Source organism: Rutidosis leptorrhynchoides, chromosome 11, assembly GCF_046630445.1.
Source record: "Rutidosis leptorrhynchoides isolate AG116_Rl617_1_P2 chromosome 11, CSIRO_AGI_Rlap_v1, whole genome shotgun sequence".
Lineage (NCBI taxonomy): Eukaryota > Viridiplantae > Streptophyta > Magnoliopsida > Asterales > Asteraceae > Rutidosis > Rutidosis leptorrhynchoides.
Window position 1 is genome coordinate 281,944,375 of NC_092343.1, and position 72,089 is coordinate 282,016,463.

Consider the following 72,089-nt stretch of genomic DNA (forward strand, 5'->3'; position numbering starts at 1 on the left):
TTGATGAGCCATGAGGTTCGACTGGTGGAATGAAACCTGAGAAATCGAGTGTTGATCTCGATGTATGTTGGTAAAGGAGTCTACGTGACGCGACATTAGGTGCCTCTTTTATACCTACTAGCGTGGTGTTCGACTCCGATTGTGTTGTGGTTACATTGTACTTAGGGTACCGGAGTGAAACCCTTAGGTACATGAGTGACTAGGTGGAAATTGACAAACTAGAGCAATTGGATGATTTCGAGGGTGTGGTTTGTGTAATCGTGGTACACTTTTTGTTCGAAGTGTTTAAGGATTGTGGTGTTAAAGCTAAGAGGTATAAAATACTATTAAATTTTAGCAGGAAAAACTATTAAATACGATACAATTTTACACAAGATATTTATTTATTTATAGAATGGATATACTTAAACCTTGCTACAACACTTATAGGCAGTGTACCTAATCGTACAGTAGTGTAGTTTTTAGTAAGTCCGGTTCGTTCCACAGGGAAAAATCTTTAAACAAAGCTTAACGCTATATTAGTTTAATTTATAAAAATACAAATATATATATAAGTAATATTATTATTATAAAAAGGGGGTTTTTACCGTTTAATGATCGGTTTGTCGATTTTAAAACTTAGTCGCAGTTAAAACCTAATGTAAAATAATAAAAATAAATACAACTTAATTTAAAGCGTAAAATAAAAAACGATAATGAAATTGCAATAAATAAAAGTGCGATAAAATAAACTTGCGATAATTAAAAAAAATGCGATAATTAAAAGTGCAATTAAATGCAATAACAATAAATAAAAGTGCGATAATTAGAAGTGCAATTAAATATAAAAATAAAGGAATTATGCTTATTTAAACTTCCGTATTCATGATGTTTGATGTGTTGATTTTAGTTTATTCCCATGGGTTAATTGTTCCTTGTCCTGGATTATTTAATATGTCCATACGGATTTGTCCATAATAGTCCATCAGTCATAAATATAAAGAGCGAAAGCCTTCGTCAAATTATTCTTATTCCCGAAGTTAAATATTCCAACTAATTGGGATTCGAATTGTAACAAGGTTTGATACTTTGTTTAATGAATACACCAGGTTATCGACTGCGTGTAAACCAAGATTTTACTACTTTGTTAACAATTACACCAATTACCCTTGAATGTAATTCACCCCTGTTTCAACAAGTCTATTAACTATTAATCCAGTTCCGTGTCCGGTAAAATAAATAATTATTGGTATTTATAGATATCCCGCCCACCGTACCCAGTCAAGCGTATGTGGTTATATATAAATACGTCAAATTATAAGTTTGTATTTTAAATTAACAAGGTATTGTTTAGTTAATATAAAACCCATAAATAGCCCATAGTCTAATTTCCACAAGTGTCGTTCTTTTATCCAAACCCCAATTATGGTACAAAGCCCAATTACCCAATTTTAATATTTTTAGCCCAACATCATGATTACTTCAGTATTAAATAAGCATAATAATAACTTAGCTACGAGACATTAAATTAAAAAGGTTGAACATAACTTACAATGATTAAAAATAGCGTAGCGTTACACGGACAGAATTTCGACTTACACCCTTAGAACATTCGCTAACATACTCTTATTATTAGGATTTAAAATTAAAATTAAAATTAAAATATAATTTATATATATATATATATTACGTATATAGATAGAGAGGATGGATATATGGATATTTAAAACTCGTCGAATGCGTTGGCTTTTATAGGAAGTTTCAGAATTGGGTACTCCGCGAGTCGCGGCACTTTTCCCCTTAAAATCCGCAACTCGCGGAGTTTGATTTTACAGCTCACTCCATTTTGGATCCTTTCTTGCCGACGGATTTTAAATATAATATAATATATATATTAATTTTGAGAATTAATTATATATTATATTATATTCATGTGCATAGTTGACTTGTAATTTTTAGTCCGTTGCGTCGAGCGTTGAGAGTTGACTCTGGTCCTGGTTCCGGATTTTCGAACGTCCTTGCGTACAATTTAATATCTTGTACTTTGCGTTTTGGATCTTGTACTCTTGTAATTCTGAGACGTTTCTTATCAATAATTGGAACCTCTTTGATTGTATTTTGTACTTTTGAGCTTTTTGGTTGTTTGCGTCTTCAATTCGTCGAATCTATCTTTTGTCTTCACCTTTTATTATTTAAACGAATATCACTTGTAAATAGAACAATTGCAACTAAAAGCTTGTCTTTCTTGAGGAATAATGCTATGAAATATATGTTCGTTTTTAGCATTATCAAATATTCCCACACTTGAGCGTTGCTTGTCCTCAAGCAATATAGTCTTGAAATACTAGAATCACTTCTTTATTCTTCACACTTTGTACATCAGTGATTTCTTTACGGCGGTATAAATAATGGTAGTAACGATGTGGTTTACAGTCCCACATGACTATAAAAATTTAGATCCATTAAGGAAATTGGATCTTTATGAAAACATTTGATCTTTTGAAAATTAAATCTAGTTTTTACCCTAGATAAGTTTTCCGGAATAACCCTTCACCGGTGTTTGCAAATTCTTTTTGTGGGTTTGGTGGGTTTCAGATTTGAAAATTTTAGCTCAAAACTTACGGTTTTGTTTCACCCACTTACTAACCTTGTATTAGGAAAGCAACACGTCCAGTATACTTGCTCCGTATATTACCTTTCGATAAATTACCGTCCGGTTGTAAAGGAAAGCGTTGAACAAGCAACTGTTAAGGCAATGTCCCCTGACATGCTTTTAATTATGGTCTATAACGTGTCGGACGCAATTACTATCCTTTGTAGGAGCAATAGTAAAGCTCACCCTTATAATTTTTCGATCTGGCACAAGGTCCTGTCTTTGACCATGCTATGCAACCACCGTTCTTACGGTTGACACCCGAATTGGTTCAGGTGACCTAATGAATTCCAGGTGAATTCCTAGGATTTTACATTCAATGGTAATGAACGCATTGAAAATGGGTTTTCAGAAAACAAATCGGTTTTAATTTTTTATCAAAATATTTTCTCGTTCAAGCTCGAGTTTAGATATCATTGAATTCCATGAGTTTATAATTCTCAATCTTTAAGGTCAATCTCTAGGATTGAGTAATATCAGTCTTAAAAGCTGATTTTTTGATCTTTTAGGAGATTATCCTTTCTGGGGATCTGATTCATTAGTCTTATCCAGCTAATTTGCACGACGTCCTCCTCATTTTACAAGACAGATCCTCTCATGGTTAGGATAAGTCTGACCACTTGGCGACCCTGTTTGATGCTGAGGTCCGTGGATTTCCTGCTGATTTTAGAGATAATTTTTCTAGGTTTTTCGTCAACCTATAGCTGGTCTGGACGACAACTTCATGACCTAAATCAAGAAGCGCGTTTCTTTTTCGGAAGACTTTACTTCCTTTTAATGATGGAATTGATTCATCGTGTAGATCCATCTTTCTTACAGTAAATCGGGTAAAACTGATTAGATTAGTCCAAAACAAAAGTATCTTCAATTAATTGTTACAGAAATATGTGACATATGTTTAAGATAACTTGGTAAATTTTCCCACACTTGGCTTTTTATTTTCCTTTTTATTGTCCTCTTTTTCATTTTAAATGAATTTTAACATTTTGGTTTGTTTCTCAATTTATGTCCTTTCCAAGGTAACAATAATTTCGGTGTTAACACCTAATTTTATCGTTCATAAATATGTATAAACATGATTTTGAGTTCATTTAATTGAAAATTTTAAAATTTTTTACTAGAATTGGGTAGTCAGTATATAAGACTAGGGCTGTTCTTTATTATCAGAGAGCACTAGATTCTAATACAACTACTGCTTTACTAGTATTTTTAATGGTAAAGTAAAAAATTTTAAAATCCGAAAGAATTTAACCCCTTCCCACACTTAAGATCTTGCAATGCCCTCATTTGCAAGAAATCAGTAACAATTTAAATTATTGAGGGTGATTTGCGTAGAAAAATGATTAAATTTTACCAAAGTTTCCAAACATATTGTTGTTTGTGTTGAATGATAAATGGTGCACATCATTTGTTCATTCCGTCTTGTTGTTATTTCACATATATTTTGCATTTTGTCGTCAAAATTAGTTGCTTTTGCTGAACTTAATGCCAGTCTTTGAAAATGCATTGTTTTACCCTGTTGTGTACATAAGATAAACTGCAAATATATATACATATTTTTGAAGTTTGGTATATTACCCCACATTCAAAAATTATTAAAATCTAATAATAAAAGTTAGAAAATTATAAAAACTATTACAATATCAACATAAGTTCTAAATGTAGTAACATTACAAAAATAAAATAAATAAAACTAAATAAACTAGGGTTGATACTGATACTAGTAGGGGTTCCATGCATAACCGTATGTGTTATAGAATGCTTCAGCTGGGTTATAAGTAGGATACGGTGGTTGGATCTCTATAGACCAGGGAGAAAATACGGGCTTTGGAGTAGGAATATAGTTTCTACCTATATGTTGGCAATGAGCTATGATGTGGTTTTGATGAACTTGCCAATCTTCAAATGCTCGATGTCTAGCATTTTCATATTCTTGTGAAGCTATAAACCTTTGCATTTCTGTCATTTCATTTTCCCCTCCCACATTACCTGGCTGTTGATTTCTCTCAACCTGTGGATGTCTTCCATTATATCTTACTGCGGCGTTATTTCGCCTCTTCAAAACCTTAGCACCATGATATACATTTAAACCAATTGTATCGTGGGGTTCTGGTTCTTCGATTAATAATCCCCCCGACTTATATCCACATTGAGATACTCAGCAATTAATGTAATAAATATACCACCTCCTATTATACTGTGCAGTCTCATCCCCCTAACCATAGCTGATAAATAATAACCCACACAATAAGGTATACTTACAGCACTTTGTGGGTCTCGAATACACATATGGTAAAATAAATCTTGCTCATTTACCTTTTCCTTATTCTTACCTCGTTGTGTAATCGAGTTCGCTAAAAACCTATGGATTACTCTTAATTCAGCTCTATCAATATCAAGATAAGAGTAATTTCCAGCTTTAAATTGGCGATGGCTAGTCATTTGACTCCATACACCATGCGTATCAAAATTTTCATCAATCTTCCTACCATTTAATATCAACCCTTGACAATCGGCAGATGCTAGCTCCTCAGGCGTATTTATACGTAAGGCCTGAGCCATGTCTAGTAGAGACATGTGGCACATCGAACCTCCTAACAAAAATCTAATAAAAGTTCGATCGGTTAAACTAGCTACCCGATCATTTATTTCTATACTACACAATAATTCTTCACACCATACTTTATATACAGGTCTACGCATGTTGAATAATCGTACCCAATCGTTAAAAGTAGAATTACCATACCTCTGTGTAAGTAATTCTCTAATTGGCTCGGCCAATTCTATGGCTTCTAACGGTTCCCATTCTATTACCCTAGGTACTTCAACAGCTTTAGAATGAAGAGTGTGCAAGCCCCTTTGGTATTTTGGATAATCCATCCAACGTCTGTCTAATCTCAAGTTCGGGTGCAAATTTTCCACGTGCATATCTGAAAATGTCATAACTGGATGAGGTATATCTTATTTGTAATAGTTATCAACATCCTGTTGTTCCGCATTCTCAGGAGGAGTAATGCGAGCTTGGGATGAAGATTCACCCCTTTCAGTCTGCAAAACACATTAAACACAATTTTTGTGCATCCAAATATGCATTGTGTCAGCAAAATCATCAATCAAAATAATTACAATTACATGTTCAATTTATATCAAACTTATGCTCATTTTCATATTTTTATCAAATCTACACTTTTTCAAATAAGCATATACGAAAATGTTTGCCAAGTTCATAAGCATTCAACTTAAATAACATATCAAAATAATCATTATTAGCAATTAAACAAGTTTCAAATGGCATTATCTCTCAAAAATCAAGTTCATGAATTTTAGACTTGAAAAAGTCCACTTTAATTCTCAAAAATCATGTTTAGGCTCAAAGTTTGGATCATTTAACTACCTAAACATGCTACACTACTTAATTTAGCAATAATTCATGACAAAAATCGGCCATAACCTGTTTATATCAAAAAGCCCCAAATTGCTCAAGAACACAAACCCTAGATTACTCAAAATTTGAAGTTTAAGGCTTCTAATCATGTTAAATAGCATCAATCTAAGTTATACAAGCATAATACATAAACAATTTAAGCATAATTACACTAAAAAGCATCAAAATTGAATTGGGTATAAATTTGCTCAAGAACACTAAATTTTCGGATTAAAGGGTGTTTTAGTGTAGATATTTACCGTTTTCCTTGAGTAATTCCTTGATAGCATCCTTCTCAACATGATTTTAGTAAAAAATGTGATGATTTTTGGTGAAAAATTTCGATTTTGGGAGTGTTTTTCGGGTTTTTTCGCAGTTTTTGTGGTGTGTTGTGTGTTGACTGATCTGTTCCGGCGTTTTATTTTTTTTCTGTATTTTGCAAACTCCGCGAGTCGCGACATTTACTCCTTACAAACTCCGCGAGTCGCGGTGCTATATTTTTTTTTTTTATATAAAAACCTTATACTAATTAAAACATAAAATTAATATTTTAAAATTTTTGTTTCTTTTTAGGATGAGGGCGTTTCGGAACGATGTCCTAGTCCGTCCCTCGACAAAATTTTAAAACTTGTCATTTTTAAACGATGTTTTAAAAGCAATGATTTTTGGGTTTTTTTAATGTTTTTGGCATACTTTAATTCAATAAGATTAAAAATAATGATAATAAAAGTTCTCGTCCCTCCCTCGGGTAAAGCAATTTCGGTTCAACGACCTAGTCTTCAACTCACGACGAATTTTAAAAATCATATTTTTAACTTAGCGAAATAAAGTAAATTTTTTGTTTTTAAATTCACACCAAACTTAAATTTAAAATGCATAAAATTAAAAATTCATATTTTAAAAATTCACACCAAACTTAAATTATATTTTTGCTTTTATACATACAAACTTATATTAAAAATATTAATTTCTCAAATATTTTCAAACTTAAATATATTGATTTAAAAAGTTTACAATATCAATTTAAGATTTATATATTAATTTTAAAAACATGGTAAAAATAAAATTAAAAATCTTTTTGGCTTTTATTCCACTTTAATCAATCAAATATTATCAAAAATATACGCCCCTCTTTTCGGTAAAGTAATTTCAGTTCCATGACCTAATTTAACTCATGATGAATTTTTGAAATATTTTGAGTTGATTGACTAAAGATATTTATACCTTAAGAATAAACGTTAAATTTCGCAGTGATGTAATAAATTTTTGTATGATGTCAATAATTTCGATCGCAAGACCTAATTTTATTGAATACCAATTTAATACTTTATAGCGAACAAATTAGCGTTTATTATCAAAAGGTTAAAAATAAAAAAAAACTGTACAGACTTACCTGTGAAATAGATTTCTTAGTGATATGCTCTAGCCCACTCATAGGATAGTCGGACTAATTGATTTTCCATGGCTACATAGGCGTAACCTCGAGCATTTAATGTTTTTTTTTCTAAACATATGAACGGTCCGTCTCTGCATAAAGTAACAAATTCGGTATTTGAATAGGTTTGATTATTTGAACATTTACCTTCGTGTGACCATTTTCCTCATTTGTGACATTTTTCAAGGTGTCGTGCTCTTCTTTTCGCTGCGGATTTTGAATTTCCTTTACCAAATTGTAACTTATTATCTTCGCATCTGGATTCTTTTCGCATCTGGATTCTTTTCTTACTCCGTCCAATTTACCTCTGATTAATGATACTATTTTACTCGAAAGTGTGTCATTATTACGTTTAGTGATCAAAGCGTGTAGCATTGACCATGGTTCAGTTCACAGGAAGTCTTCATTTCGTAAAAACCTAAAAAAAATAAAAATTCAGAATGGGGGGAGAAGACTAGTTCTTTAGGGTCTGCTAGGGAAAGACCATTCGGGTTCCATTTTCGAGAACTACACGAAAACAGAAAATCTAACTCTAACAGAAATACATAAACCTACCTACACTTAGTTGAAATTGTGATTAACATTATTTTCATTTGAATCATCAACAACTTGTATATCTTTGACTTTTACTTCAATCCATTTGTTGATTTCCTCCGTAACTTTCACAAATTCAACTAACATCGCCTTTTCTTTTGGCGATAAATTGGATACTAATCGGTTACATAACTTAAAATTTCCCTTAATCTTAGCATCGTGAATCCGTTTATAAAGTTTCTTCGTTGAACTGTTAAAAATGGGTTCATCTAATTTCGTATTATCAACGACATTCTTTGTAATTGGATCATCATTAAGTGTTTCTTCATCTTCCCCACACTTATGCGTTTTTATTGGTCTAACAGTTTTGGTTGGTGGAGATCTAAACTTTCAGTTCACAAAGGTGATCGATGTATCACCATCCCTAAGTGTCATTCTACCTTCTCTTACATCAATGAATGCCTCGATGGTTGCTAAAAATGGGCGACCTAGAATTAGAGGAATATCAAGGTTTTCCTCCATATTAATCACTATGAAGTTTGCAACAAAGGTCAAACTTCCCACGTTAACAAGTGAATTATTTGCTATTCCAACCGGGTGTTTAATGGTTTGGTCAAATGATTGAACACCTATTTTGGTTGGTTTTAATTTACCCATGCCTAATCTTTTGTATAAGGAAAGAGGCATAATATTTGCACTTGCTCCTAAATCTGCGAGTCCATTATATACAGCACCATCATTAAGCAAGCAAGAAATGATAAATTCACCCGGGTCTCCTGCTTTAGTAAGGCGAGTTGGTTTGTAAACCTTTTTCGGGTGTTCTTTTCTTGGTTCATTCACTTCTATTTGAACTTCTTGTTCACATTTTTCTTCGTTTCTTGGAATGAGATGTTTGTATAAGAATTCTTCTTCATCACTCAAATTTGACTCCTCCCTATATTCAAATTTTTATTTTTTATATGTTGTTGATAACATATTTATGTTTTCATTTTGAAGGTTTTCTTAGGTGGTGAAATTATGATTAACTTCATTGTCAACTTCCATCGGACCATGTATGTAATGTTTAACTCTGTGACCATTAACTTTAAATTCAATCCCATTTGAATTTATTAATTCTACTGTTCCGTATGAGAAAACTCTTTTGACTGTGAATGGTCCAGACCATCTTGATTTCAATTTTCCAGGAAATAGCTTGAATCGTGAATTGAAAAGAAGAACTCTGTCTCCTTCTTTGAATTCTTTTGAACTTCTGATTCTTTTATCATGCCATTTCTTCGTTCTTTCCTTATAGATTAAGGAATTTTCATAGGCTTCATGTCTTAATTCTTCTAATTCGTTTAATTGACTTAACCGTAGACGTCCGGCTTCATGTAAATCAAGATTACATGTCTTCAAAGCCCAAAATGCTTTGTGTTCAATTTCTACTGGAAGATGACATGCTTTTCCGTAAATGAGTTTAAAAGGTGTGGTTCCAATTGGAGTTTTGTAGGCTATTCTAAAAGCCCAGAGTGCATCCTCCAATTTAATGGACCATTCCTTCGGATTTGATCCTACGGTTTTTTCTAGAATATGTTTTAAAGCTCGGTTGGTATTTTTAACTTGTTCACTTGTTTGTGGATGATATGCAGTGGAGATTTTATGAGTTACTCCATATCTTTTAAGAACTTTCTCAAGTTGATTATTACAGAAATGAGTTCCCCGATCACTTATTAAAGCTTTCGGTGTTCCAAACCTTGCAAAAAGACGTTTTAAAAAGTTGACTACAACTCGTGCATCGTTAGTTGGGAGAGCTTGTGCTTCCGCCCATTTAGATACATAATCAATGGCTACGAGAATGTAGAGATTATTATGAGATTTTAGAAATGGACCCATAAAGTCAATACCCCAAATGTCAAATACTTCACATACTTGAATGACATTTTGTGGCATTTCATCACGTTGACTTATTTTTCCGGCCCTTTGACAAGCATCACAGGATTTGCAAAGAAGGTGTGCGTCTTTGTAAATTGTAGGCCAATAGAATCCAGCATCATAAACTTTTCTTGCTGTTAGTTGAGGCCCATAATGCCCTCCTGTTGGTCCTGTGTGACAATGGTTTAAAATTTTACTAGGTTCATCTCCGAATACACATCGGCGTGTTATTCCATCGGGACAACTTTTAAACAAATGTGGATCTTCCCAGAAATAGTGTTTTATATCACTGAAGAATTTCTTTCGTTTTTGGTATGATAATCCTTTTTCAAGGAATCCACATACTAAGTAGTTTGCATAATCTGCAAACCATGGAATTTCATTATAATCTATCTTCAATAGATATTCATCAGGAAAGTTGTCTTGTATGGCCGATTCATTTAGAACTTCTAATTCGGGATTTTCAAGACGAGAAAGATGATCAGCGGCGAGATTTTCTGCTCCTCTTTTATCTCGGATTTCAATATCAAATTCTTGTAAGAGTAAGATCCAACGGATTAATCTTGGTTTAGCATCTTGTTTCGAAAATAGGTATCTAAGAGCAGAATGGTCGGTATAGACCACCGTTTTTGCTAGAACGAGATATGAACGAAATTTGTCAAAAGCAAAGACAATAGCAAGGAGTTCTTTTTCAGTAGTTGTGTAATTCGTTTGTGCTCCTTATAACGTCTTACTAGCATAATATATAGGTTGAAATCGTTTTTCAATTCTTTGTCCTAAAACGGCTCCCATTGCAAAATCACTTGCATCGCACATTAGTTCGAATGGTAGATTCTAATTTGGTGTTATCATGATCGGCACATTAGTGAGTTTCTCTTTAAGAATATTAAAAGATTTAATGCATTCATCTAAAAAGATGAATGGAGCATCTTTTTCTAGGAGTTTATTCATAGGAGTGGCAATTTTAGAAAAATCTTTTATGAAACATCGGTAAAAACCGGCATGCCCTAAAAAACTCCTAACTCCTCTAACATTGGTGGGATGTGGAAGTTTAGCAATTACATCTACTTTAGCTCTATCCACTTCAATTCCTTCCTTTGAAATTTTATGACCAAGAACGATGCCTTCTTTAACCATGAAATGGCATTTCTCCCAATTAAGAACTAGATTTGATTGTTCGCATCTAATAAGCATTCGTTCCAAATTAACTAGACATGATTCAAATGTATCACCGAAGACTGAAAAGTCATCCATGAAAACTTCCATGCATTCTTCTATCATGTCGTGAAAAATCGCCATCATGCACCTTTGAAAGGTTGCAGGGGCGTTGCAAAGTCCAAATGGCATGCGTTTGTAAGCAAAAGTACCATAAGGGCACGTGAACGTAGTTTTCTCTTGGTCCTCGGGTGCTATTGGAATTTGAAAATATCCGAAAAATCCATCAAGAAAACAATAGTAACTATTTTCGGCTAATCTTTCCAACATTTGATCAATGAAAGGTAAGGGAAAGTGATCTTTTCTGGTGGCGTCATTTAATTTTCTATAATCAATACAAACACGCCATCCTGTTACAGTCCTAGTAGGAATAACCTCATTTTTCTCATTTGTGATGACAGTCATGCCACCCTTCTTAGGTACGCATTGAACTGGGCTTACCCATGGACAATCAGAAATTGGATAAATTAAACCTGCATCTAGCAGTTTTATAATTTCTTTTTTAACTACATCTTGCATATTCGGATTTAGTCTTCGTTGGCGTTGCACATACGTTTTATGACCTTCTTCCATAAGGATTTTATGTGTGCAATACGAAGGACTTATGCCTTTAATATCATGAATCTTCCATGCAATGGCTGGTTTATGAGCTTTCAACACAGAAATGAGTTGTGATTTTTCATTTTCAGTAAGAGAAGACGATATTATTACAGGTAATTCAGATTCACCATGTAAATAAGCGTATTCCAAATGGTTTGGAAGTGGCTTTAACTCTAATGTCGGAGGTTCTTCTATCGATGATTTGTATCGATATCTGTCTTCTTCTTTTAGCATTTGAATTTCTTCTGTTGTTGGTTCATATCCATTAGCTATTAGTGTAGCTAACATTTCAGTTTCATCAATTGGTTCAGTTCCTTCTCTTAAAGAACATTCTCCTGTTCATTGTAATTCTGGAAATTCTTCTAACAATTCTGCATGTGAATCTATAGTTTGAATATAATAACATGTATCATCTGCAGATTGTGGTTGTTGCATAGCTCTATCAACTGAAAAGGTAACACTCTCGTCCTCTATACTTAGGGTCAGTTTCTTACCAAACACGTCTATCATTGCTTTAGCCGTGTTTAAGAATGGTCTTCCTAATATGAGAGGAACGTGAGAATCTTCTTCCATGTCCAGAACAACAAAATCTACTGGAAATACTAAAATATCAACTTTAACTAGCATGTTCTCCATTATCTCTCTAGGATATTTTATGGATCGATCGGCTAGTTGTATGCTTATTCTTGTTGGTTTCAATTCTCCAAGGTCTAGTTTAGTGTATAGTGAATACGGCATTAAATTTATACTAGCACCTAAATCTGCCAATGCTTCTATTGAACTAAGACTACCCAGAAAACATGAAATTGTGAAACTTCCTAGATCAGATAGTTTTTCTGGTATCTTATTCAACAGCACTGCTGAACAATTAGCATTCATAGTAACGGCCGAGAGTTCTTCCATTTTCTTTCTATTCGATATTAGATCTTTCAAAAATTTAGCATATCTAGGCATTCCTGAAATTACATCAATGAAAGGAAGATTTACATTTATCTGTTTAAACATATCCAAGAATTTGGATTGCTCGGCTTCAAGTTTCTCTTTTTTCATTTTACTCGGGTAAGGAAGTGGTGGTTGGTATGGTTTAACATAAGGTTTAGTCTTAATTGTGTTATCTTCATTAACCTTTTCAACTATCGGTTCTTTTTCCTTATCTTGTTCAGGTTGTGGTTCTTGTGGAGTAGGAATAGCTTCATCAGAAATTTCAGGTATTTCAGGTGGTTTAAGTGTTGTACCACTTCTTGTGGTAATGGCTTTAGCTGTTTCATTCCGGGGGTTAGCATTTGTATCACTAGGTAGACTTTCCGGTTTTCTTTCACCTATTAACCTTGCTAGGTTACTTACTTCTTGTTCCAGATTTTGAATAGAAGCTTGTTGATTTCTAAATGCTTGAGCATTTTGTTCATTGGTTTGTTTCTGAGATGTGAAAAACTGCGTTTGAGTTTCAACTAGCTTCGTCATCATATCTTCTAAATTTGGATTTTTATCATCAGTTTGTGGTGGTTTGTTTTGAAAATTAGGTCTTTGCTGGTTGTAAGTATTGTTGGAAGTTGTTGATTATTAGGACCTTGTTGGTTGTTGTATGGAACATTTCGATTATAATTCTGGTTTTGATTGTAAATTGGTCTTGGCGGTTGATAATTATTTCCAGGTCTTTGGTTTATATATGAAATATTCTCTCTTTGTTCCATTTTTAGTTCAATACTGAGACAATCTTTTGTCAAATGTGGTCCTCCACACTGCTCACAACTAATTCGTATTGAGTGTATATCCTTAGTCATCTTTTCCATTCGTCTCTCGACAACATCTATCTTTGCTGAAATGGAATCTAAGTCATGGCTAGAATCGGCTCTAGCTGTTTTAGATGATCTAACGATATCTTTTTCTTGGTGCCACTCATGTGAGTGGGAAGCAGTGTTATCAATAATTTTGTAAGCATCAGTTTATGTTTTCTTCATAATAGAACCACCAGCTGCTATATTGATGTCTTTCCTTGTAGTGATGTCGCATCCTTGGTAGAATATTTGTACTATTTGACAGGTGTCTAAACCATGTTGCGGACATCCTCTCAATAACTTTCCAAATCTGGTCCATGCCTCATATAGAGTTTCATTTGGTTTCTGTGTGAACGTAACAATTTCTCCTTGAAGTCTTGCGGCTTTAGATGCCGGAAAGAATTGTTTAAGAAATTTTTCTACTAAAACGTCACATGTATCAATCGCCCCTTCAGGTAACGATTCCAACCAATCTTTGGCTTCTCCCTTTAAAGTCCAAGGAAATAACATGAGATATATCTGTTCATCTTCAACTTCTCTTATTTTAAATAGTGTACAGATCCTATTAAAGGTACGAAGATGTTCGTTTGGATCTTCCTTCGGCGCACCACTAAATTGGCATTGATTAGTCACCATGTGTAGAATTTGTCCTTTGATTTCATAATCTGGCGCATTAATGTCTGGATGAGTAATTGCGTGACCTTGGCCAGTGCGTTTAGCTCTCATTCGGTCTTCCATACTTAAAGGTTCCAGATTCTCCATAATTGAATTTGTTGAATCTGAATCACTAGAGGATTCTGATTTAATGGTTCGTTCCTCAACAATCTCTGTTTGAATGATTGGTGGTTCCAGAGGAAAAATTAATGGTTCAGGATCTATGAATCGTCCCTGAATATTCTCCGGATTCTCAATTGTGAGGTCGGGTTCAAAAAATGGATTATCGGAAATTTGAATTGGAGTACTTGGTCGACTGGATGACGATTCTAAAGAAAAATCAACGGCGGTAATATTAGCTAGATGTCTTGATCGAGTTACAGGTGGTGAACGTACAAAAGGTGGTGAACGTCTTGCTCGGTGCATTCACTGAATATCCTATTAGTTTTTAAAAGGAAAGAAAAATTATATAAGTTATCCAATTAATAGACTTTTCTGATTTTGTCCACATTTCGAATAGCCAAAAGATGCAGCAGAGGGGCAGGATTCGTTTGGTCTCGATATAATTGAGTACTGTTTGGCTCCAATAACCCGGTCCACGTACAAATCCAACTATTACTACGAACCAGAAAATTTTGATGTCTATCAATTTAACCACTTAAAATAAATTTTCGTAATTTAAAGAAATATAGAGAAGAAGTAGAATAAAAATCTATGTCCTAAAACTAGAATGGCGAGAAATGAGAAAGAAAAAGAGCGCGTCGAAAAAGGTCGAAAAAGAAAAGGGTTGAAAAATAAAAGGCGTCGAAAAATAAGAAAGAGAAAAAAAAAATTGACTTATGAAACTTTAAAACACTCGACTAACCCAACCTTATTACTATTACTAACTTAAAATTAAAATTGCAAATTGAGATTACTAATTGGAGTGATAATTGATACATAGGTAAAAGGCATCGGAAAAAAAATTAAAAATAAGAAAGTAGCGCGTTGAAACTTAAAAAGAAACTAAAAACTAAAAGTTGCGTCTAAAAATATTAAGGCTTACAAGTAAAACTATATCCCAAATGGCAATAACTTAAAAAAGTACTAAAACTTAAAAAGGCGTCGCAAAATTCTAAAGCACCTAAATCTTAGTCTAAAAAAAAAGCACTTAAGGGATTTTACGGCAAAGCCTAAAAATCTAGAAGTAAAAATAACTATGGCAAAAACTATAACTTAAAACTAAAAATGAGCGAAAAATACAAAAATTACGCTAAAACAAATAAAAAGGGACAAAATATAAAAATATACTAAAAGTTGTGAAAAGTACAATTTTTATAAAAATATTATTTTTATATTATTTATTTTATAAAACTATTAATTTTATAAACTAATTAAACTTAAAATACAAAATAAAAATAAAAACTAAATTATATAATAAAAATACCCTAATTAGGGTTTAATTTAAATAATAATAATAAAAACCCGTAATTAATGCAGATTAGGGCTTCCTGTGGCCTGTCAGAGAGAACTCCGCGAGTCGCGGTGATCCCAGTTCAAAACCTCCGCAAGTCGCGGAGGTTGCAGGTCCAAAAGAGGTGCAGGTCAAATTCGACGGGTTTCGGTTTTATTATTTTTATTATATTTTCTGTTTAAATATTTAAATAAAATATTTATAAAAACTAAATAAAACTTATATTTTAAAAAAAAAATATAAGATACTTTATAATTTTATAAAAATCTTAAAAATAGATTTATATATATATATATATATTTTTTTTTTGGTTTTTTTTATATATGTTTTAAATAAACACAAAATATTTAAATAAAACTTATATTTTTATAAAATAAAAATAAAGAAACTTTATAAAACTTAAATATTTAACAAAGTCTTAAAAATATTTATATTTTTGTTTTTCTTTTTATATTTTCGAATATTTAAAACGTATTTTTACAAAAACGTATTTTTATAAAAGTAAACTAAAAATAAAAATCTTTTTTTTTTATATTAGCGTTGCGCTTCCGGCTTTTAAGCTAGATTGGTCCCCGGCAGCGGCGCCAAAAATACTTGGTGTTAAAGCTAAGAGGTATAAAATACTATTAAATTTTAGCAGGAAAAACTATTAAATACGATACAATTTTACACAAGATATTTATTTATTTATAGAATGGATATACTTAAACCTTGCTACAACACTTATAGGCAGTGTACCTAATCGTACAGTAGTGTAGTTTTTAGTAAGTCCGGTTCGTTCCACAGGGAAAAATCTTTAAACAAAGCTTAACACTATATTAGTTTAATTTATAAAAATACAAATATATATATAAGTAATATTATTATTATAAAAAGGGGGTTTTTACCGTTTAATGACCGGTTTGTCGATTTTAAAACTTAGTCGCAGTTAAAACCTAATGTAAAATATTAAAAATAAATACAACTTAATTTAAAGCGTAAACTAAATAACGATAATGAAATTGCAATAAATAAAAGTGCGATAAAATAAACTTGCGATAATTAAAAAAATGCGATAATTAAAAGTGCAATTAAATACAATAACAATAAATAAAAGTGCGATAATTAGAAGTGCAATTAAATATAAAAATAAAGGAATTATGCTTATTTAAACTTCCGTATTCATGATGTTTGACGTGTTGATTTTAGTTTATTCTCATGGGTTAATTGTTCTTTGTCCTGGATTATTTAATATGTCCATACGGATTTGTCCATAATAGTCCATCAGTCATAAATATAAAGAGCGAAAGCCTTCGTCAAATTATTCTTATTCCCTAAGTTAAATATTCCAACTAATTGGGGATTCGAATTGTAACAAGGTTTTAATACTTTGTTTAATGAATACACCAGGTTATCGACTGTGTGTAAACCAAGATTTTACTACTTTGTTAACAATTACACCAATTACCCTTGAATGTAATTCACCCCTATTTCAACAAGTCTATTAACTATTAATCCAGTTCCGTGTCCAGTAAAATGAATAATTATTGGTATTTATAGATATCCCGCCCACCGTACCAAGTCAAGCGTATGTGGTTATATATAAATACGTCAAATTATAAGTTTGTATATTAAATTAACAAGGTATTGTTTAGTTAATATAAAACCCATTAATAGCCCATAGTCTAATTTCCACAAGTGTCGTTCTTTTATCCAAACCCCAATTATGGTACAAAGCCCAATTACCCAATTTTAATATTTTTAGCCCAACATCATGATTACTTCGGTATTAAATAAGCATAATAATAACTTAGCTACGAGACATTAAATTAAAAAGGTTGAACATAACTTACAATGATTAAAAATAGCGTAGCGTTACACGGACAGAATTTCGACTTACACCCTTACAACATTCGCTAACATACCCTTATTATTAGGATTTAAAATTAAAATTAAAATAAAAATATAAATTATATATATATATTACGTATATAGATAGAGAGGATGGATATATGGATATTTAAAACTCGTCGAATGCGTTGGCTTTTATAGGAAGTTTCAGAATTGGGTACTCCGCGAGTCGCGGCACTTTTCCCCTTCAAACTCCGCAACTCGCGGAGTTTGATTTTACAGCTCACTCCATTTTGGATCCTTTCTTGCCGACGGATTTTAAATATAATATAATATATATATTAATTTTAAGAATTAATTATATATTATATTATATTCATGTGCATAGTTGACTTGTAATTTTTAGTCCGTTGCGTCGAGCGTTGAGAGTTGACTCTGGTCCTGGTTCCGGATTTTCGAACGTCCTTGCGTACAATTTAATATCTTGTACTTTGCGTTTTGGATCTTGTACTCTTGTAATTCTGAGACGTTTCTTATCAATAATTGGAACCTCTTTGATTGTATTTTGTACTTTTGAGCTTTTTGGTCGTTTGCGTCTTCAATTCGTCGAATCTATCTTTTGTCTTCACCTTTTATTATTTAAACGAATATCACTTGTAAATAGAACAATTGCAACTAAAAGCTTGTCTTTCTTGAGGAATAATGCTATGAAATATATGTTCGTTTTTAGCATTATCAAATATTCCCACACTTGAGCGTTGCTTGTCCTGAAGCAATATAGTCTTGAAATACTAGAATCACTTCTTTATTCTTCACACTTTGTACATCAGTGATTTCTTTACGGCGGTATAAACAATGGTAGTAACGATGTGGTTTACAGTCCCACATGACTATAAAAATTTAGATCCATTAAGGAAATTGGATCTTTATGAAAACATTTGATCTTTTGAAAATTAAATCTAGCTTTTACCCTAGATAAGTTTTCCAGAATAACCCTTCACCAGTGTTTGCAAATTCTTTTTGTGGGTTTGGTGGGTTTCATATTTAAAAATTTTAGCTCAAAACTTACGGTTTTGTGTCACCCACTTGCTAACCTTGTATTAGGAAAGCAACACGTCCAGTATTAGGAAAGCAACATGTTCGACGACCATTGAGTGTGGGTCCGTTGGGTTCGTGACTAGGATCACGAGGACGTGATCGAATTTAAGTGGGGGAGAGTTGTAACACCCCGTTTTTCCCCGTACATGTTTTATATGTGTAAAGCGTACATACGACTAGTGGATGAAAGGTTCGAGACTTATTCGTGTGTTGATGTGGTACGCGAGAAAAATGAATCAGGAGAGGCATGGTGTCGCGGCGTGACAAAGAGGGCCGCGGCGCGACGTTTCGAGTAAATCCAGACCAGAAGTGCGATTAAAAATGATCCTAGTTCAAGGCAATCGTCGCGGCGCGACGAATTATGCCGCGGCACGGCAGACAGTGCAGACTGGTACCGAATTCTTGTGATTTTAAATAAGGATCAAGGGCAATTTGGTCATTTCACGTTTGAGCCAGATTTGGGGTTTTAACCTCATCCACTCATTCATTTTCTTATTTTCTTTTTGCTTTTCTTTTCATTTTCTCTCAAGAAACTCAATTTCCCCAAGTGATTCAAGTGGGATTTTGGAAAGGAAGAAGTGGGTTTTGATCTTTGGCGTAGTTGACAAGTTTGTTCTCCTCGTTCTTAGCTACACGGTGATACTAGTGGTAAGCTCTAACTCCGAAATTCGTTTTTGTGTTCTTCATTCAAATTTAGGGCTTTTGATTGTATGATTCATAGATGGAACCCATTTAGTTGTTAATTGGAGATTAACACCAAGATTCGGGTTTGTAAGTGTTAAAGGCGGGTTTTGGGTTGGTTAATGATTTAATCATGTTTAAGACTTGTAAATGGTGTACAATCACTAGCATTAGTGATTATTGGTGTTTTGGAGACTTTTAGGGTTTTCGTGGTTGACTAATTTTGACTAGAGTCAAAATTAGGGTTTGTTGAGGATTATGACCCGAATGTCGATTCGATGCGGTTTGTAAACTTAAAATGGATTAAGTTGAAGTATAAAACCGAGTTAAACATGTTTTGGTGTCAAAACTTGTAAATGGTGAGATTTTGACCTTATGGGTCAAAATTAGGGTTTATGGGCGATTTTGAGAACGATAAGTGTTTAACACTTGTGATTGGGTTTAATTAGCATATTAGGACCATTCTCACTTGTGCTAATGATTATTGGTAAGTTTGGGCACGGTTTGTGCTTGGAAGTGCAATTGGGTCGAAATTGCACTAAGTGTAAATTGGGTTGGTTTGTAAATCCACCCTAATTGTGTTATTGTATTTGTGATAATGGAATAGGTACATTCCATCGGCGAGTTTCGGATTGTTGGAAGCATTCATCAAGGCGACAAGGTGAGTGTTAATATCCTATGTGCATATGTATGTGTAGGATGGGTGCGGGTCGGGTGAAGTGATTCTCGGCTATAGAGCTCACTTCACATATAGGTGGATTTGATGGACTTGTGTATGGGTCCAACTGGCACGGTTGTGCATTTTGGTTGACCACCTTTGGCCAAGTACACACTTTGGGTGTACGTTATCACACGTGGTTGTGAGTGGAATAAGTATACATGTATGTATATAATGTATTTATTTGTTGGAACGGATATGTGTTGTCCAAGTTAGTGATATATGTGTTGTACGCTAACAGTTTTAAGAACGGATATATGTTGTCCAATTTAGTGTTATATGTGTTGTACACTAATGATTTATGAATGGATATGTGTTGTCCGATTTAGTGTTATATGTGTTGTACACTAACGATTTTATAAACGGATATGTGTTGTCCAAGGGTTAGTGATATATGTGTTGTGCACTAACGGTTGTTACGAACACCGATGGGAAATTCAAGTACCATTCCTTTGTACGATTGGTTAACCTTGGGCGGTTTTACTGTGAAGACCCGTCCTTATCCCCTGGACGAAATCTTCAACATTTAGTTCCATTGCGATGATCGACTCCAAGTAATGTCCTTATCATGAGTAAATGCACAGCGGAAGACTCAACTTGTACCTGAGAATAACATGCTTTAAAATGTCAACATAAAGTTGGTGAGATATATAGGTTTGATGCTAGCAGCGTTATAACTATGGACCACAAGATTTCATATAGTTAAACATTTTAATAAAAATATTCTAAGTGGTTGAGCACTTGGTAACCATACTTAACATTTAATCACGTCGCATATTCCCTTTATTATGAAATCTTACTACACTGTACCAAGTGTAGTCACGAAACGAAGTACTGTGCAACCGTTGAATACTGGTCGTCCAGTCCGGTTGGGGTTGTCAGGCCCGATAGATCTATCAACAGGATTCGCGTTTACAATACTGCTGTAAATATTAGTTACCAAGCTACAGGGAAGTATGCCAGTGGTACAACTCAACGTAGAATATATTTTTCAGTTACTTTTGTCCATAACGTAAAACATAAAATACATGTATTCTCATCCCGAAATATTTAGAGTTTAAAAGTGGGACTATATACTCACCTAATGTATTTTGTAGTAAAAATACATATAACATCATTGATCAAGTATAGGGTTGGCCTCGGATTCACGAACCTATATCATTTGTATATATATATATTAATACACATAATTATATTCGAACAAATATATTATTATTAATTATATATTTGTTGTAATTAATAATTTATAGACTTTATTTATTAATTAAGTATATTTACTTTATGTATACTTTTAAGTGAATACTTAATATTTATTATAAAAATATTTATATAGTTATGTTATATTAAATATAATTTTTTTTTAACTAATATTTATTTGGTAATATAATATTGATATTAATAGTAACTGAAAAGTTGTAATATCTTTATAATAATGATATCTGTAATTAGGTTAGTTATAATAATCATTTCAAAATACAATAATAACAATAATAATAAGTACAAAAGTTGAAATATCTTTATAATGATAATAATAACAATAACTACAATTGAAATAATCGTTTTGATATTAATAGTAATACTAATAATAGCTTTTAAAAAAAAATAACATTAACATTAATAATGATAATAAATAAATAAGAATATAAGAGTGTATACCCTTGGAGAGTTTTCTAAAAATAAATTGTCCCATTAGAGATTCGAACCCATGACCTCTCGTCCACCCACTAACACCTTTAACCATACTTTCAATTCTGTTTTCTTTGAATTTATAACTCACCTATATCTATATTTATTTAACCTACAACTATTCCGTTCCATTTTCTTCTATATCACCGAAACCATCACTATTCTTGTCATTTTAATTGGTGTCTCGGCCCAATAAAGCAATCTTGTGCTCGGCCCAACATATAACAGATGGTTTAATCTGGTTACAAATGGAAGCCCAAATAGAAGCCCAGCAGGCTACTGCTTTTAATAAAAAAAATATACCCTGCCCTAGAATCGAACCCCAGACCTCCTGATTCTCTACAAACCTCCTTACCACTACGCTGTTTCTTTCTTACTGATTTAATCTCCAAACTAAACTACATAACCTGTATCTTTCTGTCAGTTTTTCTTCTTCACCATCTAAATCAAACGTCATCTATATAGTCTTCATCTTCGTTATGGATTTTGAATAGGAACATAATAGTTATTCTCCATCGTCCTTGTTACACCATCTTCTTCTTCGTTATACAGAATCACGAACCGAAAGATGCAGTAGCAGTTTGGGGTGTTCACTCGTGGTGATTTACGGCTTGTATGTGGTGGAATGACCGGAGATCAGAAAAAAAAAAAAAAAAAAAACGAAATTTCTAAAAATATATAAAGAGGATGTTATGGTGGTCGACTGTGGTGTTTACGGTGATGAATGGTGGCGATTAAGGTGATCAAGGGTGGCGGTGATGTAGAGATGATTGAGGAAGGTGGAAGCTTGATAATGTTTTTGGGTCATGGTTACAGCAAGAAACACAACAAAAATATAGAGAGAGTGTATGAGAGAGAGAGATAGCTAGATTGTTGGGTTTTAAATGATGAGTTTACTGTGGCTATCGATTGCAAAACAGAAATAGAAACACGTTTGTAGTAGGAGTAATCGGAACAGTACTGGGTTTCATTTTTATTTAAGCAAGGAAACAGGAGCAGCAGCTGTAAGTTTAAGGTGACGGTGGTGGTCTCGATGGTGAACCCAGAAGAGAATAGAAAGGAATATAGGTTGTGTTGAAGTGGTGAAGATTGGTGGTGATCATGGGTGATCGTGAGTGTGAGAAGGTGAAGAAGGTAATGGTCCAGTGTATATAAGTATCATGTATATATATATGTGAAAATGTATATGTTAAAGTCTTAATATTAATAATATAATATTACATTACATAATTCAAGTGGGATTGATATTTATATACAGTATTTTGTTTTAGAATCTCTGCATTATTTTGATATGTATATAATATTGAATGAGGACAACATGTTGAGAATCAAAGCACTGTATTACTTTTTAATATTTCAATTCTCGTGAAGTTAACTTGTCCATATACTATGACACTTTGATATTTTTAATTCGGAGTGCTATATCGTGTCCATTGCTAAACAGTTAATGTATAAATGTGTTCCTAAAAATCCCAAATTTTTAGATTAAATATATTTAATTATTTCACTGATTAATTGATCGAAACCTGATCACAAAAGTTCAAAAATTATTAATGTTCATGTCTTTATATAAATTATACATATATTTATATATACACATATTTATATATAAATCCACACATTTACAAGCAATGGTTCGTGAATCATCGGAGACAGTCAAAGGGTAATTGATTACCTAAATATAGATTTCAGACTTTCTAGACTCAATATTACAAATTTTGCTTATCGTGTCGGAACGTATAGAGATTAGGGTTTAAATTTGGTCGGAAATTTCCGGGTCGTTACAGTACCCACTCGTTAAAGAAATTTCGTCCCCGAAATTTGGTAGAGGTTGTCATAGAAACAATAGGAATGTTTTCATGACAAATATGAGGTATTAATGGAGTTTTATCAGTATTGAAAGATATAGATAAAATAATTCGATCATGTGAAGCGCACGAGTGAAGCTATCACAAAAGAGTGAAATGAGTAAATATGGAATTGTTTTTAATCGATGACGTGATTAGAATTGATTTCCGGAATTTACAGAAAGAAAATCTTCGTAATAAGATTTAGTTCCGCGACGATTTAGGAGATCAAAATCTTCTTTGATTAATGCGGCAAATCTGTTGTGATTTCTTTGTGGGATATTTCACTTATAAAACTACCCCCTTCGTTCCCTTATTTCCATATCCCACATCTTCTATTCTTTCTCCTATTTGCTGCGATTTATACGCTAGATTATATTTTGGAGCTTCATTCTTTCATTTCCTCTTCCCGTCCTCGAGTCAAGCGAATAATGATCCGGAATTTGTAAGCATGAAATTTGAAATGAACATAGATAATGCTTTTAGAAAGAAATGGTAATAGTACGAGTTCGATTTGTCAAATTACCAGAATGTCCTGGAAAAGATAGAACTATCAGGATGATATGTTCCTAATATGTTTGAGGATTAGCTAGAATGTAAGAGCCGTGTAACATGGCACATGATGACGGTACTGTGAATCATCTCATTCCATTAAAAACTTAACATGACTTACTGTAATATAATGAAGTTGATCAAGTTTCATTATATTATACTAATTCATGCATCAGTTCCCAACACTACTTCAAAACATTCATATTTTAATTTCGAAGGTTTCAGAATTTAGAAACTAACACAGTTTCTTTTATTTTATAACGCAGATATTACGGAGAGATACATGATCGCAGATAGGAATAGTTGTGAAAATATCTCCAGAACTATGGAGAATATGTATAACGAAAGATATGAAGATATCTTATAATATCTAAGATAAGATGATGATGAAGAATATCATCCGGGCAAGGTTTAGAATAAAGAGTAGAGTTCTTACTAACGGTTTCAGCAGGCACTGAATCGTTAGAATTCTTTGAAGTCAAACTTATTCTTTGTGATTTGTCCACAACCTCCTTCATACTTTACTCAATTCGTTTTCCAATTCTCAACCTTCATACTGTACTTTATCGTCAAACTTTTGACTGTTAAAGTCGTTTACAGTTTTTGTTGCTTCATCAGCATCTCAAGAACTACTTCATAGTCCAGGATGTTTTTCAGAAACTTCACATTCGAAATAAGTAATTCTTATGGATAGACGTTTTCGGTATAACTGGAAGAATTTTTACGAGATTTTTAAAATACTGATTGCGGATTTCGCTAAAGAAATAACGAGTTGCTGGTACGTCTGCTGATGATGTTGTGAAGTATAAAAGGTTTTCCGGTAACGACGGCGAAAGGACAAGGTATAAATATCGAGATTATAATAGGAGTAGTCTCACTGAGAAGTCGAAGTGGAGCTGTAACAAAATTGGCTACTTTGAAAAGGAATCGTGTGGTTGTTTTTGCTATTGAATGATAAGGAATTCGACACGAATCCATTTTAACTATAACTTTGGTTTCGAAAGTTTTCCAGGTACATAACTGTATAAATCTTTCTTCCGTAGACGAGGTGCGGCTAGTTCAACTTCTCGATCGAGGTGTTTTCAAGAATCATGAAAAGTTGTGAATGCGAATTGTAATCGTCAAGATACGAATGAGGTTTAGAATAGAATCAAGTGGCAAACTTGAAGATTAGTTTAGTTTCATATGTTATAATCAATATTTTAATTCATTTTAATTGTCCAAAGTTAGCAGTCTAGTTGTCCAATAGTTCAATAGTTTAATGATTCATATATAATTTAATAGACATAATTAATTAATACGTATCGTGACCCGTGTACCAGTCTCGGTGTCGATCACAACTCAAAGTATATATATATTTTGGAATCAACTCCGACCCTGTATAGCCAACTCCCACCTTCACATATAGAGTGTCTACGGTTGTTCCGAAATATATATATAGATGGGTCGATATGATAAGTCGAAACCTTGCATACGTGTCCCGTTATTTAAAGTGCGTAAAAGTAAATAACAGAAATTAAATGACGATAAATAAAATTGCGAGAATGTAAATTGCAATAAATTAAATGTTAGCCGGGAACAGTTAGCTAGGAACAGTTAGCGTGGATTCCTAACAATATTTCAATTTATTTAACTCGTCTGTTTCTAACAAATTTTATTTTGTCCAATGTTTTCTTCTTTATGCCACTTGTTGGATTCTGATAGGTCAAAATCCGAATATGAAATTTGAATAGAAATGGTTATTCTGTGGTGAACGGATACGTGTATTGGTAGTTGTAAGTAAGATAGTAAATGATCGTTGAATCAGATTCGAAGAATGTACAGTGTAATTTATTAATGTGAATTCTAAATATTCCTCGGGTACTACCCACCCGTTAAAATATTTTCATCATTAACAGTTTGTACGAAAGAATTTTTAATTACAATTTCATCGGATGTAATCATGAATTTAATGAGTCAAAAACTCATCTGATTTACCGTTAATACTAGATTACATAATCTCTAATACTTTAGAAATTACATATTCATCATGTCGAACGAGGAAAAATGAGGTAGAATGATACGTAAAGTGAAGATAATCGACGTAGAACGATACGTAGAACGAAAATAGAGTAGATAGAACGATATGTAGAACGAGGATTATTTTTGAAGTTTATGTCGCGGTTGTGGTTGTTGGTGGTGGAAATGCTACGATTGGTGTTGATAATGATGATGCCGTTGATGCTGCTGGTGTTTGTAACCTTCGTACCATGTTCTCCAAAGCCGTCACACGAGCGCGAAGTTCGTTAATTTCTGCTAATTCACCGGGATGATTGGCGGTTGGAGTGAGCGAATGAACAAGATCCGAAATATGGGATAAGATATAATCGTGACGAGATACTCGAGAAATGAGAGATAAAATGGTTTCTTGAACAGGTTCGCTGGTAAGTGTTTCAGGTTCATTGCCAAGTGAGCAATTTGGTGAATGGAAGGGATCTTCGATGTGAAATGATTTTCGAATATAGGATGATATTCTAACTTCATAGAATGCCTATATATAGTACTAAAGATTCCGTAGACTACGGAGGAATTTATCACATGTGTCAGGCAATTCTATAGTAACAGATACGCTAAGATATGAATTTTGTCTATACACTATCAATGCAGTAAATGCAGTAAGACGTGTCTAGACTTATGAATGATAAGCAGGCAATTCCCTAAGGATGATAAGCAGATGATTTCCGACTAGAAATGATAATCAAAAGTTTTGACATGTACACACGGTCAAAGTCCAGACTCACTAATGCATCTAACAAATTAACAGTTAGACACACTAGGGCAAGACCTGGTTCGCTAAGACCAACGCTCTGATACCACCTGTGAAGACCCGTCCTTATCCCCTGGACGAAATCTTCAACATTTAGTTCCATTGCGATGATCGACTCCAAGTAATGTCCTTATCATGAGTAAATGCACAGCGGAAGACTCAACTTGTACATGAGAATAACATGCTTTAAAATGTCAACATAAAGTTGGTGAGATATATAGGTTTGATGCTAGCAGCGTTATAACTATGGACCACAAGATTTCATATAGTTAAACATTTTAATAAAAATATTCTAAGTGGTTGAGCACTTGGTAACCATACTTAACATTTAATCACGTCGCATATTCCCTTTATTATGAAATCTTACTACACTGTACCAAGTGTAGTCACGAAACGAAGTACTGTGCAACCGTTGAATACTGGTCGTCCAGTCCGGTTGGGGTTGTCAGGCCCGATAGATCTATCAACAGGATTCGCGTTTACAATACTGCTGTAAATATTAGTTACCAAGCTACAGGGAAGTATGCCAGTGGTACAACTCAACGTAGAATATATTTTTCAGTTACTTGTGTCCATAACGTAAAACATAAAATACATGTATTCTCATCCCGAAATATTTAGAGTTTAAAAGTGGGACTATATACTCACCTAATGTATTTTGTAGTAAAAATACATATAACATCATTGATCAAGTATAGGGTTGGCCTCGGATTCACGAACCTATATCATTTGTATATATATATTAATACACATAATTATATTCGAACAAATATATTATTATTAATTATATATTTGTTGTAATTAATAATTTATAGACTTTATTTATTAATTAAGTATATTTACTTTATGTATACTTTTAAGTGAATACTTAATATTTATTATAAAAATATTTATATAGTTATGTTATATTAAATATAATTTTTTTTTAACTAATATTTATTTGGTAATATAATATTGATATTAATAGTAACTGAAAAGTTGTAATATCTTTATAATAATGATATCTGTAATTAGGTTAGTTATAATAATCATTTCAAAATACAATAATAACAATAATAATAAGTACAAAAGTTGAAATATCTTTATAATGATAATAATAACAATAACTACAATTGAAATAATCGTTTTGATATTAATAGTAATACTAATAATAGCTTTTAAAAAAAAATAACATTAACATTAATAATGATAATAAATAAATAAGAATATAAGAGTGTATACCCTTGGAGAGTTTTCTAAAAATAAATTGTCCCATTAGAGATTCGAACCCATGACCTCTCGTCCACCCACTAACACCTTTAACCATACTTTCAATTCTGTTTTCTTTGAATTTATAACTCACCTATATCTATATTTATTTAACCTACAACTATTCCGTTCCATTTTCTTCTATATCACCGAAACCATCACTATTCTTGTCATTTTAATTGGTGTCTCGGCCCAATAAAGCAATCTTGTGCTCGGCCCAACATATAACAGATGGTTTAATCTGGTTACAAATGGAAGCCCAAATAGAAGCCCAGCAGGCTACTGCTTTTAATAAAAAAAAATATACCCTGTCCTAGAATCGAACCCCAGACCTCCTGATTCTCTACAAACCTCCTTACCACTACGCTGTTTCTTTCTTACTGATTTAATCTCCAAACTAAACTACATAACCTGTATCTTTCTGTCAGTTTTTCTTCTTCACCATCTAAATCAAACGTCATCTACATAGTCTTCATCTTCGTTATGGATTTTGAATAGGAACATAATAGTTATTCTCCATCGTCCTTGTTACACCATCTTCTTCTTCGTTATACAGAATCACGAACCGAAAGATGCAGTAGCAGTTTGGGGTGTTCACTCGTGGTGATTTACGGCTTGTATGTGGTGGAATGACCGGAGATCAGAAAAAAAAAAAAAAAAAAAACGAAATTTCTAAAAATATATAAAGAGGATGTTATGGTGGTCGACTGTGGTGTTTACGGTGATGAATGGTGGCGATTAAGGTGATCAAGGGTGGCGGTGATGTAGAGATGATTGAGGAAGGTGGAAGCTTGATAATGTTTTTGGGTCATGGTTACAGCAAGAAACACAACAAAAATATAGAGAGAGTGTATGAGAGAGAGAGATAGCTAGATTGTTGGGTTTTAAATGATGAGTTTACTGTGGCTATCGATTGCAAAACAGAAATAGAAACACGTTTGTAGTAGGAGTAATCGGAACAGTACTGGGTTTCATTTTTATTTAAGCAAGGAAACAGGAGCAGCAGCTGTAAGTTTAAGGTGACGGTGGTGGTCTCGATGGTGAACCCAGAAGAGAATAGAAAGGAATATAGGTTGTGTTGAAGTGGTGAAGATTGGTGGTGATCATGGGTGATCGTGAGTGTGAGAAGGTGAAGAAGGTAATGGTCCAGTGTATATAAGTATCATGTATATATATATGTGAAAATGTATATGTTAAAGTCTTAATATTAATAATATAATATTACATTACATAATTCAAGTGGGATTGATATTTATATACAGTATTTTGTTTTAGAATCTCTGCATTATTTTGATATGTATATAATATTGAATGAGGACAACATGTTGAGAATCAAAGCACTGTATTACTTTTTAATATTTCAATTCTCGTGAAGTTAACTTGTCCATATACTATGACACTTTGATATTTTTAATTCGGAGTGCTATATCGTGTCCATTGCTAAACAGTTAATGTATAAATGTGTTCCTAAAAATCCCAAATTTTTAGATTAAATATATTTAATTATTTCACTGATTAATTGATCGAAACCTGATCACAAAAGTTCAAAAATTATTAATGTTCATGTCTTTATATAAATTATACATATATTTATATATACACATATTTATATATAAATCCACACATTTACAAGCAATGGTTCGTGAATCATCGGAGACAGTCAAAGGGTAATTGATTACCTAAATATAGATTTCAGACTTTCTAGACTCAATATTACAAATTTTGCTTATCGTGTCGGAACGTATAGAGATTAGGGTTTAAATTTGGTCGGAAATTTCCGGGTCGTTACATTTACGCTCTGTTATATATATATTAATGTATTGTTGTGATGTAGCTAACCCTCCGGGTGTAGCTTATTGGCGTTGTTCACATCGTCGTTGGTGACTTACTTTATGGTTGTTGTTACTAGCTTGTTGCTTAGTGATTATATAGTATGCTTAGCTTAGCTTGCCTTTATGCTTGGATGCTCCGGTATGCGGTATTTGGATATTTGTGTGGCGTGTCCAATTTATGCATATATATGTATGTAGTATATTCTCACTCACTAAGCGTTAGCTTACCCTCTCGTTGTTGATATTTTTATAGGTTCGCATGCTTGGCGGCTCAGGTAAGCTTGGGGATTAGAGATCTTGGCTAGGTTGCTTAGAAGATTTTGCTTTTGTATTCGATTAGGATTCGGGTAGCGTAGTCCCAAATCACCATGCTCGGTTTTGTTGGAAACTAAACTAGTCGGGTCGTGTATGTCCGTTTGGACAATTAACTAATGTATTAAATGTTTTAAGGTTTATTAAACCTTCTATTGTATTAAAGATGTTTATGGAAACACAATTGGGACCTAAAGTATTATTTAACGCGTATTAAAAGGAAAAAAATTTATGGGCCGGTTTTATTACGGGTTGGGTCGTTACAAAACCGTCATGTCTTCTACCCCTTCCGGCAACACTAACACCGGAGCTTGACACAATTTCTCTTTTAACAATTGAAAAGCGATTTCTTGCTCGTTCTCCCAATTGAATCTTACGTTCTTCCTCGTCAACTTAGTCAAAGGAGAAGCAATCTTATAAAAGTCTTGGATAAACCGACGATAATAACCGGCCAATCCGAGAAAGCTTCGGATTTCCATAGGCGTAGTCGGTTGTCCCCAACTCTTCACTGTTTCTATCTTCCCCGGGTCTACTTGAATTCCTTCTTGATTCACAATATGGCCAAGGAATTGAACTTCCCTTAGCTAAAATTCACATTTGGAGAATTTTGCATACAACTTCTCCTTCCGCAATGTCTTCAACACTTCACGCAAATGGTGCTCATGTTCCTTCATACTCTTTGAATAAACAAGTATGTCGTCGATGAACACAATTACCGACTTGTCCAACATAGGTTGGCACACCCGGTTCATAAGATCCATGAATGTCGCCGGTGCATTCGTAAGACCAAAAGGCATAACTACAAACTCATAATGCCCGTAACGCGTTCGGAAAGCCGTTTTCTCTATGTCTTCCTCACAGACTCGCACTTGATGATAGCCAGACCGTAAGTCGATCTTAGAAAAATACGTTGCACCTTGGAGCTGGTCAAACAAATCGTCAATCCTAGGTAATGGATAGCGATTCTTGATCGTCACTTTGTTCAACTCCCGATAATCGATGCACATCCGCATACTTCCATCTTTCTTTTTCACAAACAAGACCGGAGCACCCCATGGCGAGGAGCTTGGTCGAATGAAACCCTTTTCAAGCAACTCTTGGGTTTGATTTAAAAATTCTTGCATTTCCGTCGGCGCTAAACGATAAGGAGTTTTAGCAATGGGAGTAGCTCCCGGAACCAACTCAATGCGAAATTCTACTTGTCTTTCCGCCGGAACACCCGGTAACTCATCCGGAAAAACGTCTTCAAACTCACTAACCACCGGAATTTCACGTATAGGTGGTGGCTCGTCACGAGTATCAACAACATGGGCAAGAAAAGCCATGCCACCACTAACAAGAGAACGACGTGCCCGTGCAAAAGTGCATATCGGCACAAGTCTCCTACGCTTATCACCGTGAATAATTAACTCTTCCCCACTTGGGGTCTTCACTCGAATAGATTTTTCGTGGCATGCGATATCGGCTCTATTTCGATCGAGCCAATCCATACCAACAACGATATCAAAATTGCCCAAAGTCATAGGGATGAGATCAATTTTAAAGTTTTCGGTACCAAACACAACATTACAATCTTTACATACATCAAGCCCTAGCACCATCTTACCATCCGCTATTTCAACTTCTACTGGATGACTTAACTTAGCTAGCGGTTTGTTAAGCTTAGACACAAATCGAGGCGATACAAAAGACAAATTAGCACCGATATCAAATAATATCCTTGCCGGGATAGAATTAACCATGAAAGTACCTGAGACAACTTCATTGGATTATTTGGCTTCATCATTGGTCATCAAATAATTTCGACCTCTAGCCGTACCCGCCGCCTTTTCTAACCGCTTAACATTATCATTGCGCAACTCGGGACACTCGAGCCTCTTGTGCCCTTCTTTACCACAATTGAAACAAGTAAATTTGGGTGTGGAAGGTGAGTTGGGGCAATCACGAGAGATGTGACCTTTTTGCCCACAAGTATAGCAAGTGGGTACATGACCACCGGAGCCACCTTTCTTCACAATGTTAACATTTTCGGAGCCCTTCTTGTTCCTTTTGTTGGAAAAGCTCGATTGACTCGAATTCTCAAACTTCCTCTTTCCAAAAGTAAAACTATTCTTTCTCAACACAAGCGCTTCAAAACCCTTCGCCATATTGAACAATTCATCAAAGCTCTTCAACACGTTCACACTAATTTTCTCTTGATAATTATCATTCAAGATCCTATAAAAATCTTCCTTCAACATCTTGTCGTTCCCGACATACTCTGGGCAAAATTGGGTTTTGGACAAAAACACGGATTTGAGAGTGTTCAAATCCATCGACCCTTGCCTCAAGGAACGTAACTCGTCCTTAAGCCTAGTTAGATCGGCCGAAGTTCGGTACTCATAGAAAAACTCTACCTTGAATTCATCCCAAGTAAAATCCATGCATTGTTCTTCACCATAAACTTGGATTTTCGCATCCCACCATAGCTTAGCGTCACCCCTTAACATGCTACAACCATACCTTGTCTTCTTATCAAGAGGACATTCACAAGTACGGAAAGCCCCATCCATATCGGAGATCCATCGGGCACTCTTGAGAGGGTCTCATTCACCTTCAAAGGTGGGAGGTTGATAATCCTTAAAATTCTTATAAAAGAAGTCCCGTCTCCCCACATTATCCTCTTGATGAACGGCCTTCACTTGCTCCTTGACTACATTGACTAATTGCTCGTCAATCGTATCTATAAATATTTTCTTAACATCCTCGAGGAACTCCGCCTTTTGACATTTAAAGATGGCCTCAACTTTGGCCGTGAACTCAACGTCCTCACTCGTACCCCCATTTTCGGTGTCGTGTCCGTTTCTCATCTTCATTCTATAAAACGGAAAAAAATTAAACAACGAACGGACAAAAGGACATAACACGTATGCATATACGTATACTCCACACTACTCCATCTTACTCAACAATCGTCGTACATTACTTGTTTGACACGATTTGCACCCGTAACAATGGTAGCTAATCATTGTTACGCGAACACGTCGCATTAACTCGCTAGTACAACGTCCATCTCGCTTGATGATTGCTAAACACAACACAATTCAATTAGCACGAGGTTAGTTCACATAAACCAAAGTACTAACAATTCCCGATTTGACCCAAAGTCCTACAAGTCCCGCATAAAAGCGCATACACAATAAAGTCGAAGTCTAGGCACCTATCTCAAGTCGCCTAAATCCCTTAGACCATGCTCTGATACCACTTAAAACAACCCAACCCGTACTCCGTACGTTAATTATTTTTTTTTAAATGATACACATTTACGCGCCAATTAAATATGTAAACCATTCCACACGCTTCATTAAAAACATACTACGAGTTTAATGTTTACAAAAAGGCACAAAGGCCATTAACGAATATGATACAAGTTTGACCCACTACAACGATAGTTTATAATCCAAACGACCCTTTGAGCATGGTTTGGGACTAAACTACCTAAAACGTTAGGCCAACTTTCAAACTTCAACAAAACATCATCAAAGGCCACCTAGTGCCCGATAACCCTTTGCCCTTATCCGCACCTGCAACTAAAAGGATAAACAACGAGAGGGGTAAGCTAATGCTTAGTGAATGCAATAATTATACATACACATATATAATATATCTACTTGCAAACCCTTACACAACACCATACACAAGTTAGCAATTCGACAACCATGCAAAACATTATGCATATACCAATGACCGCAATTCACATTGAGCTAGCAATAACAAAAGCATATAGTTCATATTTAAGTATGCTAATGCCCAATTCATACAACCATGGCTAACCAATCGTAAAAGGAATGGTACTCTAATTTCCCATTGGTGTTCATAACAACCGTTAGTGCACAACACATATATCACTAACCCTTGGACAACACATATCCGTTTGTAAAATCGTTAGTGTACAACACATATAACACTAAATCGGACAACGCATATCCTTTCATAAATCATTAGTGTACAACACATATAACACTAAATTGGACAACATATATCCGTTCTTAAAACCGTTAGCCTACAACGCATATATCACTAACTTGGACAACACATATCCATTTCTACAAGTAAACACATCATATACGTACATGTATACTTATTCCACTCACCTTGTCACAAGGATGATGATTATGCACGTCCGAGCTTTAATGCAATGTACCTAAATCATTAAGTGCACATTCAATATACCAACTAGTGGAATTAACCACATTACACTTTCTTGAGCATTTAATGACCCAATTCGCATTAAATGACTCAATCACACCAATACCGCCCTTAAATGGCCAAGACCCGACTTTAACCACTAAAGCTAGTGCATTAAAGTCTACTAACTTCAATTAACACAAACTTAGGGTAATTCATACCCATTTCACCCAAACTAGGTCAACTAGTACATTTTGACCCATTTTATATTACTTAGCCTCAATCAAGTCAAACTTACCCATTAACACTTCTTCCATAAATCCAAAAGTGTATTAGTGACTAGCAATACCATTTGACAAATACAACCTCAAATCATGAGACCAAAACTCTAGTTTGTGGCCATTAGGGTTTCATTACAACAACATAACCCAAAATCACCCATTTTACCCTCAAATGGGTCATACAACTCTCTAGTAACCAAAACCCTAGCCATTAACCAATTAAAACTTAAAACACAGAGTTAGAACTTACCAAGACTATCAACGCGTAGCTAGAAACAAGAGGAACAACTTTAATTCTTGCTCCAAAGATCAACCCTCAATCCTTCACTCTCAAATCTCACTTTAAATCTAAATGGGTGTTGAGTTTTGGGAGAGAAAATAGAAAGAAAAGGGAAAAGAAATTAAATGAAATGGATGAGTGGTTGGGATTTAATGCTCCCATCAGATTTATACGCCAAATTACTAATTTGCCCCTTGAAGTCATTTAATTTGAGTTAAAACCGGCACCAGTCTGACAGATATGTCGCGGCGCGGCTCAAATCGTCGCGGCGCGACGAACAAAGGGAAAATCACCCCTTCTTAACCCAGGTTCTGACCCTGGTTTGCTCGATATGCCGCGGCGCGGACCCGTCTGTCGCGGCGCGGCCTAAGGCACTATCTGGCCATCTCGACAACCTTAAACACAAAAATCGTTTTACACAACATTCAAGTCGTTCAAGCTTCCAATACACGTCTAAACATTGTATCTAAGCCACACAAGACTTAACGCTAACCGAACTCATATACAAACTTATATACGCACACATTAACAAGTATATATATATATATATATATATATATATATATATATATATATATATATATATATACACACACAATTACGCCTAAACGACGAGTTACAAACGTACAAACGATTAAGTATGTACCTTTCGCTACGTACGGGAAAAACGGGATGTTACAGACTGCCAGTAGATTTGCATAGAAGATAAAACTGACACGATTAATTGGACACGTCCGGCAAATGACAAAAATTTATTCTTCCAATCAAAATTTTTACTTTTAACTCGCTCCACAAGCTCCTGGCAGTCTCTATGCACTAAGCTGGACGACACAAGGGGAACTCCCAAGTATCTAACTGGAAGATTACCCTCCTCAAAAGGAAGAATCGATAATATCACATCTTTCATACTTTGAGTGACATTAGCGAAAAAGGCAGTGCTCTTCGCTAGACTAGGGACAAGACCTGAACACGCCTTGAACTCTTCTAAAGCTGCTGATATAACCCTTACAGAGGCTGCAGTTGCATGAGAAAATAGGAACAGGTCATCAGCAAAACATATGTTCACGATTTTCAAGTCAGCACACTTAGGATGATATTTAAAATCATCCGACTGATCAACCTTCCTTGCAATCATTAGTGTTAATACTTCCATGACTAGCGCGAATAAATAGGGAGACATCGGATCTCCTTGTCTGAGGCCCCGTTTTCCCTTAAAATACCCGTGAAAGTTCCCATTAATATTTTTAGAAAACGAGGTCGTAGAAACGCACTCCATAATCCACTGATTCATTCGACTCGGGAAACCAAAATACCTTAAACATGAGTGAAGAAACTCCCATTCAACAGTATCATACGCCTTCTGAATGTCAACCTTAAATGCACAACGCGACTTACCACTAGCCAGGTGATAGTTATGCATTAATTCTTGCATGAGTAAAATATTATCCGAGATCCTCCTTCCAGGAATGAAAGCAGACTGATTCACACTCACAATCTCATCAAGACTACCCTTTATCCGATTTGTAATGATCTTACTAATAATTTTATAAAGCACGTTACAACAAGATATGGGACGGTAATCAGTTACCTTGCTCGGGGTAAGCGCCTTCGGGATCAAAGCAATTATGGTATGATTAATTTCTTTAAGCAACTGACCATTAACAAAAAATTCAGTCACAGCTCTCGTGACATCTTCCTCAATAATGTCCCACGAATTCTTAAAAAAAGCAGCTGAATAACCGTCTGGACCAGGCGATTTGTTATCATCAATTCCAAACACTGCTTCTTTGACCTCAATATCAGTTATGGGACGAATCATTTGGCAGCACCTTTCTTCACTAGTCTTTTTAGTAAACAGGTCATCAGGAGACATAATTTGCTCGATCATACCATCCCTACCAAGTAACTGCTCATAGAATTGTACAAATAAAAGCGGCACTTCATTCCCCTCAACTAAGGTATCATTCGGACCTGTTACAGCATGAATGCAGCTCCTATTTATCCTCCCTTTTACCACATTATGAAAGTATCTAGAGTTACTGTCCCCGATTCGTAACCAATCAATTTTCGCCTTTTGTTTTAGGAACCTTTCTTCCTCCAGCACCGCATCAGTAAACTCCCTCAAAATCTTACCTTCATTTTCACGAAGTACAACAGAATCTGGACTGCCATCCAACGCAGTCTGAGCAGCATTAAGCTCACTCCTTAGCATACTTACCCGATCATGCAAATTGCCTTTTTGCCACGCAAGTTTTCGAAGGGGTTTCTTAAGAAGTCTTAATCTTATAACCACTCGAAACATCTCATGGCCTTCAATAACAGTAGACCAACCATTTAAAACTGTCTCCTTAAAATCCTGATTATGAGTAATGAAATTAGAAAATTTAAATGGCTTAGGTTTACTTACAACCAAAGAAGGAATTTTGAGCACCGACGGGCTATGGTCTGAGATCCGATAGGGTTGGAACACATCATAAGCATTAAGATATTCTGATAAAAACACATCATTCGCCATGATTCTATCAATTTTTCGTAACAAGCCCGAGCTGGCATTAGGCCTCTGGTTCCACGTATAGTGTAAACCTGTTTGGTTAATATCTGACATATTAATAGACTCCACACATTCATTAAATTCACGCATAGAAATGGTAATCTTAGATGTGCCCATAGATGAATCCTTAAGGTTTAGCGGTGAATTAAAATCTCCAAGCATCACCCATGGTCTATTACCCACGAAGCCCTTATGAAGCTGTAGATCTTCCCATAATTTACGCCTTTGAATATACGTATTTAGGGCATACACAAAAGACATAAATACATGCTTATTATCACCCAACAAGTGCACTTGACAATGCATTACCTGGTTGGTAACATTGAGAACCATAATATTAACCACGGTCGGGTCCCATCCCAGAATGATTCGAGTCCCCCCATCACAAACATTATTATTAGACGACCACCTCCAATGCGAGAATACTTTATCACAAATACCCCTAAGTTTGTCAATATTCACATGGGACTCCAGAATAGCACACATGCAAAGTTTATTGCTAGACACCACCTCATGAACCTCTTTTTGTTTCGGGACATGGTTCAAGCCCCGTATATTCCATGTAGCAAAACTAATCATTGGATACCCAGTAAACCGGGAGTGCTTGCCCCCTCAGATTTTTTATTTTCCATGAAAATAGCAGTTTCATCCCCTCGATCATCAGTGTCACTCTATTCATCATTTGCATCCAAAACGTTCACTTGTGATTGACCAGTAGGTTTCACCTGTAGGATATTCTCATCCGTAACAGTATTGAATAGCTCAAAACCATTCTTTGTACTGATCTCTTTCTTAGTCTTACTCGCTTCCTCCTTACGTGGACTCTTAGTTTTATCAACCACAATTTTGTTCACCGGCCTATAAACAAACTTCTGTCTGTTTTTTCCCAACAAAAACCCTTCCCCAGTTTTAGAAACTTTTGCACCCTTTGTAACTTTTTGGAAACCCTCCTCATCTACTGCTTTTGATTTTTCAACAATTACAATAGTGTTCTTTGGGCATACACCATCATTATGCCCAAAGATCTTACAGTGCGTGTATCGAGGTGGAGTCCACTCATACTCAATTGTAACCACATCCAAAGATCTCCTTGTACCATCCATGCTAGGTGTAGCCACACGAAGCTTATCTTTCAATTCATTCTCTGAAGAAATTTCAATCAATGCTCGGGCAAAGTTAGGCCGTCCCCAAGCCTCCATGCACATAGTACTCGTATACGAGTCTAACATCATTGGTTTCCCCAATTTCGATGCTATAACACTTAGTCCATCCTCTGTAAAGCCAGCAAGAGGGATATCATATAACTTTACCCACACCGGCACCTTGGATAAATCTTCCTTGGTCAAAGAGACAGTCGGAGACCATTTGTTTAGGATGATCGGGATTGTACGGATAATCCACGGGCCATTCTCCATAGCATCTAGCATGCCCTTTTATGTTGAAAACTTAAAAAAGTAAAACCCCTTAGAGTTCATCATGGTCTTTTCAATACCGTATTTCTTCCACACAGTCATCACATAGTTCTTTACAACCGGATACGGAATTCTTTTTCCTAAGAAATAGCCATATAATTAATGTATTGTTATATCTTTTTTCTGAAGCTTCCTTAACAGAAGAAAGAGGTATAACTACATCAACATCATCTCCCAGAGTGCCTGGTTGTTCAACCCATCGAAAGTTGACCTTTTTAATAGTTTTCTGATCACAAACAACATTCAAGTATGATACCTTTTCTATACGAGCTTCACCAGTATTTAATAAATTGTTACCTTGCACAAAAAGGTGTTGATGTTGTGCTATCTTTCAACCCAATCGGACTAGTACCCCTTAAAGGATACCTTTCATTCTCTTCCTTAGCACCAGATACAGAATAATAACTTGTTTTAATCGGACATCCAGCCCCATAACCCAAGTCGTCGTCATCATCATCATCATCAGATGACTCATTCACTGTATGCACGCTTACCAGATCATCCTCGTTGTGGTTAGGGTTCAAACGGTCAGCCTTAGCCCCAGTTGTATCCGGTGACTGATTCAACATGTCATCCGTAGTCGTACCCACATGTGTGATACCAATATCCGTATCATTCAATAAGCCAATTTCAATCGGATTCTGATCCCCCACACTTCCATCATTGATTGAGTTAGCCTCCAAATCAGCAGTTGTTGTCAGATTTTCATTATCGCCTTTACTACCCGAAACCCTAGCCGCCGTGTTATTCTTCTTCTTCTTTTTACCCCCGGATTTAGTTCCCATGTTCTGGTGGAGATGGGAATTGACTGGTAATCGGAAGCTAGGGTTGCAAATCGGAAGCCGCCAATAGTAAATTAGATTTGTTCATTTATTTTGATAATAGCATTTCATTTCATTTCCGATAAAACATGTGGTTATATGTTTTTTGATATGATTTGGTATTGACGAATCAGTAATAGCTACATACAACATATTAACTTATGTGATTTGAAAATTATTGCCAAACAGTAAGAGAAAATTATCGGTGCACTAATGTAGTTGTTGTTTCTTTAGTTTTTTGTTGCAGTAGTAAATAAATATCAAAGGCATCGCACACGAAAGAATTCATATTCGATGAAGGCTAAAACACAACAAAACTAAGGGTTACTGCAATGGTTTTGATTGATCCTAATCGACATTGAGGTAAATCTGTTTGTTCACCAATATTTTATTGTTATTTATTATTTATATATGCAGTAGAATATATTTGGTAATATGATGTATGCTTGGTTGTGTAACTATGTTTCATCTCTATACATGAAGAATTAAAGTAGATAGATGTTCACATTACTCATAATATATGTTTGTTGTAATATCACGTTTTCTATATGGTCCAATATATAGCATGGTACTACATATTTATAGTACATAATAATATACCAAAACTCCATATTACGAGAAATGTTGTAGTCACTTGATCCAATACTCCACATGTATTTAATCTTATCTTAGCATCTGCTTATCTCATATGTTGCAAATCTTTATGTTTCAAAGGAGCTGTTATGCGACCCTTGATGAACAATTGGTTGTAAAGTATGCTGAAATTAAGAACATAAAAAATGTCAATATTATGAACATGGTTAAAAAATATGGGTCGGTATTGACACCATAGGATTGGACATGCTTCAAAGGAGCTGGTATGTGACCCATGATGAACATGGTTGAAAATTATGTTTCAATATTGACACCATAGGTACCTGGTATTTTATTGATTTTATTTCATGTGTTTAGAGAGCATGTTCAACTACTTCACTTGGTTGAAAAGTATGCTGAAATTAAGAAGACTCATGGTGAACAATTGGTGGCGGATGTCCATGCACTCTCAGCTAGGTTTAACTCTTACGTGACTTCATATACGGATAAGGCATATAGCATCTGTAGGTAAGCTTTTGGAGGCGATGGCTATGCGGGTGTTAATTGATTTGGCTGGGAATGATCATGACATTTTTTAGATGTTTGAAAGAAATAACATCATGCTCTTACAGCAGGTACAATCTTTTTAGAGGTTGAAACTAGGTAGGCCGGGATCTAGGTCAATGTGGGTAATCTAATTTTACTTTCGAACAGGAGCGTTGAACCCAAAAACTCTTCTGCCTAATGATTCTTGCGTCAAAATGGCATCAGGTCAAAATAAGCAAATTGTTATCACGGCTTTAAACATCTGTTAAGGTGACCATATACACTGCTTACTATATCCAAACTTTCTCCAAGTAGTTAATGTGTCAAATATTATAGGTATAAATTCTTTTCAGACTTCTTAATATAGTTTAATTATATGATATGATGTTTTAAAAAGTATGACCCATCAACCGTCAGGTCATGCATATCTATTTATTTTAACTGCTTGTCACTTTAGAGATCTAACATGCTCTAAATTGACCCATTCATAAGTAAACGGGTAAAAACCATGTATCCAGTACCTCTATGATTCTTGAATGTGGTTTGGCATAGTAAATTAGTAATGTTGTCTTTTTATTTCTCTGTTTTTAGGAGGCTGGTGATCTCCTGAAGTACCAGGAGATGTTCATGGTGGGACGATTGATGTGACATAGAACTAATCGAGAGAGTGGATGAAGATCATTTACGTAATCGTAACTTCCAAATGAATGCTTTCAGGGTAATCTTTCGTATATTTATACACGTTTGAAGTGGTAATGTTCCATGTCACATTTGACACATCGTTTAATGATGGTTTCCGTGCACTATTAAATTGAAACGAAAGAAGTAATGTACTTGTATTTTTAATATAAATTCTTACTTATTCTGGGGTTTAACCGTGGATTATTCGGGTCATGGGTATTCGCGAGCATATATTGTTTAATATGTATATGTATGTATATTTATTAAACCCGTGAGTATTTGCGGGACACGGGTACGGGCGAAGAAAATTACCCGTTGACATGTAGTCGGGTCCCGAGGGGTAAAGAAAAATCTTAACGGGCGGTGGTGGGTTTAAAGGATCCACGCCTGTGATTCGCGGATGTCATCCCTAAATAAGTTACATAACAAAACTACCAACATGAAACAAGTCGAGACTTTCATCCACCTGCAACTCCAATACCCGAGAGAAACACCGGAAAATACGTCGCAGAACAATTGAAAACGATAACATATAACATTCCGATGTAACACCCAGATACAAATCGGTGGAACACTAAAGCACGATCGCAACGAAAACCACGAGGATGAAGCTTTACACATACATACAGAACAACAAATAAACCAAAAATATTTACATCGCTAACCATTTAATCATCACTCAACGTAAACGATCAAACCTCACCAAATCTCCTAAATCTACTAATGTAAATATCAAAAGTTGCTACCAATAATCTGCTTATCCCGACATGCAAACCCACTTATGGAATTACGGAATCTATCTATTACATGCTATGAAAATATCACATATGACATCACTTTATAATTTTTACCTTAGGTTAAAAAATAATATGGGACACATGGCACCAAACTAAAATGCCTTGCTTACATCATCAATTAAAAAAAACTTTTTAACTATTTAATAATAATAAAAAAAAGGTATTTAAAAAAAACCATGTAATAAAAAACAAAAGCTTTATTAAAAAAAATACTGCACACGCATACCCTGTCCACAGGCTTTATTTCTCGACCTGCAAAATACCTCCCACGCGTGACTGCCGAAAACCCTCTCCTGGCTCTTAAATTTTTCTCTCAGTTTTCAAATTCAAAAAAACCCTAAAGAACCCAATTGTTGAAATCTTTCAATTTCAATAAATCCTTTTAAATTTACAGTCATCCCTAAGCTGCTTCATCATCTAACTCTCATCCTTTTAGGTTTACTGCTCGACGTTGTACGAATCAGTGGTGGTGGCTAGAAAAAATGAACCAGAGGAGGTGGCTGGAACGGAAAACGAATGCAACCGGTCAGAGGAGGTAGAAATTACTACCACTAATCTTGCAATCCTTTATTTCTTTCTATTCTCTTTTTGACTTTATGGTTGAAATTTTTGTGAACTATTGACTTAGAAAAAGGTGTATGTTTTGTTTTATGATCTCCATGTGTTTGATTAAATGCTTAAATGAAACTGAAGATAAAAACGGCTTCATATGATGATTTTATGTAAATTAATTGTACATTCTTAATGCGTGATTATAATTTGTTGAAGGTATAACCAAGTAAATCTATGGTTTTGCATATACCCGTGAAGTTGGGGGTTTATTCAGCAGGCAAGCGTTTGATATCATTTTCAATTTGATGGAATTATTATACATGTTATTTGTTGGTTGACTTTTCAGTTTTATTGTACATCTCATAATAAGTAACTCCTTAGTACAATTTACATAGATTGTATGTTTATGCCGCAAGTCATGAGACTCAGTTACATAATTGTATGTTTACATAGATTTTATTTGGAAGGAAATTTTTTCCTAACCCACTGATATTTGGAGCTATGGTTCTCATCTTTTTGAGTGTGGCACTAGAAAATTTGATATACAACAATGGAAGGACATTTTAATCTTATGTTGCAAATAAAATATGATTCTAATGCGTACAACAAAAGCACTGTAAAGTGGGTTCTTATGTTTGCGTGCAGGTCTTGAAATCTTTTGGACTAGATCCTACAAGATTTTTTAGAAATATTAAGGTATGTATTGATCCTAGACTCCAAACTACGTTTGTAAATTATTATTTTTAGTTAGACAATCTATAATCACGTTCTATTTCTAGATTTTATAAATTTAAATACATTGTAGGTGACAAGTTATGCAATGATTAATGACAGAAATAATGATATACCTTCTATTTTGTTATTGTTAGTTGTTAATACCAACTGAAATTTGAACACATGTTTGGAGGGAGTTAAGGATGTGCTTACTTCCCTATACAAAAGCATCACCAAATAAGGTTATTGTTGTAGAGATGATGATGACGATGATCCAAAACTAATTATAGTAACTTTAAGGTACCTTCATCTCTCTCTCTCTCTCTCTCTCTCTCTCTCTCTCTCTCTCTCTCTCTCTCTCTCTCTTTTTCTTTTTCTTTTTATATACTTACACCTTATTTATTAATTTATTTTTAACAAGTTCATATTTGTGATAATCTTGGATCAAAAAAATGGCTCGAAAGGTATTAACCGTTAAGCCTTTTCGTTTTAAAACCGGTTAGGGTTTGGGTCATTGAATTTACTTTCGATTTGGTACGCTTAATATGATAAAGTTGAAATAGTGAGCCGTGATTATGTGAATATGATGATGATGATTAGGAGGAGGAGGAGGAGGAGGAGGAGGAGGATGATGATAGTATGGAGGAGGAGGAGGAGGAGGAGGAGGAGGAGGAGGATTTGAGTTTATTACTGAATTGTGATGATGATAGTGTAAGATATAGTATTAAATTAGAAGTATTGAACTCTCAAGTTAGTATAGATTGATGTACTCAATTAGTTGTGATTCACTATAGATAATTTGATGGGGTTTTTTTTGTTGACATGAGATTTGTTACTGTTAGAAGAAGGATGGATATAACTTTCTAAAATGGTAAACTTCCCTATATACCCATTTCACCACCTGTATTAGTTGGGTCACTGTGTTGGTATTGAAAAATAACATATAGCATTTGATAATAATAATGACATGAGTTTTAGTGATGAGATTACTTCATATGATAAAGTATAATGGTCTCTATTATAAGCGACTATGTACCAAATGAAAGACACCTTTCTACATTATAGACATGAGTGATTATATGAATTGTGTTGATTTGGTAAATGGTGTGTGAAACGTATTGTATAGCAGAATCTAACCATCACTTTTTATGAATTTCATATGAATTTTGTTGATTTGGCATATGCTTCTATGGATGATGTTTATGGCCAAATGAATTCTATATACATGTAGTCATTTACTCTGTGATTTAGTCAATAGTTTTTTATGTCATTTGTTTTCTATGTTTAGTAGGTGCAATGTTATGTCTAAAGGTGGTTATAGGCCAAGCATCAACTGACACAGATACAATGTTATGTTTACTTCTTTTAGTGAATAATTTATAAAGGCTTACTTTTTCTATAAATATAAGTGTGCAACACATGTTTTTAAATAGTAGACTGAATAGTTATAGAAATTTCAGATCATTACTAATTCATGAAGTTGGCGTTTGCAGGTATGTATGCCTTTTATTAAAGTTTTGATATATAAAGATTTAAATTTCCACCTTAACAAACTGTTTTTGTATGCAAGTGTATTCATTAAAATGTAACTTTAGTTCGTATACGTTCCAAATGGGTGAACCTGAGAAGTAATAACCTTGTTACTACAAAGAAGATGTGATGATTTTGGGAAGTAATGAATTCTTAAGATGATTTTCCTTTCGTTTGTTAACGTTTTGTATTTTAAGACTATTCTTTTGGATCGCAGTTTTTTATTTTGGTTGTTTTGAGTATTCGGTTAAACATTATTGTTTCTATTTCGTCGAACCTGATTAATTATGCTATTTTATCTACATGTTTGATTATATAATATCCACATCATGGTTAAATAACATTCTTTACATATAACATATCATTCAATAATTTTCCCTTTAAAATCCTGTGATTTCACGGGTCTCTGCACTAGTCCAATTGTCAAAACTCAATAAACCATCGTCGAGGAGCCCAAGCATACTGGCCTCGGAACCCGCAACTGGAAAAACGAAAGAAACCAATACCCAAGTCCTAACACATATAATTGTTCAAATCATATTTGTTAATGTTTATCATATTTTGAATTTCAAAATATGTTAAAAGTTGAAACTAGACTTTTGCTTTTGGTTCTCAATGGTCTTGATTAGGAGTGGTACTACATTTTCATATTAGTTTCTACTTTCAGCTTTCTATGCTTGTTGTACCATTGGTACCATAACAAGAATTGAGGTTTGATCACGTTTGGGAGGAGTATTCTGAATTTATACTACTCGTAACTATCGTAAAAAAAAAAAAAAAAAAAAAAAAAAAAAAAAAAACAAAAGTCGTGAACTGTAACTCCAACCGATAGGAAGCCAATATCCACTCTTGTTAATAGTGTATAGTATACTCCGTAATATTTATCTGCTATTAAATTCTTCAAGTCTCATTTTCAAATCAAGATAATGACGAATCTTGATAAAGCGAGTGAATATAAAACATCAAGTAAAAATCCTTCAAAATCAACATATCGAGCCTCGAGACTATCAAAACTACTAAAAGAACTACTTGAGACATTTTCAGAACCTGAACAAATTCTTGTGAACTTTAGATACTACTCGACAAGTCAACGAAACCCTAGTGCCAGATCTATGTATGGCCTTTAAATCCCCATCGAGTGTTTCAACTACACTTCGGTCTTGTAAAACCTCAGTCGCATTCACAGCCTGAAAACCAAAAACATAAACAAACTATATGAAGATCGAGCTTGTAATATCAACATTTTACCAATAAATTATTATTTAGGGGTGTCAATTTTGACCCATTTACTTGTAACTGGGTCTATTCTTTCAGATAGTATATTATCTGCAATGTGTCAAAGGAGTAAGGTCAAGGTTCAAGTAAAACCTTATATATATGTCATAATAAATCATTAATTCAAAACCAAGAATATAATTGACACTCTTCAATTAATAAGAAAGGTCAACAATTGGATTTTAAATGGTTTAAGCAAATCCAACTTGACAAACACCAAATATTACCCTTTTTGACCCAATTACTCATAAATTACCCTTTCTGACCCATTAACCTACGATTGTGACCGGGCAATTTTGGATCCTTTTTGGTTATCTTACCGTATCATATTGTTGAACCTCACAATCTTTTATTCCATGTAAGTAATCTGTTTACAAACAAACGGTGCAACAAAATAAAGGGTTAAGAAATTTCAATAAAAATACGAAAGAACAAATTTGAGATAGACCTACCTGAGTACACGGTATCTTTAAATATCAATAAGCTTCGTTGCATCAGGGCAATAGAAAATGGGTGACGGTTCGGTAAATTCGAATCATCAGTTAAGCTCGGATGAGGTGTGAAGTCCATCACGACAGGTGACCCTAATGAAAGAATAGCCACCACGGGGAAATAAGCGGGACCATCTTGGTGAGGCTACGTTTCAACAAAATATCTCTTCAATAAAAGTGAGATGAAATAACTTAAAACTGATGTCACTACACTAAATTAACAAAGTAAAGGCGGCAAAATGGACGGGTCACTCCACTAAATTTACACACTTGATGAATTATGACAAAAAACAAAAACGGAGATTGAAAGAAAAGGAGACTAATTAAGAAGTATAAAGTATATGATGCCAACCATTATCCCTTGGTTAGGATGGTACTCGTTAATGAGTACATGATTAATGGCAGAAGGAAACAGAGATGATTCGTTGCCGATCTTTTCCGTAATTTTCGTCAACCATGCCGGTACTTGCACATACATAGAGACAAGATATAAAAAAGAGATTCAGTCTTTAATATTAATAAACAAAAAATATGATAACAAAACAAATTTGATACTCAAATAACACTCAAACAAAAGACTGACTCGTTCATCATTTTTGTCATGGATTCAAGAAGATGGCACACCGAATAAAACATTATTAGTCTTATTGAAATATTTATAATCATCAACTAATTCAGATATCAATAACTTCACTGAAACACAATTTATAAAAATAAATGGCTATATCTAAACAATAATTTAACGAAATTAAAAAGGTTTAATTAGGGCTTACAATCCTGAGGCAAAAGTCCCTTCTCATGAACAATCCCTCCTGTGATAAAATTTAACAAATCAAATTCATTAAAAAAATTCACCATTACAAATTACAATTAACAACTTGAAATACAAATACCCCAATTTTGCAGTCTCCTGTTTTTTAAAGACTTCCACTTTGAAACCGGAGCTGTATAAATCTAACAAAAATTAAAAAAATAAAGAACCTGATTTTTTACGTTATTATATAATTACAAAGGAAAGAAAATCAAATAAAAAGTAGCAAAAAGAATGAAATATAAAAAGAAAAAAGTGTACATGATTTAGAAGTAGTTTTTGGTCGGAATCGGAGATGAAGTCCGGGATGTAGTAGACTGTCGGAATCGAACCGACTTTAAATTTTGCTAATAGTTCATCATCATCAGGTGCCGCTGCCATACGTCACTCGTTGGTTTCTTTCTTTTGCAATTTGCAACTGTCTCAACTCAAACAACAAACTGGACTTAAACGACGAGCTTTGTTTTCGATTTAATTCACGGTTTATTTTTAGACTTTTGTCTCTGCTGGTCCCTTAACTAAAAAAATATGGCCCCGCGCAATGCGGCGAGGCCTTTCAGGTTTTATATTCGTGTTTCACGTAGCATTATTTATTTATATAAATTTAAAACGCGTTGTGTAACGACCCGTCCTTATCCACCTAGACGAAGTCATCAACATTTGGTCCCATTGCGATGATCGACTCCAAGTAATGTCCTTAAATTGAGCAAATGCACAGCGGAAGACTTAATTCGTACCTGAGAATAATCATGCTTTAAAGTGTCAACCAAAAGGTTGGTGAGTTCATAGGTTTATTGTAATAATCATTTCAATATCTTAATAGACCACAAGATTTCATAATCATAAACATAATACACTCGCAAGTGTATGTAAAGCATTCTAAGGGGTTGAGCACTTGGTAACCATACTTAACATTTAATCAACGTCGCATATTCCCTTTATTATGAAATCTCACTACACCGTACCAAGTGTAGCCACTGAAACGAAGTACTGTGCAACCGTTGAATACTGGTCGTGCAGTCCGGTTGGGGTTGTCAGGCCCGATAGATCTATCAACAGGATTCGCGTTTACAATACCCATGTAAATAGTAGTTACCAAGCTACAGGGAAGTATGCCAGTGGTACAACTCAACGTAGAATATATTTTTAAGTACTTGTGTCTATTTTGTAAACATTTATAAAAGCAGCGCATGTATTCTCAGCCCAAAAATATATATTGCAAAAGCAATTAAAAAGGGAGCAAATGAAACTCACTGTACTGTATTTTGTAGTAAAAATACATATGACGACATTGAACAAGTGTAGGGTTGGCCTTTGATTCACGAACCTATATTATTCATATATATTAACACATATCACATTTAATCGACTAAGTTTATTTATATTATATAATGTATTAAGATTAATATCTTTATATATATATATATATATATATATATATATATATATATATATATATAGGATTATATTAAGATATGTGTTTATATTGGTAGAATAATATTTATAATAGAAAGTTGTGATATTTATAAAAATAAGGATACTATTAATAATAATAAATAATAGTAGTGTTTGTAAAAATGATGATAATAATATATAAAATCTTGATAATAATAATAATAATAATAATAATAATAATAATAATAATAACACTACCTTTAAAGCTTTTCTAAAAATAAATGCCCGTGCCCGGCTCGAACTCGAGACCTCTCGCTTAATCCGACAACAACCTAAACCATTCATCCGTCACCTAATTATTGTAATATGTTGCGATTTTAAATATATAACATACACAATCTGTAATCTTTTTCCTCCCAACTTCATCACCTCTTTTCATCATCATCTTCTCATCATGATATCATTATTATCAACGTATATGATTATTATGATCATACATGATCATCCTCACGTAAAGTCCAAATAATCGGGCTCTATGAACATCCTCAAGAATATTACGATCATGATTTCATAACACTTCATTCATATACTATTATTCCAACAGCAAGCTTAACCGGGCTCTCGGCCCAAGTTCACCTTCGGCACACATAAAGTCCAAATAATAGGATCCAATAACAAAATGTTCGTCCTTGGCCTAGCAAGAAAAATGTTAACCGAGGCCCAATGGAAAAATCAAAAAGCCCAACGATATGATTAACCCACTAAGGAATATGATCTACAAACCCACTAATCCAATTAAAGAACTCGTTTGATTATTGATCAAGTAGATAGTGACAAATAAAAAGAACGCAGGTTTGCAGTCATCATATCTCTTATGCGATTAATCATCATCATATTTCATTACTGTAACTGTAGCAGTGGAGGTTCTTGGGTGGTTTTTCTTAATACAATCCAACAGAAAAAAATATATATAAATGAATGGGTGACCGATGTTGTAATGGTGGTTCGTGATTGAAGGTTGTTGATAGGTGACCGATGGTGGGTTATAATACGTAGTAGTAATAGCGAAGTGGTGGAGAACCGATGTTTTGGGTTTATGTTCTTGGGTTTAAATCGAAGTAACAACAACATGTAGAAAGTTTCGGCCGACCCAGTATAGCTAATAGATAAAGGAATAAAAATATAACGAGGTAATCCACTTTATTATGTTGCAAGTGGGGTTTATTTAAATTGTATTTGTCGGCCATGAAGCTTGAATATGCACAACCTAGGTCCCGCCTTTTATATTACTTTATATGAAGGAATTTTAATACACTCAATAAATGTGACCCGTATGGTTTGATTAAATAATTCGATCCATAAGTCCATTACCACATCTTTCATCTTGCTTTCATTGTTTAAAACAATTTAAAGACAAAACATGGTTCATAGCAACAGAAACATGGAAATGGAGTAGGGATAATTTGGTGGTGATAAGTTTGCAGACAGAAGAGAAAGAAAAGATTCGCGGTGATGATTATTGTAGTGGTGGTTATTCTTGGTGATCTTGACGATGATGGAAGGTGATAATCATGGTGATGGTAGTGGTGGAGGCTTGGTGAGGGTGACGAGGTGGTTGAAGGTGATGATTGATGATGGCGGTTTAACTCGAACAATTACGAAGGTTAGGCTTGTAGTGGGTTTCGACGGTTAAGGTGGTGATAGGTAACAGTTGTGGTTCTTGATGGTTCTGGGGTGGTTCACGGCTGCACAATAACAGCAAGGATAGTTGCTATATGCAGCTTCTTGATTGATATAAGCATAGATTATAAATGAAAACAAATTGTAGAGAGGGAGAGAGAGAGAGAGAGAGGGAGATAGATAGTGAATGTAACTATCTGATACCTATGTATATATAATATAATTGGTTGTGAAAGAAACAAAAAATGATACACAAATTTCATTTAAAATGGTACACAGTAAAGTCATGCGCAGGAATCAAATAGAGGAATAAAATACAAAGAGAACAAATTGTGCCTATCATTTTCTATTTACTATTTCTCTCGTGAATGCATAAATATATTAAATATATCGAGTCATGGATTTATTTAAAAAAATGAAATATTAAACATAATCATATATTTATTGAACGGTTCATACTTTTCAGAATGTGGGTCACAATAAGTGAATGATAAGAACAAGTTGTTTAAGTTTGGAATTACAACTAGAGTTAATTGTCGTTGATGAATATGAAAGTGGATATACAGCTGTGTAAGTGAAAATCTTTCAATTAAGATTAGATATATAAGCAAGTGGATTACAAGAGATGAAAATAATATAGAAAATTAAAATACACAAATAAATTAAATCATATAAGGTTCTATTTCAAATTCATATATATTTAAATATATATGTATTTATTTACAGCTAGTGGTTCGTGAATCGTCAAGAATAGTAAATGGTTTAATGAATATATGAAACAGTTCAAACTTTTTGAGACTCAACCTAAAAGACTTTTCTTATTGTGTCAAAAATATTAAATCGTTTCGAGAGTTTGGTTCAAAATTAGTCAAAATTTTCCGGGTCGTGACAGTACCCACCCGTTAAAGAAATTTCATCCCGAAATTTGATCGAGGTCGTCATGGCTAACAATAAGAATGTTTTTCATGACGAATATGAATAGTGTTTTATCATTTCCGATTAATATGGATAAAACGATTCGATCATGCGAAGCGTACGAGTGAAGCTATCACAAAAGAGTGAAATGAAGTGATTAGAGGTTCGTCTTAACCCTTCTGACATAGTCAAGGTTGATTTTCAGAATTCAAGGAATTTAAAGAAATCTTCTAATTAGAAAGAAAATGTACAGTAATAGCACGCTTTACTAGCAATATGTTAGAATTACGAAAGAACAGAAATATCAAGGATATATTTTCGTGATATGCTTTAGAAATTAAATAGAATGAAAGAGTTGTGTAACATGACACATGATAATAGTATAATCTACTGTGAACCATCATCACATGTCATTAGAAACTCAGCATGACTTACTGAAATATAATCACGTTGGCCAAGCGCATTATATTATACTAACTCATGCTTCAGTTCCCAACACTTCTCCACAATGCATTCATAATTTATACTTAGACTTTACGGAAGTTTCCAATATAATGGAATACAGATAACACGAAGAGGTAGATAATTTCGGACAAGAATATTTATGAAAATATCCTCAGAAATATCGAAGATATTTATGATGATATTTTAAAATTTCTAAGTTCGAAGTTGATGAAGCAACATTTTCCGTACGATTTTAACATGCCTTCGGAGCAAGATATTCTCTAAAGATTTCATCGGATACAGAATTATCTGGATTCTTTGAATATAGAGTTTGGTCCTTGTATTTGTCCTTGATCTCCTTCACGGTTTGCTCAATCTTTTTTCTTTTTTCTTTTTTTTTTTTTTTTTTTTTTTAACCAAATTTTCTATCGAGCGTTCCTAGCGCTCCCTTCCTTAGCATCAAACTTTTGGCCGTTTATACCATCTACAATAGTTCTGTTTCCTCTGCATTTAATGCTACGATATCTGAATCTTCGGTTATCACTCCGAGGTGGTTTCAGGAGAATTGTGTTTTTAGATGATTAAACGCTAACGGTAATATGGTGGAATATAAAAGGTTCTCCGGTAACAATAAATGAGCACGCATATATATCAAGGTTATAATAAGGTTGTTTCGGATGAAAAGTCGGTGTTGACTTGTTGGAGCTGTGACAAAATTGGCTAATTTGAAAAAGAATGGAAATGTTATTTTAAGTAATAATAACACTAAGGAATTAGCACAGCTACATGTTAAATGTTTACTCAGTTTCTGAGAGTTTTTCAGGTGCATATCTATATGCATAAATCTTTTCTTCCGTAGATGAGATGCAGTTGGTTCATTCTCCCGATTGAGGTGTTTTCAAGAATCATGAAAGGTTTGGACGCAGATTGTAATCGTCAAGGTACAAACGAGGTTTAAGATGAAATCAAGTGGCAAACTTGAAGAATTGTTTAGTTTCATATGTTATAATTAATATTTTAATTCATTTTTTTAATTGTCCAACGTTGATAGTCCCAATCGATAGTCCACAGTTAACAGTACAATAATTCATATATAATTTAATTTATAATATTCGAATTAATTAATACGTATCGTGACCCGTGTACATGTCTCAGACTCGATCACAACTCAAAGTATATATATTATTTGAGAATCAACCTCAACCCTGTATAGCTAACTCCCGCATTACTGCATATAGAGTGTCTATGGTTATTCCAAATAATATATATAGATGCGTCGATATGATATGTCAAAACCTTGTATACGTGTCCCGATATTTAAAGTGCGTAAAATAAATAACAGAAATTAAATGACGATAAATTAAATTGCGATAATTAAATGGCGATAAATAAAATGTAATCAGTTAGCTAGGAACAGTTAGCTGGAACAGTTAGCGTGAATTCTTAACAAAATTTCAATTGGTTAATTCGTTTGTTTCTAACAAATTTTATTTTGTCCAATATTTTCTTCATTATGCCACTTGTTAGATTTTGATAAGTCAAAATCCAATTATGAAATTGAATGAAAATGGTTACTCTGTGGTGAACGGATTCATATAGCTGTGGATGTGAGTAGAATAGTAATGACTGTTAAATCAGATTCAAAGAATGTACAGTGTAACTTATTAATGTGAAATCTAAATATTCCTCGGGTATTACCTACCCGTTAAAATATTCTCATCGTTAACAGTTTGTACAAAAGAATTTTTAATTACAATCTTTATGAAAATATACATACATATATATTTTCTTCAGATGTAATCATGGATTTAATGAGTTAATATGATATTAATATCATTTGATTTACGGTTAGAACTAGAGTACATAATCTCTCAAACATTCGAGATTACATAATTGACGTGTTGGATGAAGATAAATGGGGTATAACGATACGTAGAACGAAGATAATTGATGTTGAACGATATGTAGAACGATGGTTATACTTGAGGTATAGAAGGAGATGTTGAAACATGTGATGTTGAAACTTGGGTTGTTGGTGGTACTGGTACTGATGTTGGTGGTACTTTTTGTAGTGACCCGAACTTTTCCATGTTTATATATATTAATTGAGATTGATATTTACATGATTAAACGTTTCCAACATGTTAAGCAATCAAACTTGTTAAGACTTGATTAATTGAAATAGGTTTCATATAGACAATTGACTACCCAAGTTGACCGGTGATTCACGAACGTTAAAACTTGTAAAAACTATATGATGACATATATATGGTTATATATATAGTTAACATGATATTATGATAAGTAAACATATCATTAAGTATATTAACAATGAACTACATATGTAAAAACAAGACTACTAACTTAATGATTTTTAAACGAGACATATATGTAACGATTATCGTTGTAACGACATTTAAATGTATATATATCATATTAAGATATATTAATATATCATAATATCATGATAATATAATAATTTAACATCTCATTAGATATAATAAACAATGGGTTAACAACATTAATTGAGATCGTTAACTTAAAGGTTTCAAAACAACACTTACATGTAACGACTAACGATGACTTAACGACTCCGTTAAAATGTATATACATGTAGTGTATTTAGATGTCTTAAAATACTTTTGGAAGACTTCAAGACATATATCGAAACACTCATACTTAACGAAAATGGTTACAGTTACTTTCCCATTCTTTTCTTTCATCAAGAATTCTAGTCGTATTCTTACCCGTATTATACACAGCTTCAAAACGTACTTACTATGGGTATATACCAATAGGAACTAGCATGGGATTCCACTCTTGATTATGTCATGTATGACTAATCAATTTTAACTTCTACCATGAGCTAGTCAACTAACTAGAACTCCTTTTAACCCCACTCACCACTCACCAATTAACACTCATCATTCACTCCATTTCACTTCCAAATCTCTTTCTAATTCTCTCTCAACACACCCACACTATTATGAACGTATTTTTCCAGTAGTTAATCATCATCTTCATCAAAAATCACTTCAAGAATCAAGCTATAATCATCATAGGAAGAACACTTCAAGAATACTTCAAAAATCCCTTCAAGTTTACTAATTTACTTCCAAGCTTTCTAATCCATTCCAAGTAATCATCTAAGATCAAGAAACCTTTGTTATATACAGTAGGTTATCTTTCTTATTCAAGGTAATATTCATATTCAAACTTTGATTCAATTTCTATAACTATAAACTATCTTAATTCGAGCAAAAATCTTACTTGAACTTGTTTTTGTGTCATGATCCTACTTCAAGAACTTTCAAGCCATCCAAGATCCTTTGAAGCTAGATCATTTCTTGTCACTTCCAGTAGGTTTACCTACTAAACTTGAGGTAGTAATGATGTTCATAACATCATTCGATTCATATATATAAAACTATCTTATTCGAAGGTTTAAACTCGTAATCACTAGAACATAGTTTAGTTAATTCTAAACTTGTTCGCAAACAAAAGTTAATCCTTCTAACTTGACTTTTAAAATCAACTAAACACATGTTCTATATCTATATGATATGCTAACTTAATGATTTAAAACCTGGAAACACGAAAAACACCGTAAAATCGGATTTACGCCGTCGTAGTAACACCGCGGGCTGTTTTGGGTTAGTTAATTAAAAACTATGATAAACTTTGATTTAAAAGTTGTTATTCTGAGAAAATGATTTTTATTATGAACATGAAACTATATCCAAAAATTATGGTTAAACTCAAAGTGGAAGTATGTTTTCTAAAATGGTCATCTAGACGTCGTTCTTTCGACTGAAATGACTACCTTTACAAAAACGACTTGTAACTTATTTTTTCGACTAGAAACCTATACTTTTTTGTTTAGATTCATAAAATAGAGTTCAATATGAAACCGTAGCAATTTGATTCACTCAAAACGGATTTAAAATGAAGAAGTTATGGGTAAAACAAGATTGGATAATTTTTCTCATTTTAGCTACGTGAAAATTGGTAACAAAACTATTCCAACCATAACTTAATCAACTTGTATTATATATTATGTAATCTTGAGATACCATAGACACGTATACAATGTTTCGACCTATCATGTCGACACATCTATATATATTTCGGAACAACCATAGACACTCTATATGTGAATGTTGGAGTTAGCTATACAGGGTTGAGGTTGATTCCAAAATATATATAGTTTGAGTTGTGATCAATACTGAGATACGTATACACTGGGTCGTGGATTGATTCAAGATAATATTTATCGATTTATTTCTGTACATCTAACTGTGGACAACTAGTTGTAGGTTACTAACGAGGACAGCTGACTTAATAAACTTAAAACATCAAAATATATTAAAAGTGTTGTAAATATATTTTGAACATACTTTGATATATATATGTATATATTGTTATAGGTTCGTGAATCAACCAGTGGCCAAGTCTTACTTCCCGACGAAGTAAAAATCTGTGAAAGTGAGTTATAGTCCCACTTTTAAAATCTAATATTTTTGGGATGAGAATACATGCAGGTTTTATAAATGATTTACAAAATAGACACAAGTACGTGAAACTACATTCTATGGTTGAATTATCGAAATCGAATATGCCCCTTTTTATTAAGTCTGGTAATCTAAGAATTAGGGAACAGACACCCTAATTGACGCGAATCCTAAAGATAGATCTATTGGGCCTAACAAACCCCATCCAAAGTACCGGATGCTTTAGTACTTCGAAATTTATATCATATCCGAAGGGTGTCCCGGAATGATGGGGATATTCTTATATATGCATCTTGTTATTGTCGGTTACCAGGTGTTCACCATATGAATGATTTTTATCTCTATGTATGGGATGTGTATTGAAATATGAAATCTTGTGGTCTATTGTTACGATTTGATATATATAGGTTAAACCTATAACTCACCAACATTTTTGTTGACGTTTTAAGCATGTTTATTCTCAGGTGATTATTAAGAGCTTCCGCTGTCGCATACTTAAATAAGGACAAGATTTGGAGTCCATGCTTGTAGGATATTGTGTAAAAACTGCATTCAAGAAACTTATTTTGTTGTAGCATATTTGTATTGTAAACCATTATGTAATGGTCGTGTGTAAAAAGGATATTTTAGATTATCATTATTTGATAATCTACGTAAAGCTTTTTAAACCTTTATTGATGAAATAAAGGTTATGGTTTGTTTAAAAATGAATGCAGTCTTTGAAAAACGTCTCATATAGAGGTCAAAACCTCGCAACGAAATCAATTAATATGGAACGTTTTTAATCAATAAGAACGGGACATTTCAGTTGGTATCAGAGCGTTGGTCTTAGAGAACCAGAAAATTTGCATTAGTGTGTCTTATCGAGTTTGTTAGGATGCATTAGTGATTCTGGACTTCGACCGTGTTTTCTTTAAAAATGATTGCTTAACATTTTTGTTGGAAACTATATATTTTTAACATATGAATATTATGTGATATATTAATCTCTTAACGTGTTTGATATTATGTGATAGATGTCTACCTCTAGAACAAGTCCCATTGACTCACCTAATAATAATGAAGAGTCAAATGTAAATTGGAATGATTTGTGGACTGATTCACAAGTTCCCGAAGAGGAACCGGAAGAAGAGTCGGAACCGGAAGAAGAATCGGAACCGGAAGAAGAATCGGAACCGGATGAAGAAATAGAACCGGTGGGGGAAATAATAAAACGGTTAAGTAAAAGAAAATCCTCAACCAACCGACCAAAGTTAATTATGGTCAATGGTGTTTCCGCCAAGGAAGCAAAATATTGGGAGGATTACCAATTCTCCGATGAATCGGATTCCGACGAGAATTCCAATGATGTTATAGAAATTACCCCAACTGAATTTAAAAAGGAAAAAGAAAATAATAAGGGAAAGGGCATAAAAATAGAGAAATCTAATTCCAACCCCGATGAACTTTATATGTATCGTCAACCCCCGAAGTCCTTAAGTTGTAACAATGACCCGGGAACCTCTAAACCACCAGGTTTTTCTAAACCAATGTGGACAACGACGGCTCGTATTAGGGGAACATCATATATCCCTAGAAACTTGGCAAAACGAACCAAAACCGAAGAAGAAGAAACGAGCGAGTCGGAATAAGATAGTTGTATTCGTGTGGTGTAATATATGTAATATAGTGTTCTTATGCTTTATGATATATGTAAAAATTGCTTGTATTAATAAGTATTTTTTTATGAATCTAACTCTTGTCTATTTTACAGTTTAAAAACACAAAAATGGATAGACAACCCAATATTTTAAGAGACCTACCCGGAGACATGATTGATGAAATCTTGTCTAAAGTCGGCCAGAATTCTTCGGCACAACTATTTAAGGCGAGATCAGTTTGTAAGACATTCGAAGAACGTTCCAAGAATGTCTTGGTTTATAAGAGACTTTCGTTTGAAAGATGGGGGATATCACATTGGGAAACCCATAAGTTACGATGTGTTTACTTTGACGCATATATTGCGGGGAACCCAAATGCTATTTTACGCAACGGGTTAAGAAATTATTTTGACTCAATATATCCGAATATTGGACTTCGTGATTTAGAAAAAGCGGCTAACATGCAACATAAAGAAGCATGTTATGCTTACGGATTAGTAATGTTCGCTTCTCACCAAAGTGAGAACAAGAACATCGGGCTACAACTATTAAACAAAACGTTTCCACAAGTGACGGAGTCGGTAATTGGGGTAAGAAATGAGGTTTTTAGATTATTACGGGACTGTTGGACATTACGTAACCCTCGTCCCTTTGATGACGTTACAACACGCTGTCTTATCAACGGCCATAACGGTTATGTTGCACAAGACCAAGGATGGGAAGTAGTCCTAGTAAAACCAGAATGCATGACTTGTTTCTGGACGTATGAATTACGTGTCTTTATTGCCTTTGCTGAACGACTTGTGTACTAGCTAGAATTGTCTTCACAACTATCTTGTATCAAAGTTATTGTGTGCTATATTTCATGCTTTATGTAAAATAAGCGGTATTGTAAGTTTGTAAAATATTGTATAAAAGTTTGAACGCGAAATATTATTATAATCAGTTTTTCATATAGAATTGTAGTAGTTGAATTGTATATTAGCTACTAAGTATGAACTTAACGGGTAGGTACTACCCGAATTTAAACTTATAAAACGCTAATATGAAGAAAAAGCTTTTATAAATGAGTTCATATTATGCTACGAAATACTATTAACTACTCTTAATATTCTGTATGATTAACTTGTTCCATTTAACTATTTTGAAGGAAATGGCACCGACTACTCGACACACCGTGAATATGAATGAAGAGGAATTCCGTACTTTTCTAGCTTCAAACATAGCCGCAGTACAGGCTGCGCTACATACCAACAATAACCTTGGATCTAGCAGTACAGGAAATCGTGTAGGATGCACCTACAAAGAATTCACTGCCTGCAAACCTTTGGAATTTGATGGAACCGAAGGACCGATCGGATTGAAACGGTGGACCGAGAAGGTTGAATCGGTGTTTGCCATAAGTAAGTGTACTGAAGAGGACAAAGTGAAGTACGCTACGCATACCTTCACAGGTTCTGCGTTAACATGGTGGAATACCTATCTAGAGCAAGTGGGACAAGATGATGCGTACGCACTACCGTGGTCAGCATTCAAGCACTTGATGAACGAGAAGTACCGTCCCAGAACCGAGGTCAATAAGCTCAAGACAGAACTTAGAGGGTTACGAACCCAAGGATTTGATATTACCACGTACGAAAGACGATTCACAGAATTGTGCCTATTGTGTCCGGGAGCATTCGAAGATGAGGAAGAGAAGATCGACGCGTTTGTGAAAGGATTACCGGAAAGAATCCAAGAAGATATAAGTTCACACGAGCCCGCCTCCATACAACAGGCATGTAGAATGGCTCACAAACTAGTGAACCAGATTGAAGAAAGAATTAAAGAACAGACTGCTGAAGAGGCCAATGTGAAGCAAGTCAAAAGAAAGTGGGAGGAAAACGGTGATAAGAATCACCAATACAACAACAACAGCAATTACAACAATAATCGCAACAATTATCCCAACAATCGCAACATCAATCGCAACTACAACAAACGGCCCAACAACAACAACAACAACAACAGCAACTACAACAATCATCCCAACAACAATAATAACCGCAACAACAACAACAATCAGAAGCAACTATGCCAAAGGTGTGAAAAGAATCACTCGGGGTTCTGCACCAAATTTTGCAACAAATGTAAAAGAAATGGTCATAGCGCGGCGAAGTGTGAGGTCTACGGACCAGGGGTTAATAGAACGAAAGGAACAAATGGTGTCGGAACGAGTAATGGCGGAGCAAGTAGTGTCGGAGCAAGTTATGCCAATGTAGTTTGTTATAAATGTGGAAAACCAGGCCACATTATTAGAAATTGCCCGAACCAGGAGAACACGAATGGACAAGGCCGTGGAAGAGTTTTCAATATTAATGCGGTAGAGGCACAGGAAGACCCGGAGCTTGTTACGGGTACGTTTCTTATTGACAATAAATCTGCTTACGTTTTATTTGATTCGGGTGCGGATAGAAGCTATATGAGTAGAGATTTTTGTGCTAATCTAAGTTGTCCATTGACGCCTTTGGATAGTAAATTTTTACTCGAATTAGCAAATGGTAAATTAATTTCAGCAGATAATATATGTCGGAATCGAGAAATTAAACTGGTTAGCGAAACATTTAAGATTGATTTGATACCAGTAGAGTTAGGGAGTTTTGATGTGATAATCGGTATGGACTGGTTGAAAGAAGTGAAAGCGGAGATCGTTTGTTACAAAAATGCAATTCGCATTATACGAGAAAAAGGAAAACCCTTAATGGTGTACGGAGAAAAGGGCAACACGAAGCTACATCTTATTAGTAATTTGAAGGCACAAAAACTAATAAGAAAAGGTTGCTATGCTGTTCTAGCACACGTCGAGAAAGTACAAACTGAAGAAAAGAGCATCAATGATGTTCCCATTGCAAAAGAATTTCCCGATGTATTTCCGAAAGAATTACCGGGATTACCCCCACATCGATCCGTTGAATTTCAAATAGATCTTGTACCAGGAGCTGCACCAATAGCTCGTGCTCCTTACAGACTCGCACCCAGCGAGATGAAAGAACTGCAAAGCCAATTACAAGAACTTTTAGAGCGTGGTTTCATTCGACCAAGCACATCACCGTGGGGAGCTCCTGTTTTGTTTGTCAAGAAGAAAGATGGTACATTCAGGTTGTGTATCGACTACCGAGAGTTGAACAAACTTACCATCAAGAACCGCTACCCACTACCGAGAATCGACGACTTATTTGATCAACTACAAGGCTCGTCTGTTTATTCAAAGATTGACTTACGTTCCGGGTATCATCAAATGCGGGTGAAAGAAGATGATATTCCAAAGACTGCTTTCAGAACACGTTACGGTCATTACGAGTTTATGGTCATGCCGTTTGGTTTAACTAATGCACCAGCTGTGTTCATGGACCTTATGAACCGAGTGTGTGGACCATACCTTGACAAGTTTGTCATTGTTTTCATTGATGACATACTTATTTACTCAAAGAATGACCAAGAACACGGTGAACATTTGAGAAAGGTGTTAGAAGTATTGAGGAAGGAAGAATTGTACGCTAAGTTTTCAAAGTGTGCATTTTGGTTGGAAGAAGTTCAATTCCTCGGTCACATAGTGAACAAAGAAGGTATTAAGGTGGATCCGGCAAAGATAGAAACTGTTGAAAAGTGGGAAACCCCGAAAACTCCGAAACACATACGCCAGTTTTTAGGACTAGCTGGTTACTACAGAAGGTTCATCCAAGACTTTTCCAGAATAGCAAAACCCTTGACTGCATTAACGCATAAAGGGAAGAAATTTGAATGGAATGATGAACAAGAGAAAGCGTTTCAGTTATTAAAGAAAAAGCTAACTACGGCACCTATATTGTCATTGCCTGAAGGGAATGATGATTTTGTGATTTATTGTGACGCATCAAAGCAAGGTCTCGGTTGTGTATTAATGCAACGAACGAAGGTGATTGCTTATGCGTCTAGACAATTGAAGATTCACGAACAAAATTATACGACGCATGATTTGGAATTAGGCGCGGTTGTTTTTGCATTAAAAACTTGGAGGCACTACTTATATGGGGTCAAAAGTATTATATATACCGACCACAAAAGTCTTCAACACATATTTAATCAGAAACAACTGAATATGAGGCAGCGTAGGTGGATTGAATTATTGAATGATTACGATTTTGAGATTCGTTACCACCCGGGGAAGGCAAATGTGGTAGCCGATGCCTTGAGCAGGAAGGATAGAGAACCCATTCGAGTAAAATCTATGAATATAATGATTCATAATAACATTACTACTCAAATAAAGGAGGCGCAACAAGGAGTTTTAAAAGAGGGAAATTTAAAGGATGAAATACCCAAAGGATCGGAGAAGCATCTTAATATTCGGGAAGACGGAACCCGGTATAGGGCTGAAAGGATTTGGGTACCAAAATTTGGAGATATGAGAGAAATGGTACTTAGAGAAGCTCATAAAACCAGATACTCAATACATCCTGGAACGGGGAAGATGTACAAGGATCTCAAGAAACATTTTTGGTGGCCGGGTATGAAAGCCGATGTTGCTAAATATGTAGGAGAATGTTTGACGTGTTCTAAGGTCAAAGCTGAGCATCAGAAACCATCAGGTCTACTTCAACAACCCGAAATCCCGGAATGGAAATGGGAAAACATTACCATGGATTTCATCACTAAATTGCCAAGGACTGCAAGTGGTTTTGATACTATTTGGGTAATAGTTGATCGTCTCACCAAATCAGCACACTTCCTACCAATAAGAGAAGATGACAAGATGGAGAAGTTAGCACGACTGTATTTGAAGGAAGTCGTCTCCAGACATGGAATACCAATCTCTATTATCTCTGATAGGGATGGCAGATTTATTTCAAGATTCTGGCAGACATTACAGCAAGCATTAGGAACTCGTCTAGACATGAGTACTGCCTATCATCCACAAACTGATGGGCAGAGCGAAAGGACGATACAAACGCTTGAAGACATGCTACGAGCATGTGTTATTGATTTCGGAAACAGTTGGGATCGACATCTACCGTTAGCAGAATTTTCCTACAACAACAGCTACCATTCAAGCATTGAGATGGCGCCGTTTGAAGCACTTTATGGTAGAAAGTGCAGGTCTCCGATTTGTTGGAGTGAAGTGGGGGATAGACAGATTACGGGTCCGGAGATTATACAAGAAACTACCGAGAAGATCATCCAAATTCAACAACGGTTGAAAACCGCCCAAAGTCGACAAAAGAGCTACGCTGACATTAAAAGAAAAGATATAGAATTTGAAATTGGAGAGATGGTCATGCTTAAAGTTGCACCTTGGAAAGGCGTTGTTCGATTTGGTAAACGAGGGAAATTAAATCCAAGGTATATTGGACCATTCAAGATTATTGATCGTGTCGGACCAGTAGCTTACCGACTAGAGTTACCTCAACAACTCGCGGCTGTACATAACACTTTCCACGTCTCGAATTTGAAGAAATGTTTTGCTAAAGAAGATCTCACTATTCCGTTAGATGAAATCCAAATCAACGAAAAACTTCAATTCATCGAAGAACCCGTCGAAATAATGGATCGTGAGGTTAAAAGACTTAAGCAAAACAAGATACCAATTGTTAAGGTTCGATGGAATGCTCGTAGAGGACCCGAGTTCACCTGGGAGCGTGAAGATCAGATGAAGAAGAAATACCCGCATCTATTTCCAGAAGATTCGTCAACACCTTCAACAGCTTAAAATTTCGGGACGAAATTTATTTAACGGGTAGGTACTGTAGTGACCCGAACTTTTCCATGTTTATATATATTAATTGAGATTGATATTTACATGATTAAACGTTTCCAACATGTTAAGCAATCAAACTTGTTAAGACTTGATTAATTGAAATAGGTTTCATATAGACAATTGACTACCCAAGTTGACCGGTGATTCACGAACGTTAAAACTTGTAAAAACTATATGATGACATATATATGGTTATATATATAGTTAACATGATATTATGATAAGTAAACATATCATTAAGTATATTAACAATGAACTACATATGTAAAAACAAGACTACTAACTTAATGATTTTTAAACGAGACATATATGTAACGATTATCGTTGTAACGACATTTAAATGTATATATATCATATTAAGATATATTAATATATCATAATATCATGATAATATAATAATTTAACATCTCATTAGATATAATAAACAATGGGTTAACAACATTAATTGAGATCGTTAACTTAAAGGTTTCAAAACAACACTTACATGTAACGACTAACGATGACTTAACGACTCCGTTAAAATGTATATACATGTAGTGTATTTAGATGTCTTAAAATACTTTTGGAAGACTTCAAGACATATATCGAAACACTCATACTTAACGAAAATGGTTACAGTTACTTTCCCATTCTTTTCTTTCATCAAGAATTCTAGTCGTATTCTTACCCGTATTATACACAGCTTCAAAACGTACTTACTATGGGTATATACCAATAGGAACTAGCATGGGATTCCACTCTTGATTATGTCATGTATGACTAATCAATTTTAACTTCTACCATGAGCTAGTCAACTAACTAGAACTCCTTTTAACCCCACTCACCACTCACCAATTAACACTCATCATTCACTCCATTTCACTTCCAAATCTCTTTCTAATTCTCTCTCAACACACCCACACTATTATGAACGTATTTTTCCAGTAGTTAATCATCATCTTCATCAAAAATCACTTCAAGAATCAAGCTATAATCATCATAGGAAGAACACTTCAAGAATACTTCAAAAATCCCTTCAAGTTTACTAATTTACTTCCAAGCTTTCTAATCCATTCCAAGTAATCATCTAAGATCAAGAAACCTTTGTTATATACAGTAGGTTATCTTTCTTATTCAAGGTAATATTCATATTCAAACTTTGATTCAATTTCTATAACTATAAACTATCTTAATTCGAGCAAAAATCTTACTTGAACTTGTTTTTGTGTCATGATCCTACTTCAAGAACTTTCAAGCCATCCAAGATCCTTTGAAGCTAGATCATTTCTTGTCACTTCCAGTAGGTTTACCTACTAAACTTGAGGTAGTAATGATGTTCATAACATCATTCGATTCATATATATAAAACTATCTTATTCGAAGGTTTAAACTCGTAATCACTAGAACATAGTTTAGTTAATTCTAAACTTGTTCGCAAACAAAAGTTAATCCTTCTAACTTGACTTTTAAAATCAACTAAACACATGTTCTATATCTATATGATATGCTAACTTAATGATTTAAAACCTGGAAACACGAAAAACACCGTAAAATCGGATTTACGCCGTCGTAGTAACACCGCGGGCTGTTTTGGGTTAGTTAATTAAAAACTATGATAAACTTTGATTTAAAAGTTGTTATTCTGAGAAAATGATTTTTATTATGAACATGAAACTATATCCAAAAATTATGGTTAAACTCAAAGTGGAAGTATGTTTTCTAAAATGGTCATCTAGACGTCGTTCTTTCGACTGAAATGACTACCTTTACAAAAACGACTTGTAACTTATTTTTTCGACTAGAAACCTATACTTTTTTGTTTAGATTCATAAAATAGAGTTCAATATGAAACCGTAGCAATTTGATTCACTCAAAACGGATTTAAAATGAAGAAGTTATGGGTAAAACAAGATTGGATAATTTTTCTCATTTTAGCTACGTGAAAATTGGTAACAAAACTATTCCAACCATAACTTAATCAACTTGTATTATATATTATGTAATCTTGAGATACCATAGACACGTATACAATGTTTCGACCTATCATGTCGACACATCTATATATATTTCGGAACAACCATAGACACTCTATATGTGAATGTTGGAGTTAGCTATACAGGGTTGAGGTTGATTCCAAAATATATATAGTTTGAGTTGTGATCAATACTGAGATACGTATACACTGGGTCGTGGATTGATTCAAGATAATATTTATCGATTTATTTCTGTACATCTAACTGTGGACAACTAGTTGTAGGTTACTAACGAGGACAGCTGACTTAATAAACTTAAAACATCAAAATATATTAAAAGTGTTGTAAATATATTTTGAACATACTTTGATATATATATGTATATATTGTTATAGGTTCGTGAATCAACCAGTGGCCAAGTCTTACTTCCCGACGAAGTAAAAATCTGTGAAAGTGAGTTATAGTCCCACTTTTAAAATCTAATATTTTTGGGATGAGAATACATGCAGGTTTTATAAATGATTTACAAAATAGACACAAGTACGTGAAACTACATTCTATGGTTGAATTATCGAAATCGAATATGCCCCTTTTTATTAAGTCTGGTAATCTAAGAATTAGGGAACAGACACCCTAATTGACGCGAATCCTAAAGATAGATCTATTGGGCCTAACAAACCCCATCCAAAGTACCGGATGCTTTAGTACTTCGAAATTTATATCATATCCGAAGGGTGTCCCGGAATGATGGGGATATTCTTATATATGCATCTTGTTATTGTCGGTTACCAGGTGTTCACCATATGAATGATTTTTATCTCTATGTATGGGATGTGTATTGAAATATGAAATCTTGTGGTCTATTGTTACGATTTGATATATATAGGTTAAACCTATAACTCACCAACATTTTTGTTGACGTTTTAAGCATGTTTATTCTCAGGTGATTATTAAGAGCTTCCGCTGTCGCATACTTAAATAAGGACAAGATTTGGAGTCCATGCTTGTAGGATATTGTGTAAAAACTGCATTCAAGAAACTTATTTTGTTGTAGCATATTTGTATTGTAAACCATTATGTAATGGTCGTGTGTAAAAAGGATATTTTAGATTATCATTATTTGATAATCTACGTAAAGCTTTTTAAACCTTTATTGATGAAATAAAGGTTATGGTTTGTTTAAAAATGAATGCAGTCTTTGAAAAACGTCTCATATAGAGGTCAAAACCTCGCAACGAAATCAATTAATATGGAACGTTTTTAATCAATAAGAACGGGACATTTCACTTTTGGTGCCGGTGATGCTGCTGAAGCTGGTAAGTTTTGCACCATATTCTCCAACGCCACGACTCGAACGCGAAGTTCATTGACTTCTTCTATTATTCCGGGATAATTGCCGATCGGAACGAGCGGATGAATAAGGTTTAGAATTTTAGATAGAAGATAATCGTGACAAGCTACCCAGGAGATGAGGCTAAAAATGGTGTTTCGGATAGGTTCACCGGTAAATGCTTCAGGTTCTTCGCCGACGGTGCAGGTTGGTGAGCGGAAAGGATCGCCTTTTTCTCGTCTCCATTAGTTGAGTCAACTACGAACCCACCAGATAAATTGAGGATGGCTGATTGGTTAATCCATTCTGGTGATGCTGCTTCTGGGGCTGGAGTAGGACACCCTATCGGAATCCGAGGGACTTGAACTAGTTGTGAGTTCCATTGCGTACGATTGAATAAAGGATTTTTCGATATGAAGTGATTTTCGGATATCGGATGATATTCTAATTATATAGAATACTTATACATAGTACAGAAGATCTCGTAGATTACGAAGGGATTTAAGGAAACGTGTCAGATAAAGTCTACAGTAACAGATACACTAGAATATGAATTTATCTATACACTATCTATGCAATTAAGGCAGTAAGACGTGTCTAGACTTAGGAATGCTAAGCAGGAAATTTTCCACTAGGAATGATAAACAATACGTATAATATGCAGCTAAGGTCGAAGTCCAGACTCGCTAATGCATCCTAACAACTATCAGTTAGACACACTAATGCAAGACCTGGTTCACTAGGACCAACGCTCTGATACCACCTGTAACGACCCGTCCTTATCCACCTAGACGAAGTCATCAACATTTGGTCCCATTGCGATGATCGACTCCAAGTAATGTCCTTAAATTGAGCAAATGCACAGCGGAAGACTTAATTCGTACCTGAGAATAATCATGCTTTAAAGTGTCAACCAAAAGGTTGGTGAGTTCATAGGTTTATTGTAATAATCATTTCAATATCTTAATAGACCACAAGATTTCATAATCATAAACATAATACACTCGCAAGTGTATGTAAAGCATTCTAAGGGGTTGAGCACTTGGTAACCATACTTAACATTTAATCAACGTCGCATATTCCCTTTATTATGAAATCTCACTACACCGTACCAAGTGTAGCCACTGAAACGAAGTACTGTGCAACCGTTGAATACTGGTCGTCCAGTCCGGTTGGGGTTGTCAGGCCCGATAGATCTATCAACAGGATTCGCGTTTACAATACCCATGTAAATAGTAGTTACCAAGCTACAGGGAAGTATGCCAGTGGTACAACTCAACGTAGAATATATTTTTAAGTACTTGTGTCTATTTTGTAAACATTTATAAAAGCAGCGCATGTATTCTCAGCCCAAAAATATATATTGCAAAAGCAATTAAAAAGGGAGCAAATGAAACTCACTGTACTGTATTTTGTAGTAAAAATACATATGACGACATTGAACAAGTGTAGGGTTGGCCTTTGATTCACGAACCTATATTATTCATATATATTAACACATATCACATTTAATCGACTAAGTTTATTTATATTATATAATGTATTAAGATTAATATCTTTATATATATATATATATATATATATATATATATATATATATATATATATATATATATATATATATATATATATATATATAGGATTATATTAAGATATGTGTTTATATTGGTAGAATAATATTTATAATAGAAAGTTGTGATATTTATAAAAATAAGGATACTATTAATAATAATAAATAATAGTAGTGTTTGTAAAAATGATGATAATAATATATAAAATCTTGATAATAATAATAATAATAATAATAATAATAATAATAATAATAATAACACTACCTTTAAAGCTTTTCTAAAAATAAATGCCCGTGCCCGGCTCGAACTCGAGACCTCTCGCTTAATCCGACAACAACCTAAACCATTCATCCGTCACCTAATTATTGTAATATGTTGCGATTTTAAATATATAACATACACAATCTGTAATCTTTTTCCTCCCAACTTCATCACCTCTTTTCATCATCATCTTCTCATCATGATATCATTATTATCAACGTATATGATTATTATGATCATACATGATCATCCTCACGTAAAGTCCAAATAATCGGGCTCTATGAACATCCTCAAGAATATTACGATCATGATTTCATAACACTTCATTCATATACTATTATTCCAACAGCAAGCTTAACCGGGCTCTCGGCCCAAGTTCACCTTCGGCACACATAAAGTCCAAATAATAGGATCCAATAACAAAATGTTCGTCCTTGGCCTAGCAAGAAAAATGTTAACCGAGGCCCAATGGAAAAATCAAAAAGCCCAACGATATGATTAACCCACTAAGGAATATGATCTACAAACCCACTAATCCAATTAAAGAACTCGTTTGATTATTGATCAAGTAGATAGTGACAAATAAAAAGAATGCAGGTTTGCAGTCATCATATCTCTTATGCGATTAATCATCATCATATTTCATTACTGTAACTGTAGCAGTGGAGGTTCTTGGGTGGTTTTTCTTAATACAATCCAACAGAAAAAAATATATATAAATGAATGGGTGACCGATGTTGTAATGGTGGTTCGTGATTGAAGGTTGTTGATAGGTGACCGATGGTGGGTTATAATACGTAGTAGTAATAGCGAAGTGGTGGAGAACCGATGTTTTGGGTTTATGTTCTTGGGTTTAAATCGAAGTAACAACAACATGTAGAAAGTTTCGGCCGACCCAGTATAGCTAATAGATAAAGGAATAAAAATATAACGAGGTAATCCACTTTATTATGTTGCAAGTGGGGTTTATTTAAATTGTATTTGTCGGCCATGAAGCTTGAATATGCACAACCTAGGTCCCGCCTTTTATATTACTTTATATGAAGGAATTTTAATACACTCAATAAATGTGACCCGTATGGTATGATTAAATAATTCGATCCATAAGTCCATTACCACATCTTTCATCTTGCTTTCATTGTTTAAAACAATTTAAAGACAAAACATGGTTCATAGCAACAGAAACATGGAAATGGAGTAGGGATAATTTGGTGGTGATAAGTTTGCAGACAGAAGAGAAAGAAAAGATTCGCGGTGATGATTATTGTAGTGGTGGTTATTCTTGGTGATCTTGACGATGATGGAAGGTGATAATCATGGTGATGGTAGTGGTGGAGGCTTGGTGAGGGTGACGAGGTGGTTGAAGGTGATGATTGATGATGGCGGTTTAACTCGAACAATTACGAAGGTTAGGCTTGTAGTGGGTTTCGACGGTTAAGGTGGTGATAGGTAACAGTTGTGGTTCTTGATGGTTCTGGGGTGGTTCACGGCTGCACAATAACAGCAAGGATAGTTGCTATATGCAGCTTCTTGATTGATATAAGCATAGATTATAAATGAAAACAAATTGTAGAGAGGGAGAGAGAGAGAGAGAGAGGGAGATAGATAGTGAATGTAACTATCTGATACCTATGTATATATAATATAATTGGTTGTGAAAGAAACAAAAAATGATACACAAATTTCATTTAAAATGGTACACAGTAAAGTCATGCGCAGGAATCAAATAGAGGAATAAAATACAAAGAGAACAAATTGTGCCTATCATTTTCTATTTACTATTTCTCTCGTGAATGCATAAATATATTAAATATATCGAGTCATGGATTTATTTAAAAAAATGAAATATTAAACATAATCATATATTTATTGAACGGTTCATACTTTTCAGAATGTGGGTCACAATAAGTGAATGATAAGAACAAGTTGTTTAAGTTTGGAATTACAACTAGAGTTAATTGTCGTTGATGAATATGAAAGTGGATATACAGCTGTGTAAGTGAAAATCTTTCAATTAAGATTAGATATATAAGCAAGTGGATTACAAGAGATGAAAATAATATAGAAAATTAAAATACACAAATAAATTAAATCATATAAGGTTCTATTTCAAATTCATATATATTTAAATATATATGTATTTATTTACAGCTAGTGGTTCGTGAATCGTCAAGAATAGTAAATGGTTTAATGAATATATGAAACAGTTCAAACTTTTTGAGACTCAACCTAAAAGACTTTTCTTATTGTGTCAAAAATATTAAATCGTTTCGAGAGTTTGGTTCAAAATTAGTCAAAATTTTCCGGGTCGTGACACGTTGCCACTATGTAACACATACCAACATAATACTCACGATGTGGCACCGAAGACCCACATCGCACACGAGTAAATAAACTACAAACATACATGTATAAATATTCCACTCACCTCGGTTACTTGAAGAAGCGTAACTCGCAAACTTGAACTTCTTCCACCGACTTCACTATATCACCTACGCAAATCATACATGCAAATAAGCTACAACTTAAGCTTATTCGACTTAAAACATCAAGTGTAATTTCGAATATTTACACTTGACCAACTTTGACTAAGTCAAATCTCGCCTGAACTTCTAATAATCACAATCAACTTGTGATTATGTTCCAATAGCATCTTTTAAACAAGGTTTGATCAACCAATCTCCCATTTGGACTCACGACCCGCCCAAATTGACCTAAAGTGTAATTTACACCTTTTTGCACTTTTAACGATACTCGAAAGTTCAAAACTAACGAGACCACTTTCCGCGTTCCCGAAGTACCTAAATACACCTCTTTTAGTCTTTGAACGCA

The 72,089-nt window shown here is 34.3% G+C and overlaps 1 protein-coding gene and 2 long non-coding RNA genes across 4 annotated transcripts; 2 read left to right on the forward strand and 1 right to left on the reverse strand.

Moving 5' to 3' along the window:
* Positions 1-39,018: 39,018 nt before the first annotated feature.
* LOC139877349 (uncharacterized) lies at positions 39,019-41,725 on the forward strand. Of its 2 annotated transcripts, XR_011768548.1 has the most exons (4): positions 39,019-39,241; positions 40,050-40,178; positions 40,767-41,023; positions 41,526-41,725. It is a non-coding gene; the product is annotated as an uncharacterized lncRNA (long non-coding RNA). The 2 variants fall into 2 exon arrangements; XR_011768547.1 differs by having other exon boundaries at positions 39,020-40,178.
* A 929-nt stretch (positions 41,726-42,654) lies between these two features.
* LOC139877648 (uncharacterized) lies at positions 42,655-45,432 on the forward strand. The gene is made up of 4 exons (XR_011768708.1): positions 42,655-42,947; positions 43,610-43,660; positions 43,834-43,978; positions 45,172-45,432. It is a non-coding gene; the product is annotated as an uncharacterized lncRNA (long non-coding RNA).
* Positions 45,433-46,017: 585 nt separating this feature from the next.
* Positions 46,018-48,220, reverse strand: LOC139877197 (alkylated DNA repair protein ALKBH6 homolog). The gene is made up of 7 exons (XM_071864608.1): positions 48,047-48,220; positions 47,868-47,928; positions 47,748-47,786; positions 47,327-47,439; positions 46,936-47,119; positions 46,804-46,850; positions 46,018-46,395 (listed from the first exon to the last, which is right to left on the reverse strand). The coding sequence occupies exons 1-7, from the start codon at positions 48,164-48,166 to the stop codon at positions 46,249-46,251; spliced, it is 711 nt and encodes a 236-aa protein (XP_071720709.1). The 5' UTR covers positions 48,167-48,220; the 3' UTR covers positions 46,018-46,248.
* Between the last annotated feature and the right edge of the window lie 23,869 nt (positions 48,221-72,089).

Excerpts from the sequence above, each read along its gene's own strand:
- LOC139877197 (XM_071864608.1), bottom strand. The coding sequence starts at position 48,166 with ATGGCAGCGGCACCTGATGATGATGAACTATTAGCAAAATTTAAAGTC. Across the intron at positions 47,440-47,747 it reads GGGACTTTTGCCTCAGGATT|TACCGGCATGGTTGACGAAA; the intron begins GTAAGCCCTAAT and ends TGTATGTGCAAG. Across the intron at positions 47,120-47,326 it reads ATCCTAACCAAGGGATAATG|CCTCACCAAGATGGTCCCGC; the intron begins GTTGGCATCATA and ends GTTGAAACGTAG.